Source organism: Peromyscus eremicus, chromosome 8a (assembly GCF_949786415.1).
Source record: "Peromyscus eremicus chromosome 8a, PerEre_H2_v1, whole genome shotgun sequence".
Lineage (NCBI taxonomy): Eukaryota > Metazoa > Chordata > Mammalia > Rodentia > Cricetidae > Peromyscus > Peromyscus eremicus.
The window spans coordinates 30,049,993-30,122,081 of NC_081423.1; the positions used below are offsets into that span (position 1 = coordinate 30,049,993).

Below are 72,089 nucleotides of genomic sequence, written 5' to 3' on the forward strand. Positions count from 1 at the left end.
ATAAATCATCTAAATTGAAACACTCAGGACACCAACAGCTGGCATCTGAGATCCAATTACTGGGTCAGTGGGCAGTTTTCAGCTCTCCAGGTGACTCAGCTGAGTAGCCAAAGTTGCAAACTACCAGTCTTGATGAGCCCTTGACATTTCCCCAAACTTCTGCACTCTCCTCCAGATAAATCACAAAAGCAAAGTAAGATGAATGTATAAAAGAGAATCATAAATATAAACACATGGAAAAATTAAAATTAAATAAATAATATTTATAAGTATTAATTTATATATTTTAAATAAATAAAATTAAACAAATAAAAATTAAATAAATAAAAATTATAATATCACTTTTAAAACCAAGTTGTAGACTATTATGACCCCTATACCATCATCACCCCAAAGCCAGAAGTTTGGTCTCAGCTCCTACTAAACACAAAGTAGATAGGGTCAAGTTTCCTATCCCATGTCTCTTCTTCAGGCTCCTTCTTAGGCTTAGATGACCACACAGCCTGTAGATTACCATTTTCCTTCCCTTCCTTTCTGAAAACCTATTATAATCTCCAATATAAGATGCTGTGTAAATAATCTACCCTTCCCCTACTGCCCCACACCCAAACCAAGCTAGCTAGCCTAGAACCATGCTGTTGAAGCAAATCCTGGTATTCACAGCCTGTACTAGGTAGCAGATACAAATCTTTAATATATTAAAGTGCTGTTTTGTGAGAGTGGGAGCACACACGTGCTCCTAGGTCCCTTGTCATCCAGCCCTGTGAGACTCTCTGCCCACCTATCCAGTCTCACTCCTCCCCATCCTCCTCCCTCCCATGATGGCAGACAGACTGAATCTTTAGTCCTGGGGACACAGCTTCCCCTCTGAATACTCCAGCTTCCTCCCATCCAGGGGCCTCTGTATTTGGTAGATTTCTTTCAGGGAACATTTCCTTGGCTACACATGCCTTTGGTTTCATCTCTACTATCACTCTTTCCTAGGGACGGTCCCGAGACTGGGCTAAAGCTGTTCCCTCCGACACAGAGATTCCCTGCAGGGCTGTCACTCAGCAGACAGTTCTAGCAGTCACAACTACAGGCTGTGATTGGTTCCCAGTGGGGAGACTAGATTCTAAGGTCTCTCTGCTCATCCCTCGTGCCAGTTTTCTGGTCCCAAATGTCATGATTGGGAAGCTGAGTGCTGTCAGGACATTGTCTTCTCGGAATGAATCGGCAGATTGATGGGCCAGAATTGATGTCCTTTTCCATCTATTCCCTCCTGTCCTGCATCTTCTGAGGAACTAGATTTCATCTAGGACCCAAGCCCCAGCCCTGGGAAGGATACCTAGTACCTGATTAAATCATGGAAAATATTAACACAATATACCCATGTCCTGTGAGCCTACACATAGAAAGGTGGAGAAGTGTGGACCAAAGGAATTGGTGAGCTTGAAAAAATAAATGTGAAGTCAGTTTTTCAAAGTGAAGAAACAGTTTCTGTTAGTGAAAAGTGCACATGGTTGAAGTCAGACAAGTACTCAATACCCCATCTTCATTCCTCTCATATTTATGCACACAGCTCTCAGAGAAGGACTGGTTCCGTTGCTTCATAAGATGTGTGAAGTTACATAAAGTTTAAATGTACAGTCAAGATGGGCATGCCACCACATATTTTTAATCCCAGAGCTCAGAATTTGAAGTCAAGAGAATCTCTGGACATTGAGACCAGCCTGGTCTACATAGGGAGTTCAAGGCAACCTGGGGCTATACAGTGAGACCATATCTCAAAAAAACGTATAATTGTTAAGTTATTAACAACTCCACAGCAGATTATAGGTAACAAACTCAATGGTGTATTGAAATTTAAGGATTAAAAGAAAATTCAATAAAATCAACAAGACTGATACTTTAATGGGATTATTAACAAAGTTCATCTTGGATCTTTCTATCAGTCCTCTCAACTGATGATTTTTTTCTATAGTATAAACAAAACCACAAATACCAACTATATCAAAGGGAAACATGATTATTTAAAGATGTATCAGACACATACAAAATAGATTCCTGGTTGTAAAAATATAAAAATCATTGCCTCAGCTCTAACTCAACATCAGCATTTACTACAACATCTGCTAGAGTTGTGATATGCATTCTGGAATGGTTTCCACTGCTCAAAGACTTCTCACCACTCATCTCTCATCAATGACCACTGTTCACCAACGTAAGTGTGGACGTGATAACAGCAAACAAACGTGGAGGTTACCCTATTGTTACTCCTGACGGTTAGCATTGGAGCCCACATAAATGACCTGTTTTCTACTGAGTCCCACATGCTTTCACAGAATGTCACCAGTCACCATGCTCCTGAGTTCAAGCAAGATTTGGAAATGCCATGTGGGACAGTGAGACAGATTTCCAGACCCCTTCATGTCTATCAGGTATCTAGGAAAACTGAAGAACAGAGCAGACATCACAATCTCAGAGCCCTGAAGTCACCAGACAGGAATCAGGAAGGAGGCAGGACAGTGCAGGGGTGGATGGCCCCATCTAGTGGCCTCATCCCTCTAGAACCCAGGCTGGTCTTGACAAATCTTTCTAGAAAAGCTAGAAATCCAGGCTGTCATTTCAAAAGGCCAATTTTGATATGTGGTTGCCTCAAATTTAAGAAAATTAAGAAATTAAGAAACAACACCGTATACCAAAGAAACCCTGTCTCAAAAAACCAAAAAATAAAGAGTGTAGAAAAAGAAAAAAGAATAAAACACTGTAGTTTAAACACAATCATTTTTAGAGCAGACAAGAGAAGCTCCATTTGACAAACCCAGAATGCAACTTCCCACCATCTGTGCTCCTCAAGAAAGCCCCAATCAGATACATATTCATTTCCTAGAACTCTGTGGAACAGCAATGGACTGTGGACTGAGATCCAGCATCCTGCCCTCCTATGGGCTGAGTGTCTCTAACTGGAGTCAGGGATTACTCAAACTGTATTAGAAATTAATACCCTCTTGAAAATCTGCTCTTCTCAACAACCAAACTGGCGACAAATATACCAATATACCAGCACAACAGACTTTGTAACTCTAGCAAAACCAAATATTTCATTGATTGTGACAAACTGATCCACTATGAAAAATGCTTTGTCTTTCTGAAATAAATTTAAATCTGAAGAAAACTATAAATTTAGAACTCTGAACGAAGCCAGTGAAAGTCCCAAACTCAGTCACTCCTGGAACAGAACATCTCTCATCCAGAGAGCCTGTGTCCTGCTCCCCCCTTTCCCTCAATGACCCCATTAATCTCTCATCAATGACCACTGTCCACCAAGGTAAGTGTGGACATGATAACAGCAAACAGACATAGAGGTTACCCTATTGTTACCACTGACAGTACTGGAGCCCATGTATATGACCTGTTTTCCACTGAGTCCCACATGCTTTCACAGAATTTCACTAGTCACCATGCTCCTGAGTCTCCTGAGTTCAAAAAAGATTGGAAATGCTAGGTGGGACAGCCAGACAGATTTCCAGACCCGTTCATGTCTATCAGGCATCTCTAGGAAGACTGAAGAGCAGAGCAGACATCACAATCTCAGAGCCCTGCAGTCACCAGGCAGGAATCAGGAAGGAGGCAGATGAGAGGACCATGGCCATTTCTGCATTGCTTCCTTCCAGCACCTAATTCAGAGTCCAGTGGGTGAGGACAGGACACTGAGCACCAAGTCAGACTGCAGTGGAAACAGCACTAATGAACTCAGTCCTTGGTCCATTATTTTCTTCCCTGATGTCTGCCTGGTCCATTCTCACCATGGCAACCTCTCCTGACATAAAACACCCATCCTTATCCTAAGATTAGCCACATAATAATGTATCATATTTCCAGAGATACAAGAAAGTATAACCCACTCTAATGGTGACATTAGAGTGCCTTCTATTTATCTATTAGGGAAATTAAAACCTGTATGTTCCCATGATTTTTACCCCTTGGGGGAGGGTAAGGGAAGTGACATTTCAAATTACAATAAAATATTTAACATGATCATCAAATACTTGTAAATTCAGGATGCCCCTCCTACCTGTGCTTATAAATTATTTATTTTTATTTTACGTGCATTAGTGTTTCGACTGCATGTGTATGTCTGTGTGAAGATTCTGGATCCCCTGGAACTGAAGTTACAGACACTTGTGAGCTGCCATGTGGGTGCTGGGAATTGAACCAGGGTCTTCTGGCAGAGCAGCCAGTGTTCTTGACCACTGAGCCATCTCTCCAGCTCCTACTTTTTCTTTTTTAACTTTTCAATCCCATTCCTCTCTTACTAGTTTTAATAACCAAGGTATCAGTCCATTTCCTATATTATTGATGATTATGTTCATCAAAGGAAACACAACATTCTAAAACATTCATGTTTGAGAGAATGCACTGTAGTGTTTGGAGAGACTGAGGCAGTGTGAACATAAGACTTACGATGATGTTAACAGTGAGTTTGAGTACAAACAGCTGAGGGTCACCCTCTCCACCACTGCTGGATGAACCGACACAGAAAATAACCTTAAAGCTGTAAAGGGTGTTTGCACTGTCCAGTCCAGTCTCAGACAGAAGGCCCCTCAGAGGGCCACTGGGACTCATTCTGTAGGGTAATGACTGTCTTCATTTATGTAGACATTGTCTTCAGCTCATGGCCACACAACCACTGTGTTCGGTAAAGCTCCCATCTTAGAGACATGGAATGCTACCAAGCTGTAGAGAGAGATATTGAAGAAAGAACAAGAGGTCACCTTTCAGGTCTGAGCAGGACTTTCATTTATGATGTATGCTCAGGACTCCAGGAGCCCCATTCACAAAAACTGTAACAGTGAACAGTGCCACACAGGACCCTGGCAATCCACACAGGCCCCTGGCATTAAGTAGTGGAAAAGATTTTTTTCTTCCTTTTTGTTTTTGTAATAAGCATCAGACAAACTAAGAATTTTTCTAAAGCAGCTCATATATATTCAATATACTAATATAATAAAACACAAAAGTGGGAGATCTAGAGATAGATATCTAGGCAGCAAACCAAGGTACATATCAGGATGTTTATTTGGAACTTGGCTAGGAACTGGATGTCTTGGGTATTTACTTGCACTGTGACACTTTAGAAAGGGTTAGGAGAGCCTGTGACCTGAGTGAGATCCCTGGAGCCCTTGGAAAGGCAGAAGGAAAGAGTCAGCTCCACAGTGCTGTCCTCTGACCTCTACAGGTGCCATGGAACATGTGTGTGTGCCCGCGCGCGCGGGCACACACACACACAAATCATGCACACAATAATACAAAGATTTCTTTATTTAAAAAGAGAGAGTTTTGAAACCTGCACAGCATCTACATCCTCTGACACTAAGCATGGAGTAGAAAAACATGTCAAGTCACACAGCAGTGTCTTTGCACTGGAGCTGGTGGTCTGTGGCACAGTTTCAAAGATTACTGTATGACACACATTCACAGACATCACATGCACACCAACATCAGACACTGGACTGAAAGGAATTCTGGGAGAGCACTTCAGGTGTTTGTGGCTGGCCCACTCCAACAGCTGTGGAAGGGGCTTCACTTGCAGAGCTCATCCTGTGCCCCTGTTCATCAGGGTAGGCACAGTGGAATGACATTTGAGCTTCTAGAACTCATGGAGGGGCAAACCAGGGAAGAAAACAGAGGCTCTCTGGGATGATGTTTTGACACAGTGGAGTTTTGTCATTTGTACACAGCAGCCATTTCTACTACTGAAATGCAGAACAAAAACGAGCGTCTCCAGTCGGCCACATAAGGAACATGCCTGTGCTGAGAATTACACAGAACAAGAGAGATCCAGCTCCACTCTGCCTGGGGAAGTCACACATGTAGGGAAACAGTGGAGGGTCAGGACACTCCTGAGTCAGTGTGATATAACTGACAGAGAAAGTCATGAGAGAATGCCCAGAGTGTGTCATGCAGTGGTTAGTTTGTTTTTGTGGCTTTTTTTCTTGCTTTTGATTTATTTGTTTGTCTGTTTGTTCGTTCATTCATTCATTCATTCATTCATTCATCCATCCATCCATCCACTTGGTTTTGTCAGGGTCTCACTATGTTGCACTGGCTATCTTGTCAATTCCTACATAGACCAGACATTCTTGGACTCATAGAGATCCACCCACCTCTGTCTGCTGAGCTGGAATCAAAGGTGTGAGTCTCCACACCTGGTGTTATTTACTCATTTTTAGACAGGGCATTGCTAGAAGTCTGGGCTGGACATTAACTTACAGTACTCCTGCCTTAGCTTACTGAGTGTTGAGGTAACAGGCTTGTGCCACCTCCCCCAACTTCTCCCCCTCTTCTTTATGTGTTGTGTTTTCTCCAATATTTTCTTTAATATTAAGTGATTAAAAAGTAACTTTGGGGGCTGAAGAGATGACTCAGCAGTTAAGCATGGTCCTTGCACAAACAGGAGAACCAGAGTTCAGATGCAGGCCCCCAGGTAACAGGTAGAACATCGCCTGCATCCCTGTAAGCCAGCACTGAGGGAGACAGAGGCAGGAGGATCACTGGGACTTTCTGACCTTTGCAAAGCAAACAATGTGAACTGCAGGTCCAAGGGAGACTCTGCCTCAAAGGACAAAGTGGGGGACAGAGAAGGACACTCACGCCTCCATGCAGGTGTATTTGAACACACTCGAGCCTGTCCTCTCCATGTCCCTGTCCTTGTCCCTGTTTATGCCCCCACCTCTGCCTATCCCTACCCCTATCTTTCTCTCTCATATACACAAATAAGAAGTTTAAATTAAATTTTTGAAAAAAAAGATACTTTACTAACAGGAACAAGACTAAAATCATGCTGTGTTCATCCAACTCTTACGATTATTTCCATTCTATATTCAGAAAGTTCAATTTATGTTATATATATATATATATATATATATATATATATATATATATATATATCAGTTAGATTTATAAGCATGGGATTCAGAGGTTGAGGCCAGTGTAGTGTGACCTCATATTTATGGACCTGTTTTTGATCTATAGGATGAGGCTAATAGTAGTTCCTACCTTATAGAATTATTACTGTGAAGGGAAGGTATGATAGACACATATTAAGAACTACCTGTGTCAGACACTTCAAAGGACCTGACACTGGACAAGGCCCAGTCTATGGCTTGGCTCTTTTTTGTTTTGTTTTGTTTTGTTTTGTTTTGTTTTTCAAGACAGGGTTTCTCTGTGTAGCTTTGCGCCTTTCCTGGAACTCACTTGGTAGTCCAGGCTGGTCTCAAACTCACAGAGATCCGCCTGGCTCTGCCTCCCAAGCGCTGGGATTAAAGGCGTGCGCCACCACCGCCTGGCCTATGGCTTGGCTCTTGTGCTTAACATAGACACAGGTAAGTCTATGGAGGCAGCCTGAAGGACTGAATGGAATTAGACTGAAAGGCATAGTCCTGTGGACAGCCTATCTTTAGACAAATTAAATAGACTAGATTGTTATAAACATGTTGCACAGAGGAGGTACAGGGGGCTGACACTGGAGAGACTAACAGAGCTCCCCAATTGTAGTAAACTGAGGATCCTGCAAGACATACAGGAGTATAGGGAGTGAAGGGGGCTGGTGTGGAGTGTGGAGACACTGGCCATACCACAGTTCTATTACACTCCGGCATCTTTAGAAATGATCTTCCTCTCAATCTTCTGCTCCCTTGGGCTTCTTCAAACAGCCCACCACTTAATCCCATCACCCCCATCATACTTGCCTGAAAGGTCCTAAAAGGACCTGTCTACTAGCTTACATGCTCTGTGATACACTTCATCAGTTTTTAATAGAATAGGAACTCAGTGAAAGAAAACAATGAGGAAACAAGAGTGGATCAAGTCAACTCCTTCATTACCAGCTCCAGGAAGCAAAATGTAGAACTCAGCGACTACCTATAAGAGATGTTCCTCTCATATAAACCCTCCTCATTCTCGCTAATTGGACTCCCAGAGATCCACCTGGGGCCTAGTCATGGATCTCTGCATCCAGATCCCTCAGTAGTTGGATGAGGTTTCTAGCACGACAATTAGGGTGTTTGGCCATCCCATCACCAGAGTAGGTCAATTCGGACTGTCTCTCGACCATTGCCAGCAGTCTGTTGTGGGGGTATCTTTGTGGATTTCTGTGGGCCTCTCTAGCACTTTGTTTCTTCCTATTCTCATGAATTGTTGAGACCAAGGTCGGATAAAGCACAGAGACAAATAGCCAAACGAACGGAAACACATGAAATATGAACCAATGGCTGAGGGGTCACCAACTGGATCAGGCCCTCTGAGTGGGTGAGACAGTTGATTGGCCTGATCTGTTTGGGAGGCATCCAGGCAGTGGCACCGGGTCCTGTGCTCATTGCATGAGTTGTCTGTTTGAAACCTGGGGCCTATGCAGGGTCCCTTGGCTCGGCCTGGGAGGAGGGGACTGGACCTACCTGGACTGAGTCCACCAGGTTGATCTCAGTCTGTGGGGAAGGCTTTGCCCTGGAGGAGATTGGAATGGGGGGCGGGCTGGGGGGAAGGTGAGGGGGGCGGGAGGGAGGAGAACAAGGGAATCTGTGCCTGTATGTAGAACTTAATTGTATTGCAAAATAAAAATTTAAAAAAAAAAAAAAAAGAGATGTTCCTGTCCTACCGTAAATGCAGGAAATACAGATTGTAGAAAATATCTCTGAGAAATGAGGGCAACAAGAAAAGGACTCATTGAACTTTCTTTGGGGATCCAACTTATAGAATGGGGGCCAAGCATTGTGGAACACACCTATAATTCCAGAGTGAAAGCGTCTGAGGCAGGAGGATTGTGAGTTACAGCCTGGCCTAGGCTACATTGGAAGTTCCAGGCCAGTCTGGACTACTTAGTGAACCCTATCTCAAATCAACCAACTAATCAGTGAATCTATTAGTAAAGAATGATTTAGTAACAAAAGAAAGCATGGAGATCTAGGATGTGGTGGCACACGCCCTTAATTCCAGCATTCAAGAGACAGAGGCAGGTGGATATCTGTGACTTTGAGGCCAGTCTAGTCTGCAGATCGAGTTCTGGGACCCATAGAGCTCACAAAGGAAACCCTGTCTCAAAAAACAAAAAAAAAAAAAAGAAAGAAAGAAAGAAAGAAAAGGAGAGGGAGAGAGAGAGAACACAGAGAGACATTCTCAAGATTGTTAGTTTAAAAAGAATCAACACAATCCACGCCAGCTTACCTTAGAGACCCCGACTTCTTTTTCATAAGGATGTACCCTAAATTAGGGTAGGAAGAGGTGGGAGAAATTGAAAGAAAAATTGAACATGTTATCAGAAACATTCATGAAATTTCTCCTAATCAAGGTTCTTGTTTCTGTTTTTGATTGAACTGTTCCATGGTAACTTTGGATAATTCCTTCCTGCACCCCGCAGGAAGAATATTCTTTCCACTCATTGTCGGGGATATTCATCCACATGGCCTAATTTGATAGAATGAGATGAGTAAATTATTGTTCACCGAGACAAACAATGGGCTGCTAGAGAACAAGTCCATAAGGGAGGAATGAACAATTTTGGACTAAGGAAGGGAACACATTTGTGGAATTTTACTCCATTATTACATAATTCTCCCTTTTAGACATGATCTGATATGTAGCCCAGGCTAGCCACAGACTTGTAAATGCTGGTATTATAAACACATGACACTAGATCCATCTTAAATAATGATTTAGGATGAACATCTTTAAATAATGAAGGGAAATATCTGAAATCTGACAGGCATATTCTTATTCCCCATTTCCTGTGAAACAGGTCAGTAATGGTCTCATGCATGGTGTTTTGTAAAGTCCATGGCTGAAGTTCTTACACAGGGAATGGACCACACAGAAAGAAACACTGTGTACAGCTGAACAACTCATGGAAAGGGCCACGTAGGCCTGGGTGCCACCTTCAAAGAGTCTGTTCAGCTTTAGTTAGGGGGCTTCCTACCAATGTCTCAATTACCTTTTCTACTAACTATGTTCCAGAACATCCAACAGTATCATCATGGGAAACAAGCAAGATCCCAAGAGCAGGAAAGGAGAGAACACATCAAAGTTCTTACAGTGTTCTAAAAGTTCTCAAACCTATCCAAAATCTCTTGTGTCGTAGTATTTAATTTATTTTATGGAAACTATAATGTTTCCCTTTCGTCGATGGCAACAACTGAAAGACTAAGGACTGAGTTGGGAACAGGAGTGCAGGCAAGCACTGTGGTCTATCCCCATGAGCCCAGCACTTGGATGTTGGAGGCAGGAGGATCTGGAGTGGAAGGTCATCCTCAGCTACCTCTTAAGGTCGGTACCAGTATGGACAACATGAGGCCAAGTTTTGCAGAGTAGGAATCTTTGGAGACATAGCAGCAATGGTTCAAGATCACTGAACAGAGCACTCACCAGGTACCAGAAATCACCTGCAGAGTTTTGTGGGTCCTAACACATCCCTTGGGGAGTACATGGGTTACCCTGTGTGTCTTGGATCTGGGGATATGGAAGCCATGTGAACTCAAAACCCCTGTGACATGTGCACTTGCTAAAGAGAGGAACCCTGGCTCTCCTTCCCTGGGGACAGTTGTGAAATCACTTACTGGTGACAGCCAGGGTGCACACAAGCAGCAGCAGCAGCAGCAGAGCAGCGATGGAGATGCCGATATAGAAGTCATTAGTCATGTTCTGCTGCTTCTGTGAAGGGATCGATTCCTAAGGAAACAACAAATAAAAGAGCAGTAGCAATAAATAAACAGCGGTAAACACAGGGGCAGCAAGTGAGAGGAACAGAAAACATGTGCTTGACCTTAACCTAGACTCTAGGTCCTAGAGCTTAGTCTTTATTGGCCTGTGGCTAGTCTGGAATATGCAGGAAGAACCAAGGATCTGAGGTGGTAATGGGCAGTGGAACTCCAAGACAGTGCGAATTTGGTGTCTTTGATGATGGTGGAAGTGTATTCTGTATTGTTTGAGGTGATTACATGGATGGATACCTCAGTTACAATTTTAACTTCATGCTTAATGTAGGTTCATACATCATGTATGTGATTATGTCTGCTTTAATAGTCAGTAGGTTATTCCCGAAATTCCATAAACCATCCTATGATATTAAAAGAGAAAAAAAGAATAGCCCATTGCTAAGTTAACTTTCTCTCAGTGTGCTCAGCTCCTGGTCTGGTCTTCCATCACAGACCCCACTTGTCATGTAAATGCAACTCAAGATTCCATGTCTTTATAAACATGTAATACCAAATGGTCAGTGTGGAAACATTTACACACAAATAGCATATAGACTAGTCAGGTTATATTAATGTTTATAGGAATACATATAGGTATTAAATATGAATATATGTAATATATAATACATATATACAATTACTAGGCATATATTAACAATTACATATAGTATATATTAATATATTACACACTATATTCTTATATAATACACAATATATAGCATATTAAATACTATATGTGCTAATATATTATATATATGTAACTATTTAAGGAATAGAGACCATGAATTAGAAAGAAAGCAAGAAATGAGTACATGGAAGGGTTTGAAGGGAGTTGAGAAAAAAAATAAACCATACAATTATATCTAATAACTTTCTAAAAATAGTAGGAAGACTCTTTTTCTAGATGCAGCCTGATTAACACTGTGTGATCAGACAGAAATGCAGAATCTACCCTAGTGCCCTGGTGCAGGTGATCAGGGATAAGTACATACTGAATAAGCAGGAGACAGGCTGGGCAGCAGGTGAGGCCCCTCTAATAGCTTAGCACTCATCTACCAACCCTAAACAGAGCCCACAGGATGGGTTTAACTGCAGGGAAAGGGAGGATCAGAGACCAGGTCTTTGCCAATGTATGAGCCTCTTCTTTGGAGTCACAATCCCAGCTCCTCTGCCTAGTCAGGGAGACCATGGACAAGTTAGTTAAGCTCTGTGAGCTCTGTCTCTACATCCTCAAACAACGTGTTCAGTAGGGTTCATAGGAAAGGGATTCTCAGGTACTTCCTGATAAATGGTGCGGGGGTATAAAGTAATGTCTGTTGGTTTTGAGAGAGGGTCTCAATGTACCCTAGGCTGGCCTGGCACTCACTAGGTAGCCATTATGATGAACTTCCGATCCTCCTGCGTACACCTCCCTGAGTGCCTGGATCCCAGGCAGGTCCACTGTGCCCACGTGAACGTTTACTTCATTTCATTTTCCTGATCATGAATGACAACAATGGCTATCCTTTCTTATTCATCTTTGAATATTTTTTCAACCTTTTCATGGATGGAGTCTTGAAAATTGATCTACAGGTTCAAAATGTAGGATGAGTTGCTAGGCATAGGGGTGCACACCTCTAATCCCAGAACTTGGGAAGTAGAAACAGGAGGTCCCAGACCTCATGATCTTCTCATCTCCATAGAGAATCCAAGGTCACCCTTGTCCCCAGGAGCCCCTGTCTCAAAAAACAAACTAAAAACCTAGACCCAAGCACACAAATGTAGCTCTGTGCGCTGTTCTCAATGCACCTAGAGCCAGACTGACAGCTTCAGAGACCAGATGTTGCTATTTCTTGTTTTGAATTTAATTCTAAAATATTTCTTCTTGCTGGTAAAGATGCCTGCACTGCAGTTAACCAAGCTCAGCTGGAGCTTCACCATGCAGGGTTGTGTTAAAAACAGTACAAGTCTGCTCAATTAGAAATACTCTCAACACAGAATGACAGTTTCTGATATTGCACTATGTTTACTTACTCCCCTCTAGTTAACTCATTCTTTTTTTAACTTAACTTTTAACCATAGAAAATCTCACACTCTGAATGCCAGGTGGTGGTAGCACATACCTTTAATCCCAGCACTTGGAAGGCAGAGACAGGCAGATCTCTGTGAGTTCAAGGCAGCCTGGGCTACAGAGTGAGTTCCAGGACAGACTCCAAAGCTACACACAGAAACCCTTTCTCAGAAAAAAAAAAATAAAAAATCTGAGGCTTACTATAGAGAAATTGTAGGAAAAAAATCATGCAAAATTAAGAATGTCTAAGACCTTAATAGGTTAGTTATGTGGAGATTTGTGTGAGGAAAAAAATATCACCAGTGGGCTCTACGAAGAATGGTTACTGGGTAGAAAAATAATATAAGGGGACCCTAGATAAACTTGAATTCAAACATTCTACATAAGCGTCAACTCTTATTTTCTTTATTTTTATATATTTATTAATTTATTTATCTACAGTTTTTTAAACAGGGTCTCACTATGTAGCCCAAGTTGCCTAATGGTCCAGACTGGTCCTAAACTTCTGATATCTTGTTTTAACTTTCTGAGTTCTAAGAATAAGGAAGATACCACTATAAATGGCTCCTTTTCCTTTCTCCTTTTTGATACAAATATCTGTAAACTCACTTTACAGACAGAATCTTTAAATATAAATAGTTTCCCAGAAAATATACCAGTGAATATGGCTAATAAATTGGTGAGGAATATACTTACAGTGTAATTATTGCAAAAGTCATCTGAGGATGTCACAGTGTAATTCAAATCTGCTCAAGAAGAAGGAAAATTAATTATAATTACAAGAATTTAGATTTTCTTTTCTACATCTGTAAATATTACCCACAAGGTGTCTTATACTGTATGAGGGTTAGGATTTAATATGTCAGAAGATTCATTGAACAGCATGTTTTGAACATCTTATATTTGAAGTACATTTGAAATGTCTGTTTTATAATAAGGAATCTATTGTTTTCATTGTTTCTCTGTGTCTATGTATGAAACACAGAATCCTATATCAGACATACATAAGGTTTGTAACATCCTGACAAGGAGCCCCTTCACTGAATTTTACAGATGGAGCAGCAGACATCAGATGACTCCATATTCCTAATTTTAGTAAATGACAGACACCTCTGCTGGCAATGTACACACAGTGCCACACAATGAGTAGGAACACTACAGGTCTATGGGAGTCCCCAACTACTGCTAAAACTGGCCTGCCCAGCAGAATAAGGTGGGATGACTCACAGTCCTCCTCATTTTCACATTACTGTGCTTACATGTTATTCAATGTGAGAGCTCTTCCAAGGAACCAAAGGCAATGACTAGGTTTAGGCAGCATCTACAGTCTAGGCTCTGCTTTTTGACTTAAGCCCTTAGTAAGACCTTCCAGAAATAATGTTTCGAAATCTGGCATTTAGAGCCCTTCTCTCCCATTCCTGAATATAAGAAATATCCCTGAGAAATCCACATCACAACATTATTTGTGGAAGAAAATTATTCAAATATATTTGCTGTAAATGACATCTTGGAGCACTGATTCAAAACCTACAGCAACAAGGGAATAGAGTACTTCTTAGCAATCTCCAGAGACCTGACTTGAGAGCCACCACATCACATATATACTCAATGTAAAGAAACCTAAGTGCTCTGCATGGAGAAGTCCATATGCGTGCCTCAGTGTGCCCTATTCCTTTCCTAAGCATCTGTCTTCGTAATGACCAGGTGCTTAGGACCTGTTAAATATCTTCAACACTCCATCACATTGACTGTCCCTGACATTATTTTCTTCAGAGAAGCCATACAGCTTAGTTTGGCCTCAATGGAAGAGCTTATGGGGAAAGGACCAATTGAGGATGCTGTGGGGAGATAGAATGGAGCTGTGTCTCTGTTTCTGCCACCACTTACAATGTCAGATCTATATTGCTGCAGAGGGTGCCTATTCTTCACCAGCTTCATCAAGATCTGGACCTTCTGAATGGCTCAGTTGCCTTTAGCCTACTGGCTATGGGTGGGTTAGGACTTCTGTTGGTCTCTTCTGTGTCTAACACAGATCGCAAGCCCAGCAACACTTTGAGATCTTTGGCAACAGTTAACTCTGCAGCTCACACGTGATTGAGCCTGTATGATAATGAGTATTCAGAGACGGGTAATGTCTGGGGGGCATTCACCAAACTAAGACAGAGTGCCTGTGTGGCCTGGGCAGGCGTCTCCATGATGGGTAAGGTGACCTGCTGACGTCCCACACAACACAAGTCAGAAGCTCATTTTGTAGTAAAAGGGGGACCTGTAGGCTCCTGGCCCCCATTTTGGGTAACTGTTGCCTTGCTTGCTGACCTTGACCTTGATAGCCTCACTATGCCAGTTCCCTGCTGGGTTCCACCCTCCTGAATGCTTAAGGGAAGTTCCTTGTCTGTGTATCCTGCATAATGAGCGTTAACAGCTTAGATGCAAGATTGTAAATCATCAGTAGTGAACTTCTGCCCTCCGGGGTTCTCCCACTATGCTGTAAGCCTGTATTTAAGACCTCCTCCCTCCTTCAATAAATGGCATTCGGCATTAAAAAAAAATCTGGACCTTCCAAGGGGATAAGGGACGAGAACTTAGTTACCTGCAAGAGTATAGGATGGGGTTTCTGTCACCTCAGCTGTTGTCTGATGTGGATAAAATGTAGTGGGTTCTGGAATGAGAACAATGCAAGAACTGTTTCAGCTTTGGAGTTTGGCCCCACCAAGGAAATAGAAACAAAACATACTGTCACCTCCCCCAGTGTCTCCCCCAGCCTCTAAGCAGGAATGACTCCTTCCTACTCATTTCTACATCAGCTGACTCCTCTGAGAAATGTATCCAATGATGGGGACTGTCTGAGCAAATGATCTGTGTCCTAATATTCTGGACAGCTTTATCAGGATTCAGAATTGTCTCACACTTTCCATTCTAGACTCCTGAACTCCTCTGACCCATACAGTCAATATTAACACATGGAGGACTGAACACTCAGTTAAGATTCCAATTTATCAAGACAAGCGTCATTCTAGGAGAGGGACCTGAAGTTTCAAAGTTTCTCATTACACACTTCACTGCAGGTCTTATTCTTTTTTTGTTTTTTGTTTTGTTTTGTTTTGTTTTGTTTTTCGAGACAGGGTTTCTCTGTGTAGCTTTGCACCTTTCCTGGAACTCACTCTGTAGCCCAGGCGGGCCTTGAACACACAGAGATCCTCCTGCCTCTGCCTCCCGAGTGCTGGGATTAAAGGCGTGCGCCACCACCGCACAGCTACGCCACTACCGCCAGGCAGGCCTTATTCAAGCCCCAGATTATTCACACTTCTTTCCATGGAGATGAGCTCACTGAATTCACAACATGGAATAGACGGACCATTTCATCACTGAGTTCTTCTCAAGGTAGCACATCACTCTGGGGGATGGATTCTATTCTGCAGCCTGCCTTGTGCTGTGGAATTCCTCTCTCTTTCTCTCTCTCTCTCTCTCTCTCTCTCTCTCTCTCTCTCTCTCTCTCTCTCTCTCTCTCTTTCTCGTGGTTGATATTGGTTGGTTGGTTGAGTGACAGACAGACTGAGACAAGGTCTCCTGTCCTCCACCCATTCCTGTACTAACAGTGACTTCCTGTGTTTTCTGACTCATCTTCCATTGCTCACCAAAGGCTTCCTCATGGAACACTCTAGTGCAGCCTGTGTTTCCCTTTTCTTCTGGAGTCCCTACGTTGTTCTCACCCACAGCTCACTTCACCTGCAGAGCTGAGCACTTGCCTCTCTGGGAGTCCTCTAAGTGCTTCCCTTTTCAGAACAAGGGAGGATCTTGGAGTAAGTTGGTTGTGGCCAGACTGGAATACCTAAACCTGGGCTTCTTAAGGCTCCTCAGAGTCTTTCTGGATCCCCTACCTCACTACAACCTGATCCTTACACTTGATCAGCACCCTCCTGTTCTGCACTACTGTCCTGTAAGAGGATGTGACTGTCTTTCTGAACTAATGACAGGACAACCCAAATGTCAGACGGTCACACATTACAAAATTCAGTTCTTGATAAAAGGCATCACGAGATTATCTTGCTTCTCTAGCCTGGGTCACTTTGTCCTGTTCTTACTACATCACATCCTAGATTCCAGGAATAGTGTCTTGAACAACTAGGATGAGCACACAAGGTGGATGTGAGGATATGTGTCCTTTTTACAGTAGCCAGAGTGTTTGCCTTCTCCCTGGACTGGACAGTCAACCCTCAACTGCAATTCTTTAGTAAACTAACAATAGAACTATAAAATTATATTAAACAACTCCCAGGATGTCATCTGGGCTCATGGCCCAATGTTTCTCTTAAATCTCAGTTTCCAGTCAAGTCAAAAACCTGTCCATGCTCTCCAAACTCAGTTCACGAGCCCATCCTCTGAAGCAGGCAGATACTAAGCATTGAAAAGTTTTGTCAATCCTGAGAGATCTCACAGTTCTTCAGTGTGTGCAGCTGCCTGGAACAGAGGGTTGTTCTCACCAATCCTTATGCTCCAAAATCCCAGTTATAACCTAGAGGCCTCTGCACCCTTGGCGTGTAGCCCAGTCCTTCAGAGTCCTCCTGCTTGAAAGTACTAGAAGGCCAATGAGAGGACAGGATATAAATACCTCACATCAGATTACTAAAACAACAACAACAATGACAGAAAGCTGTGTGGCTTCCTCGGCTTGTCAGGATCCAGCCCTACCTCAAGGGATGGACACGTTTTAGGAAGCTTCGAGAACCCCTCTCACAGCTATAAAGGCAACATAAAGTTGCCTTCAGGATGGCAAACTTCTCCCCATCTGTAAGTCAGGTTACTACCCATTAATATTAACTTTACCTGTAGGCAATTTGAATGAAGGATGAACTAACTACATGGCCTCACTCAAAAGCATGAGCATGTTAAATCATTTTGTAAAGCCTTTGAATGTGATGTGTTTTTTTCATCCCTACAAAGGACTCATATTGCACTTTTCATGCTACATGAATAAATTGAGAGATCCTTAAAGTAAACTTTATAAGGCACCCATTGCCTCTTTAAAAGGGTGGAGTTAGGATGCCTTGCTAGTGAGGATGTGGAAATACAACAAACCCTCCAAGGATCCATGCTCATGACAGAGGTCTAACCCTGGAATCAGAAGAGCCAGCTTCCAACCCAAGTGAACAGGGACAGAGTCTGAGCCACTTTCTCTCCTCATAACTTCCACCATGAGCCTTCTGACTCTGTCAGTTCCTGTCACTATAAAATAGGGACAGGTCACAGGTATATAGAACACAAGTGTCTGAGAATTAAACTCTGCATCTGGAAGCACACAGCATACTACCTGATGCTCAGGAAATGCTAAATGATAGCCTCATTGAACTATGGCCTCAGCTGGGTGGCCCAATTCCAGAATGGATGTAAAGGGTCAAGAGTCTCCCTATCCTGACCCTAGTTTTCAGTCAGTCCTTAGTTTTTCATGTCCAGCTGGACCAGATTCCCACCATCCTCATCAGATGTCCTAGATCAGTGATCCACCTAAGTCTGGCTAGTAGTCAATCACCTGGGAATCTGATATGGAGAGACAGGTGTGCTCCATGTTAAAGGTCTTGCAGAGCAGAAGGTGAATGTAACTTATGACTGGAAAATTACAGACTTTGTGAAGCTGTTTTGGGCTCAGCTAAGAACTCTTTACCTATATTATACTTCTGACTTGACTCAGTGTCTATGTCCTACCGACTCTCATGAGAAGGACTCTGGGGCCTGAACCACATTGGGTTGTACCTGGTGTGTGAGTCTGTGTGTGTGTTGGTGTTGGAGGAGGAGAGGTGGAGACTCGGGGTGATGTGGTTACATGGGTGGGTCTTGTTGAAATAGTCGTGGTTCTTGCTGTAGTTGTGGGTCTTGCTGTAGTTGTGGGTCGTGTAGTTGTGGGTCTTGCTGTAGTTGTGGGTCTTGTTGGAGGACTTGTAGGAATTTCTGCATTTAGAAATTGAAACAAAGAAGAATCAGTCAAGCAAGAATAGACAAGCTGTAGCACCCGTTAGAGACTGTCCCCAAAGAGGCTCCTCTCCTGAACTTCTGTTCTTTGTTATTGACCAACTAGGACTGGGCAGGACCAATAGGAGGCAGCTGCACTTATCACGTGGAGCTGAGTGCAGAGCCCATGTTCCTAAGGACACACTGTATAAATGACAGGTGTCAGGTCCTCAGATGTCTAAGCATAGCTGTGAGACTGTGAGGTTATGAGGGGCTGGCACTGCTCTCAGTGGTGACTGACTTCACCCACATTTCCAGGCCCAGCATGTTCATTTCAGTCAGTCCCCAGAGGACACAACATATAGCCCTGCATCTTAGCATGCAGATCCCACACAACCCCAACTAAATGGGATTTGCACAATTGGGTAGAGAGTGGATATTGTCTATGGTTCCTTCCAATGTAAGACAGACAAGGTGAATACCCCTTATCCAAAAATGCTTGGCATAGTTTGAGAATTTAAATCTTGCTTAAATATTTGGAATATTTGCATATAGGTAATATCTTATGGGTAGGGCTCAAGTATAAACACAGATTGATGTAGCTAGCATTCATATAATTACACTTTACATATATAGCTTAAAAGGTAATTTTATAAACTGTGGATAATTCTGTACATGATACTTTCATGATGTTGAGTTTTCAAGGTGAATTATCAAGTCTATGCTCAAAAGGTTCCAGATTTTGGAGCACTGTAGACTTGGAATGTTTGGATTAGGCAGGTTCAACCTACAGTTCACAAGTCAACAGCATCCAAAGTGATGTAAGGATCCAAACAGCTACTGATGGTCTCAGTGTGCAGAGTTCCTAGACAGGAGCTAAGGCAAAGTGGTCCTCGGATCACACAGTCAGCCAGGACTCATACTGTCTGTGTCAGCAGACACATATGTTCCCTGTAAGTAATCTCCTTTGATCTTGACTGTGCTAACTACAAAAACCTGGACAATGAGGAATGATTGCTTTGAAAACTCTTCTTTACCTTGAATACAATGTAGTCCTTTAATATAGTGTGTGTTTACCTTGAAATAAAGAAAAACCTGCAGTGTTCCTACTATGCGTAGGAAGTATTGGGAGTAGAGCACCCCCTTAAATTCAATACAATAATTTATTCATTTATTTGTGTGTTTGTGGGATGTCACAAATATGGATGCCAGGGATAACTTTTCAGAGTCTGTTCTCTCCTTCCACCATGTGGGCCCAGGGATTGAACTCAGGTCATTAGGTTTCACAGTGGGCACCTTTCCCCACTGAGCCATCTCACTGGCCCTCAAGCCCCTTTTATGTAGAGGGTCAGATGAAAGGATTTTTGTTTCAGGAACATAAAAACAGGTGTTCAAAAGCAAGCACTCATGTCAGTCAGTGTGAAAGTCCCTGCTGACAACTTAGCAGGAAGTGGGTGTGGCTGTGCTGCAGGAAAACTATTCCCAGCAGCAGGGGGTCTCTTTCTAACCTGGTCTGGTCAGTTTGCTGATCCAGTCTAATGTGTGGGCAGAGGCCTGAGCACAGTACACACCCTCCCTGGAGAGTATAAATCTCTGAGGTGGAGAAAAGCAAGCATGCGAACAATCTAGTCAGCAGATCACTGTGAGAACAAACCCAGCAAAGAATCACCAGCTCAGGAACTTTGCTTCTCTTGCCCTGGGGCATTTTTTCTCCCAGGTAGATGGGAAAGTCAAAGGAGCTGATGAGGGTCCCAGAGCAGCTGAAGAGGAAGCTCCCTGTGTTTAAACCATGAGAAAATGTGGACTTGGTTGTTAAAGGGGGAATCAGAGTTGCTGGCTCACTTCTGGACTCACTCAGTGCTCAAACAGTGACTTTGTAAGCACTGACCTGTTAACGAATTTCTAAGCTTCATAAAACCTTCAATTAATCAACTGAAATTAGTAATTCTATGGTGACATGCCATGCCTATCCCCCTTCGAGGGCTGGAAATCTAACTCCACAGTTTTAGGCAGGAATGTGTGGTTGACAAGTGCATTTCCCAAGCTACAACCACAGCCCTCACTTGGTTATTGTGCGTTTGCAGTTCTAGGGACAGAACCCAAGTCTTCAGGCATGCTTGACAAATTTCTAGACATCCAATAAGGCAGTTTGTTTTTTTTTACTGATTTCTCTCTCTCTCTCTCTCTCTCTCTCTCTCTCTCTCTCTCTCTCTCTCTGTATTTGAATGTGGGTTTATTCTCATGTGAGTGGGTTCCTTTGAAGGCCAGAATCATTTAACTTCAGCCAGGTAAGTAATATAATTCCACACTGTGATAGGCACTTAGCACCTTATGTCACTCCCCCAATGCCATCTCTATACATCTTTCTTTGCACACACTATGACCAGCTTCTTCTGGCTTCCCTAAGTTGCCTCTCAGGCATAGTTTTCCAAGGAGGTGTGGTCGCACATGCCCATTATCTCAACACTGGGGAGGCTAAGGCATGAGCAAGAAGTTCCAGATCAACCTGATTTACAAAGCAAGGCCTAGTCTTAATATCAATAAATCAATCAATAAACAGAGATCCAGAAAAATGGTTCAATGGGTAGAAGCCCTTGACTTTTCTCTTTCCGCTCTCTTCCTTCTGCATGGTCTCTCTGTTTCTCTGGTCCTCTCTCTCTCTCTCTCTCTCTCTCTCTCTCTCTCTCTCTCTCTCTATCTCTCTCTCTCTCTCCCCTCTCTCCCTCTCTCTCTCCTCTCTCTCCCAATAAAGCTCTAGGAAGCTAACTATGGCTCATGACTCCAGCACTCTCCTCCGTGGTGGCTGCCAGGTACTGGCCAGAGATTGGCAGCTAGTGTCTGCTTTGATATGTTAACAAGCACCTTAGTTAGCCTTCATCCTGAGACCTAGCAGCTAACACCTCCACCACTAAAAGATGTAACAAGTCAGACTTTCTCCTTGCTCTGGGGACCAGCCTGAGACTCCTCAGGGGGAATTCTGAGAGGATTATTTTGCAGGCTGCTCTCTGAAGAGGATCCTCTGTAGACCTACCTTTCCAGTCATGGCATCTCTCTCTCTCTCTCTCTCTCTCTCTCTCTCTCTCTCTCTCTCTCTCTCTCTCTCTCTCTCTCTCTCTCTCTCTCGTCCTCCCTCTCTCCCTCTCACATTTCTGCTCTTAATGAAACTCTTCTCTGGGTTGTAAAGAGAAGCCCCTCCTTCCCTGGAAGCCTCTTCACACCCCATCAAGGGATGAACCTCATAGATGGTATTATTTCTGTCTAATGCTCTCCCTCCCAGCTAGGGTCTGATCTCGGTCTTGGGGCCTCCTCACTCTAATAAAGCTCATTGGAGGGAATTGTGTGTCAGCGTCATCTATAACTAGCCATTGCTGCTCATCTGTTAGTACACTGCTGAGTGACAGAGAACAGGTGTTGGAGGGAACCCTCTTCTATGTGGACATTTCCAGTGTTCAAGCAACAAATTGTGTGACAAGATATGAGACCTATTTCAAAGGCCCAAGACAGGGCAGACAGGGAGCAGAATTCTCCACCTATACACAAATGTATTTATAGCAACCTTAGGTTTCCTTCTTAGAGGAAAACAGAAAATATTAACACACAGAGGACTAGGGTCACTTGAAGAAATAAACAAAGGAAATAAAGAAAGCTTACCTGGTTTAATTTCCAAGGAGTAGGTCACATAACGGAAAGACCCAGGAATCTCCACTATACAACAATATGGACCACTGTCACTCTGAACAGCATTCTCTATTGTCAAGGACACGTTTCCTTCTGAAATATGCCCCTTTAGCTGGTAATGGCTGCTCCTCTTATAGGTGACTTGATATCCATTGGTCCAGATAAGCGTTCTTGCACAGTAAAAAGACTTACATTCCCCGAGGCCCCAGCATGCGGTAGTGACTCCCCCATTTGTTGAGTAAGTACATGGCAGTGTGACAGGGTGACCTACCACACCTTCCACTACTGTGTAAGAACCCAGAGCACCTGTGATGGAAAAAACAAAAGAGGGGGAAGAAATGGAGAATTAGTACCCAACATTTTCCTAAAATTTTGTTCATATTTCTTTTCAGAAAAATTACAGTAGGGGGTATTGAACTGGAATTTAATTTAGGGTATTATGAAACTGAGACAAGTGCTGTCCACTGAACTACAGCTCCAGCCCTTCTTTATCATCGGTGTTTTGGGAGTTGAGGGGTTGGAGGGAATGACAACTTAATGTTTGCTGTTACCATTTGGTTTTCTAAGCCAGGGTCTCACTTTGTAGCTTTGGCTGGCCTGGAACTTGCTGCATAAAACAGACTTCAAACTCCCAGAACTTGGCTGCCTCTACCTCCCCAATCCTATGATTGCATGTCCAGTTTTACAGCTTGAATTTGAAGACTGTGAACAGTTGTCTCTTAGCATATTCTTTCTCAATTTGATCACTTATTGGACCCATTTGAGAACAAAACAACTTCTTGGTTGTATGATATTCACGCAGCTTTTCTTCTCTTTTCTCAACTTCAGTGAGTGACTTTCTTTGGAGAGAGGGTTTTTTATACTCCATCTGGCTCAAAATCATGATCCTCCCACCTCTGACTCCTAAGTGCTGGGATATTAAACATATGCCACTGAGACCAGCTCAAATGTTTCATTTTTTAAAATTTAAAACTTTCTATATCAGAAGCTGGGCAGTGGGTAATGCTTTTAAACCCAGAACTCACTTGTAAACCCAGAACTCAATTGTATCCAAGAACTTGGGAGGTAGAGGGGGGAAGATGAGGAATTCAGGGCCAGCTTCAGCTAACTAGTAAGTTGAAGGCAGGCCCAGGATTTGGAGACCCTGTCTCAAACCATCCCTCCTCACCCCCCACCCAGTGCTATGACAACAAAATCACTCACTCTTCCCACCTCTCCTAATCAAAGAGCAGAGCCAGGGCTTTGGAAAAGCATTGTTGGCTTCAAGGCAGAATCTTAGTAACTTCAAAGTCAGTCTTCAGAAAGGAGAGATTGAGGCTTATTCTGAATTTTATGATTGACCCTTAAAACACACACAGACACATACATGCACATAGATGCACACACACACACACACACACACTCACACACTCACACACTCACACTAACTAAGCAGAGGTCCTTTCTTAAAAGTTGGTGACATTCCAGAACTTGAGCAAGACCTACTAACTTGCAAAGTAAGACCACATACTCAGAAAATACACAACCAATAATGTAATGGTGCAATTTAAAAACTGAAATGATGAAATATAATTCTTTTGGGGATGATGGAATAAAAATCTAATACCAACAGCTTCCACAGTGGCCTTTAAAGGAACTCTGAGGGCTGAGGATGGAGCTCAATGATACAGTGCGCTAGCCCATGCTAGCCCCTGTGTTGGATCCCAGCACAGGAAACAAAGAAATAAACAAACAAAAGCACAAAACAATGAACTATGAGATTCCTAACCACCTATATGCAGGCCTAGGCTGTGAGTTTGGGACATGGTCTAGAAAGTGCGTTCCTTGTTCTATAATGAGTATATATCTTACTGGGACACTCATTAGTTGATTTTGCTAAATACTGTTTTTTGTTTGTTGGTTGGTTTTGTTTTCTTTGAGACAGGGTTTCTCTGTGTAGTTTTGGTGCCTGTCTTGGATCTCACTCTGTAGCCCAGGCTGGCCTCAAACTCACAGAGATTCACCTGGCTCTGCCTTCCGAGCGCTGGGATTAAAGGCATGCGCCGCCACTGCTTGGCCTCTTTTAGCTCCTTTGCTCTTTGGGGGCCCACCACCCAACTCCCAAATAAATCACTGAAGTCTTATTATTACTTATGAATGCCTGGCCTTAGCTTGGCTTATTTCTAGCCAGCTTTCCTTAACTTATATTTTCCTGTCTACCTTTTGCCTCTGGGCTTTTTCTTTTTCTTACTTCTGTATATTTTACTTTCACTCTTACTCCGTTGCTCGCCATGCGGCTGGGTGGCTGGGTGGCTGGCCCCTAGTGCCCTGCTCTTTTTGTTCTCTTGCTCCTTTCTTTTTCTCTCTTTTCCTCCTTCTATTTATTCTCTCTGCCTGCCGATCTTCCTATCCTTACTCTTGCCTTGCTACTGGCTGTTCAGCTCTTTATTAGACCAATCAGGTATTTTTAATAGAAGCACAGCTTCACAGAGTTAAACAAATGCAACAACAACAAAAAAACCCACAACACATCTTTGCATCATTAAACAAATGTTCCACAGCATAAACAAATGTAACATGTCTTAAAAAATATTCTACAACAAAATATCTTATGATCACAAATAAAATACATGCTATTACAATTAAGTCATAGAAATATATTTTATTTCTCACCGGTGATCTTAGCTCTCTATAGGTAGAGGCAGGAGGATCAAAGGTTTGAGGTAATCCTCAGCTAGCTATAGAGTTGGAGGCCAGCCTGGACTAACTTAGACCCTGTCTCAAAATCAATTATATTATTCCTTCTATCCCCCCTTTCATAGAACACTTCGAATTAGAATGTTTTTAAGTTAAATATATGAAAATGGTTTTAAAAAGCAAAAATACACAAAGAAATGTAATGAAGGCTGACTTTGAGTAGTCATCATGCATGGAAAGCTCTGTTTCCAATTTTTTATTAACCTTTGACTATAACATTCATGCAATTCATGCATGTGCACCCACCCTTACTTGTCCATAACATGCATGTACATGCAATCAGCTTTACTTGTCCATAGCATCCATACATGTGCTCTCACCCCATACTTATTTATCACATTCATGCATGTGCACTCACCCTTACTTGTCCATCACATGCATGCATGTGTTCTCACCTCATGCCTGACATGTTCTTGGTGATCATATTTATTTAGCCATGAGTTTTGAAATTCATACAGGTTAAGAAAGTTCTTTGGAGCTACAATTTATCCTGGTTCTCTGCTCATGACATAAGCCATAATCAAAAAGGCCTGAGGATTGTCATCTCTTCTGCCAGCTCTAGCCTCCTCAGCATCCCCCAGCTCACCTACTCACTTACCTGGGAGAAGCAGTATGAGGCCTGAAATGAAGACTTGAGGATGCATCATGGTGTTGACCTGAAGGATAACGAGAAGACACTGGTTAGCTGTGGCACTCAGCACACTGTATCAGGGCATGGCTTCACTGTGACTATGAATCACACAGGCCCTTCCTTCTGCTAGGGACCCCTGTCCTTCCAAACATCCTCTTCTTTCCCAGTCCTTCCTCACATTCAGCCACCAATCTCGCTTCTGGTCATGAGATAGATAAGGCAGCAAACACAGAAAACTGAAGGCAGAGACAAGAGTGTGTTCTCTGGTAGAACTCTAAGCAGAGACCAGCCTTCTAATGGCAAGGATGCACTTGCCCCCTAGTGGACACAGAGCTGTTTCTGCTGTTAGTCCCTGAATCTCAATCAGAAAACACCAGCAAGATGAACTGAGAGAGACTGTAAAGCATCTCTCATACTTCCACACATAATGACTGAGACCACATCTTCCTGGGGAATGTCTAGAGATAACTAGAAAAGCACTAGGTACAGATCAATATCTACCATTCACAGAACCCATCCATGACTAGATTTCCTAGAGGTAAAATAGCACCAGTGTCTACTCAGATTTTGTAGAATCTGCTGTGAAGGAAACAATGGTCTATTTACTCACAGGAACCAAATCCTCCCAGAATCCCTAGAACTGCTACTATTAAGACCATTTATGAATGATGTTACCTGTCTTCAGATTCCAACATCTGGATTTCAATGCTTGTTTCTTAATTGGTTTTTACTCATAAAAACATGAGTAAACCTGCCTAGTACTTCATTAACTCCACTTCTGGTCAGAAGATTCCATGACTTCCTCTCAGAGAGGAAAGTGTGCCCTGTTACCAGTCTTAAAGATAGCAATGGCTTTCATGAAGCCTCCGTGAGCTCAACATCTTCAGGCCTGGGCCCTGCACTATTCACACTAACAGCCCCTGTACTGAGAAGAGATCAGAAAACCAATGCTGCCAACTCTAGTGAAGCAATGACTTTCATGGACATTCTGAGAATCTTATTTCTTTATTACAAGACAACTTCAGAACATACAAAACCAACACAAGACACAACTATTTTACATTTTGACATAGTTAGTAGAAAATGGTACCAACCACTCTATCCCTTTAGAGTTCTATTGAGAAAGGATCCTGTACTTGGGCATTCATGGTCTCATACTGTTGGCTCCCTTGACACATGGTCACTGTCACTGAGCCATCTCACAGGGTATCCTATGGCCTACTCACTCATAACATGAAGGGACAGACAGTCCTAGTTAATAGCTTTCCAGGTTCCCAAAGGAAAACTTCTCCATGTGCTGGAATACAATTGAGAAACTAGGTGGGGTCTACTATGGAGTAAGCACCTTGCTGGTAGCTTGAAATCCTTTTATTTTGTCTTTACATACTTAAGAAGAACATAATAGAGTCCACCTGAGCCAACAAATTTTGAACTATAGTTCCCTGTAGAACCCACACTGTGAAGATCCTTCAGAGAGACTGGAAGGATGGAAAGTTGGAGTTCAAGAGTCTTAAGTAGCATAAATTTTCTCTGGTCCTCTCAGTACCCGTTTTTTTTTTTTTTTTTTAGCAACCTCTGCATCTCAGCTAATATCTTTGTGACAATCAGAAAAGTCTGTGGAAAATGTGCTGTTACATTTTCACACAGGCACCTTCCACCAACCCTAAAGCTAAGAGTTTTAGAACATCTGAAATGTATGGAAGAGGTTTCTGGCCAGGCTGTTGTGGCATACATCTTTAATCCACAGCCTGCAGAGGCAGGCTGATCTCTGTCGGTTTGAGGCCAGCCTGATCTCAAATCAAGTTACAGAACAACCAGGGCTGCACAGAGAAACTCTGTCTCAAATCTTAGAGAGAAAGAGAGAGAGTTCTGTGTTCTGCTGTGTCCCACCTGCCTGATGGTCCCACCAGTATACTTGGTAAATTCATTAATTTATGACTTCCTTTTGTTTGGGAACTATGAAATTTCATGTAACCTCTTCCTCAGTGGAACATGAAAGTCATGATAAAGTAACCTATCTATATATGATATACTAATCTATACATGATAAACTAAACGTGTTCTGAGCATTGGTCACTCCAATTTGGATCACAATAACCCATTATTTCCTTTGGAAAAAGAGCAGCATTTTTCTGATTTTTAAAAATTACATTTAAATATTCTTTATGTCAGGCAGAGAATGAGCATATTATGGGACACATGTGATCAGAGGACAATTATGTGGAGGAGGTTCTCTCCTTCTTTAATGCCAGTTTTGAGGGTTGAACTCAGGTCCCCAGGATTGGTGATAAGAGCCTTTATCTACTGTGGCATCATCTCTCGGGCTCAAGGGCTGCATTTTGCAGTCAAAAGCTAGGAGAACAAATAATACAGTGGCTCATACAGAATTAAAACATGCCTCTTTCATTGGAAAAGCAAAATGTTTCAACACTAGTTTTTCTGTGACCTATGACCAGGCCAAATCCCAATGAAAATTAGAAGCATTTTTGAAAAGATTTTTATTATAATGCAGTTATTATTAATAAAATAATGTATTTAAAAAATAAAATAATAAATATTAATAAAAGGATGGGGGAGTATGATTCAGCACACAGGGATGTAAAATTCCAGAATTGTGCAAGCAACTTACACGGGTATGTGAGCAACTAACAAATAAATTCACAAACAATGAGACAGATGGTAAATGTGTAATCAGACCATGTCATGTCCCACCGACAACCCTATCTCAGCTCTCTCAAGGAGCAGGGAACCCAATTCCTTACCCAGTGTTTTTACAAAGTTCCTGCCTAGGCTCAGATTTACTTTCCTGACTCCTGTTCTATAGTCATGTGGGCTTCATTTCCAATTCATCTCAAAGGTCTGTCCAGGTGGTGTTCTGTCTTGGCTCTTCTTCCTTAACCCCACAGACAGTTTTCACTTTTTCTTACTGATCCCTACTTAAAAGTCTGGGACATTTCCCATGGATCACCTGAAGTCTAAAGCAGCCATCCTGCCTCTCTCCAGATCTCAGTTGCTCACAAAAAGTTCGAGTTAAAACTCATGACAGTTGCCGGGCGGTGGTGGCGCACGCCTTTAATCCCAGCACTCGGGAGGCAGAGCCAGGTGGATCTCTGTGAGTTCGAGGCCAGCCTGGGCTACCAAGTGAGTTCCAGGAAAGGCGCAAAGCTACACAGAGAAACCCTGTCTCGAAAAACCAAAAAAAAAAAAAAAACAAAACAAACAAAAAAAAAACTCATGACAGTCTTCCTGACTCATGTCCGCTCATCAATGCAAACTTCTCTGATAAAGGAGTCATTATGTCTGAGCTCTGTACAGTACTGTATCCTGATTTAGCACTTAAAATGTGGCTAGTACTAGTGAGTGAAAATTTTTTTGAGATAGGGTCTCTATATATACCCTTGGCTGTATGAGAACCCACTATGTAGACTAGGCTGGCCTCAAACTCACAGATCTTTTTCCTCTGCCTCCCCAAGTATTGAGATTAAAGCTATGCGCCACCATATCCAGCTAGATTGAGTAAATTTTTTAAAGATTCATTTTTATTATTTCTTAAATTATATATGTCTCTGTGTGGCTATGAGCACCTGGCAGGTGCCTGCTGAGCCCAAAAACATCAGATCCCCTAGAAACAGCATTACAGGCAGTTCTGAGCCACCTGATGTGGATGGTGGGAACTGATCACACATCCTCTAGAGGAGCTGTACAGGCTTTTACCTACTGAGCCGTCTCTCCAGCCTCCAGTTGAGTAAACTTTATTTTTCCAACTAATTTGATTTTAATCATTAAGATATTGCACATGACTACAGTGCTGGATGGCACCCAAGTATAGGTTATATTTTCCTTTGAGGCGAATTAAGTGTGATTAGAGAGATAAACAAAATGGAAATTTAAGGGTTTGTGAGAGATGACTCCCTCATTCCGGGTTAGCAGGGTAAGAGGACAGGAGGCAATATCTTAAAAACTGACATGTGAGAGTCAGGGGTGATGGCTCTGTCTGTGATCCCAGCACTCATAAGACTGAGGCAGGAGGGTTTCCATGAGTTTAAAAGCAGCCTGGTCTACATAGTAAGTATCAAGCTAGACAAGGCTATAGAATAAGACCCTATCAATAAAGGAAAAAGCAACATGTAGCATAGTTGTGTAATCCCAGCATTGGAGAGACTGAGGCAGGAGGACTGGCAATTCTGAGCTAGCCAGAAGGTGTCAGAAGTGAGGAAAGGATGAAGATGGGAGCTGAGGAGCTGAGGAGCTGAGCCATTAAATACCACAAATCCTTAGGGGTGAATTTCCCCACACTAGCCCATGGGCTCCCACAAGACTAACTGTTGTACCTAATGCTCACAGAGGACATAACGCAATGGAATTTCTTACTATTTACTTATTACTCTTGTCATAAACTCTCTACTACTGTCTGTGAACGTGTGCAGGCCATGGCACTCATGTGAAGGAGAAAACAACTATTAGAGGTTGTTTCTCCCCTCCCACCATTATTAGGATTCCAGGATCAACTCGTGTATCTGTTTGGCCAAGCACCTTGATCCCTGAGCCTTGTCAGGATGATGGAAGTTTTCTTTGCTAACTAGAGCTTTGCAGTCTTCCTGAGTCACTACATTTTAGGGTCAACTTTGGCATCCTCTGAAAGTTACTCATCACTTGCAGGGGAGTACTGTGTGATGACAGGACTCGGGTATGAGACCAGAATTCCCAGTGCCTTACTAAAGAGCTTCATTTGTGGGAATATGGGGATAGCACACTGCCAAAACCCACCTCAACTTAGCCTCTGCTGCCCTCTCTGAAATAGTTCAACTGCTTGAATTCATGTTATTTTCACCAAAGCAAGACCCCATTGGCCCCCTGCACTACTAGGTACTCACTGAATCACTCTGTTGCACCTCAACCCCACCACTTTATCTTAGGCCACTATCCATAAGCAGACTCCTGAAATCCTTTCTAAATGGTCTCCTAATGTCCCATAGGCCTTTGCTAAGCCTGCTTATCATGTAAGTCAGTCATTTCCCTTCACTTCCTACTCACATTAGAATGCTAATATTGAGACTGGAGAGATGGCTCACAGTAAAGAGAGTCTACCACTCTTGCAGAGGACTGGACTATGGCTCCCAGCACCAACCTCAGGTGGGTCACAACCACCCTTAACTCCAGCTCCAGAGAATCTGACAGTTGAGAAGGTTTCTGCATTCATATAATATATCCATACAGGCACACGCATATACACATAATTTAAAATAATTATAAATCAGAAAGGTAGGTAGATAAAACTATAAGATATTCATGTTTACTATAGCAAACACTACTAGAATACTAAATTTTTACTGATTTTACATTTATTGCATAGCTACAGAGAATTATATATAATTCTATAAATTTTGAATCAAAGACCCTGAGCTCATGATGTCTGTATTTATGTAGAAAGGTAATATGTTAAGAAAAACATTAAAAAATGTAATTCAGCAGGTAGCTCAGAGAGGTTAAGGAGTTCACCCTCAGTCACACAGGAGGAGGGCTGCAGACAGACAGCAGTCTTAACCATCTTCCTCTTGGATGAACGAGTGAACAAAGGGGAAAGACACAGACAGCAGACAGCAAGCTGTGGGAGCTTTAGTGTAGGATGGAGGGCTGGGTGCAATTTTACCTTGGTTTGCCAGGCTACATGGACTTTCTAATGCTTTCCCAGAGAAGGTGGGATGTGAGCAAAGCTGCAGAAGAAGAGGCCAACCAGAGAGAGCTGTCACAGGAGAAGAAAGAGGGAGGACAAAGATCCAGATGCAGGAGCATGCCTGTGGCAGGGGAAGGGACAGGGAGGGATAACAATGCACAGGATCAAGGGGCAGGCTGGGTATGGGACTCAGGAGACAATTCTTGAGGTCTCTCCTTTTCACAAGACACAGTCATTGCTGGTTTAGGAGTGACAGGACCCAGTGCTGTCTGGGGATTGCTCTAACTGCTAGGATGACAAGCAAGGACACCTTAGGGTCCATGGCAGGAATTCAGTGTGGAAGAGACAACAGAAGGCAACATGATCAATGAAACCAAGACACTCATGTCAGTGTGCCCAGAAGGCAGAGCAAACTGGGCTTCCTGTAGGCTGGGAGTCTAAAGAGGATGAGTTCCTCAGGCCTGAGCTGTGCATGACAGGAGGGGCTGTCAGCAGAGAAGGGAGGAGCTGTTCCCACCACAGGGTTTGGAGGAGATATTCTGGGTTTTGGTCATGTTCAATGTGAAATATTTGGGACCACATAGAGGAGGAAGGCCTGGGATAAACATACACTTTGGAGTAACTGGCTTAGAAATGGTGTTTGATAGGCAGAAGCCTGAACTAGGTAGGTGTACTGGGGAAAGCCTGTGCTGATGGGGAATGCCTTTACTGAGGCTGTTCAGGTTTTGTGTGTGCTGAGGCAAGGCCGTGGGCATGGCCTTCCTTCAAAGGGGCAACAGGGAAGACGTGTCCACGCACAGGCACAATCAGCTTAAGGAACAAGAGCATAAAGACAAGGAGGACCTGAAAGTCAAGGTTAAACAATTGTAAAGTCACCATCAATGATCCCAAGTCAGCGCTGCAAAGGTCAGGGTAAGGTTGGTCCAGAGGACCTTGCACCTGCAGGGCTGGTGACCTTCCCGTGTTGGAGACATCAGTGAAAATGGATGTAAGGAAACAGAAAACAAGACAATAGCAGGAAACCCAGAACTAAGGGTCTGTGAACTGAAGCTCTCTCCTCTCCACACAGCAGATGTCTAAGAGCTGGACATGAGCTCAAGATCCCTAAGACTGTGACCTTGACTGAGTAGAAGAGCATCCTAATGGGGAAGGCATAGAATGCTGATGGTCAGAGCCAAAGTTATCTCAAGGTATCTTAGATCTTTGAATAGCCATTAGCTACTAAACTTAGCTTCTAGCACTCTAGCTTTAGATAAAACTTGTAATGCAGGCTGGGTTGGCTTCAGCCAGCTCCACCCACTCTGAGGCTGGGAAGGCACTAAATGTAGGATCTTATGACCAGAAATCTCTGTGCCTTGCATGCACACAGACACACACACACACACACACACACACACACACACACACACACACACACACACGGAAAGAAACAGGTAGGGTAGCAGGCAGTGATCAAAAGGTTTGTCTTTTTTTTTTTTTTGGTTTTTTGAGAAGGGTTTCTCTGTGTAGTTCTGGCTGTCCTGGACTGTACACCAGGCTGGCCTTGAACTTACAGAGATCTGTCTGCCTCTGCTTCCCTACTGCTGAGATAAAAGGTGTGCGCCACCACCGTCTGTTGAGTTTTGTGATTTTTGTACAAACTCTCCAGTAGTCCACACTGGCCTCTAGCTCACACTGAAGCACGGTTGATTTTGATCCCCTCCTCATCCCTCTGTCTCCCAGAGGCAGGGATTTGCCAGCATGCTGGGATTAGGTTTTTTTTTTTTTTTTTTTTTTTGGTGTTTGGTTTTTGGTTTTTTAGACAGGGTTTCTCTGTGTAGCTTTGCGCCTTTCATGGAACTCACTCTGTAGCCCAGGTTGGCTTCGAACTCACAGATATCCGCCTGTCTCTGCCTCCCAAATGCTGGGATTAAAGGCTTGTGCCACCACCGCCCGGCCTGGGATTAGTTTTTTTTAATGATAGAATGAACAGTTTAGAAGCTGGGGGAACAGTCCAGCTGGTAGACAGCTTGTCTAGTGAGCAGGAAGCCCTGAGTTTGATCTTCTTCATCAGATGAACTGGGTCTCGATGTGTATGTCAATCATAGCAGCAGCGAAAGGGAAGACTGGAAGTTCAAGGTCATCCTCAGCAATGCTTCAGTTCTGAAGAAAGCCTGGATTACAAGAGTCCCTGTCTCCCCAGGTGGTGGTGGCCCACTCCTTTAATCCCAGCACTCAGGAGACAGGCAAGCAAATCTCTGCAATCAAGGTCAGCCTGCTCCATAGTACCTGGAAAATGAGAGTCAGACAGATAGCCTGAGAAGATGGAGTTCTCCAAATACAAGAGGCTGCATTCTAGGGAAGGAATGCACCAGTTTTCAACATAAATAAACACATTTTTTAAATCTCAAACTTTTCTCTAAATCTCTCCCCCAACACTTACAGAACTCAGTCATTGAAAGATTAAATCCAGGGTTGGGGATTTAGCTCAGCTGGGTGTGTGTGGGGGGGTGGGGTGGGGGGGAAGAAAGATTAAATCCAGGAGAGATGGTTCAGTGGTTAAGAGCACTGGCAGCTCTTCCAGGTCTTGGGTTCAATTCCCAGCACCCACATGGCAGCTCACAAGTGTTTGACTCCAGTCCCAGGGAACTCGACACGCTCACACATACATAACATGAAGACAAAATACCAATCAATGCACATGAAATACAAATAAATAAATCATTAAAAATGTAAAAAGGAAAAAAAAATGAACACCGAACTCTAAAAGCTGCCCAGGAACCCACAGTGGCCACTCCTGTCCCCCTTCAACACTCCAACTAAAGCAAAACTTTCTACTTCCGGCCTTGCTGAGCTCCCAAACCTAACACAGAACCTCAACTCCCAGCAGCTTTTGTGGGGTTCTCCTTTACCACCAAACACATTCTTTCTTCAAATATTTTTACTTTGCAAACCACAAAAACCAAGGAGGAAGACTGCAAATATGTCTACCCCTAACTTCCCCTGTCCTATTTCCATGTTATATATAATACTACATATCACTTGCAGACACGGGCCTAAATGTATACGGCTTAATCTGAAAGTATCCGACTGTTTTCTACAGGTTTCTTCTTATTTCTCACATCAACGTTGCTTAAGAAAGGCTTTAATAGGGGCCTGGAGAGATGGCTCAGATGTTAAGGGCACTGGGTTCAATTTCCAGCACCCACATGGCAGCTCACAACTGCCTATAACTCCAGTTGCATGGGATATGGCACCCTCATTCATGTAGGCAAAACATCAATGCACATAAAATAAGAATAAATTATCCTTTTAAAATAGGTTATAATAGCTCATTCATGAAAGTCCATTATTCCATTTAAATGAGGCTTTACCTTCCACTAATCCGAACTCCCTTGGATGCTAAGCTGCCCTAGTGTCTAGAGACTAGCCCCCCATTGTCCTAATGTCCCACATACAATCCCACATCACCCCATATGTACTTCCATATGGTCCAGAAACTCGAAGGAGCACTGTCCTGATTGCTTCTCTCCAGCACGAGTCTGCAGAAGATTGTACTTACCAGGTAGGTAGGAGAGCTGCAGCTTCTTCTAACCCTCTGATGCTGATAGAATTCCAGAGCTGCCGATGGATAAAGACAAGTCTTTCCCATAATTCCATCCTTATCTCCTGGTTACACCTTCAAGTATTTTGTTTGAAAACTAAGTCTCCCTGGTTCTACAATCTTCTGCAAGATAGTATCTATTCACTGACTTAAAGACACTTAAGAAAACACTTAAGCCGGGTGGTGGTGGTGCACACCTTTAATCCTAGCACTCGGGAGGCAGAGATAGGCGGATCTCTGTGAGTTTGAGGTCAGCCCGGTCTACAGAGTGAGATCCAGGAGAGGCACCAAAACTACACAGAGAAACCCTGTCTTGAAAAACCAAAAGAAAAGAAAACACTTAAAATAGCACTCAGAAAGCAGAGGCAGGTTGATCTTGTGAGTTCCAGGCCAGCCTGGTCTATAGGGGGAGTCTCTTTTTCCAAAACAAACAAAGAAGCAACCACAAAAACCAAGAATGAAATTTCTGCTAGACTATCTCTACAGCTTCATCAAAGGCCTTCACTGGAGTTCAGATTCCAGGCTAGAGATAGATCATGCTGATTTTTTGGGTTTGTTTTTTTTTTTTTTTTTTTTTTTTTTTTTTGGTTTATTTCGAGACAGGGTTTCTCTGTGTAGCTTTGCGCCTTTCCTGGAACTCACTTGGTAGCCCAGGCTAGCCTCGAACTCACAGAGATCCACCTGGCTCTGCCTCTCGAGTGCTGGGATTAAAGGCGTGTGCCACCACGCCCGGCAGATCATGCTGATTTTGAGATGGTTCCTGCATTAAGGGAATTTAAATACCTGGACAAAATTTGCAGATGAAGGACACTGAAAGGCAGAAAGAAGAACAGAGTATAGATAGAGCCCAGTGAGGGTCCTGGTGCAGAGGCAGAAGTGAAAGCTGACTAATTATACCCACTGGTTTGCTGTTCAACTAACACCATCCTGATAAACATTTATTTGCAGCCCATGGTAATAGTGGAACAGTCTAAGCAAATGAAGCTGGAGTCTCTGCTTGCAGAAGTGTAGGAGGAGAGGCTGCCAGCTTCCAAAGCTGAGCTTCTCCATGTCCTGGTGCCCCTTTCCAGTGTACTACCTGGCCTATGCAGGCCTCCAGAGTTGGGTAGTTGTGCAAGACAGTGTTGTGGGTGTTCACTAGAGAACACTGCTAAGACATGGGCTTAAGCCAATAGAAAGCCTTTATTAGCTGGTCTGTGACTATGCTGAGTACTCGGGATCCCAGGGCAGCATGGAGCCTTTTTCAGGATGTTTTGAAGTACAAAAACCATGCTGTGCTGTCAGAGCCAGCCAATGAGTCAACTAGGGTAGCTGAGTAGGGCGTGAGGCTGAGAAAGTTACAAGGTCAAGAATAGACGGAGACAGAAAATTGTTATACCCAGATTGCTGGCACCTTCAAAAGACCACCACAGAGACCAAATGCCATATGCCAAAGCAAAGAGCCTGTTTTTTTTTCACACTCGGAGTTTGGACTCTTTGTCTGTTCGATACAGAGGTGTGAGCAGAAATCTCTGACTGAGCCCAGGCAGGGTAGCATTTTATTACAGCAGAGGTTGGGGTAAGGGAATTTCTAGGGCCCAGGCCCCTGATTGGCTGACCTTTGTCTAGGGGTATCTGTAAAAGGAAAATAGGTGTGTGTTAGGCTGAGGGACATCTGAGGATCTTATTTAATGGTTGGAATGTATGGGATGTGAGTTACTTAGATGCTGGCCCATCCCTGGGTGGTACTAGCTTATGGCTTTTCCTGGATCCAGGTATTGCCTGCCAGTAAACCTGTCACAGAAGCTGTCTGGGCCTCTTAACTCTGTCATGGCAGTTAGTCTGGGAGCGATCCACAGGTTCTCATCTTCTGTGGAAACAGAAGCAGAACCTCTTTTTCAAGGCGACATACCTTTAGAGATGAATTTTGAAGTCAAAATACCTTTAAATATATATATATATTTAATATATATTATATATATAGGTTTAACTATATATATAGTTATATATATATAGTTAATATATATAGGTTTATATATTTATATTTATATATGTATGTTTAACTCAGCAGCCTTTACAATCAAATGTCTTTCTGCGATAAAATTCCCATAGACAATATAATCCAGACTCTGTGATTTAAATGGCTTATTTTTAATTTTACTTTACTGTCTCTTTAAAGACTTTATTTTTTAAATTATCTATTTCTTTATATAACTGTCTATCCTCTTCTCTTCCAAGCCTATGTACATTTTTACACAAATGTAAACCATTTAGAGTTTTATTCCATATGAATCTGTCTTATTGTGAATCTATAATCCTTCTCTGACTAGGAGAGATTTTTAGCTGTTAAACTGTGTGGTGACTTCAGCTGTTGACTTTGCGTCCCTCAGCTTTCCAACATGGCAGAGGTATGTTTACCACCGATTCTGGGAAGCAGTGGGTTTATCCCTCCATGCAGCAGCACGTAGACCAGAAACTTTTTTTTTCCCCTCTGTACTAGCAAAAGTTAATTCCACCATGCAGTGTGTTGCACAGCTTGGAGACACCTCTGTATATGGAGGTGGGAATCTGCCATGTGTAGCTCAAGACTGACTAGCACAGTAAGTTTTCTCCAGTCCCGAGTTCCTTCAGTCGTCCCCCCCCCCCCACCGCCCGGCCCCGTGGTCCTTCTAGCACTTATAAAATAATCATTCAGAGGCTTAATATTATTTACAAATTGTATGTCTTATGGCAGGCCTCTTACTAGCTAGCTCTTGAATCTTTAATTAGCCTATTAATCTATGTTTTGCCATGTGTTTACCAGTCTGCTGGCATGCTGCTCCTTGGGCATCAGGCTGGCTTTCCCCGGACTCTGCTTTTCTTTTTCCTGTCTCCCTCCTTGGATTTCCCACCTGCCTCTAAGCTGCCTTGCTATAGGCCAAAGCAGCTTAATTATTAACCAATGGGAACAACAGATATTCACAGTGTACAGAAAGACATCCCCCAGCACCATAATGTTACCACCACATAGCAAGAAGTTTGGTCTCAGCTCCTACTGAACACAAAGTAGATAGGGCCAAGTTTCCTATCCCATGTCTCTTCTTAAGGTTCCTTCTTAGGCTCAGATGACCACATAACTGTAGATATAATTCTAAACGGTCTTATTAAATAAGAAACACAGAGCCAAATGCAGAGTTAAAAGCCCAGAGATCAGAGAGCAGTAGCCAAGAGCTAAGACTGCCTTCTTATCACTCACTGCCGTCCTTCCCCTGAGAAAGAGACCTTCTGCCTGTTTGTCTGTATTTTTATTGCCTTTCTGTTCTGCCTTCCCATTGGCTGTAAATTCAACCACAAGAATTTTTCTTCATTGCCTGTCTATACAGACCTCGAAGTCTCTATGGTTCGTACTTGGATTAAGGGTATGTGTCACCATGCTGGCTGTGTCCTTGAACACACAGACTCGGCCTGCATGTGATTGGATTAAGGGCCTGTGCTACCACTGCCAGACTTCTGCTTAATGTCTATGACCTCTGATACCCAGGCAACTTTATTTATTAACACATAAATAAAATCACATTTCAGCACAAATAAAATATCACCATACACAGCCTATAGATTATCCTTTCCATTCCCTTTCTTTCTGAAAACCTTTCTCTTTCCTGTCTCCCTCCTTGGATTTCCCACCTGCCTATTATAATTCCCAATATAAGATGCTATGTAAACAACCTTCCTTTCCCCTACTGCCCCATACCCCAAACAAGCTAGCTTCCCTAGAACCATGCTGCTGAAACAAATTCTGTCATTCAAACACAGTGTGTACTAGGCAGCAGGTATAAATCTTTAATATATTACAGTGCTGTGTTTTCAAAGAGTGGGACTCCTCCCAAACACACGTGCTCCTGGGTCCCTTGTCATCCAGCCCCGTGAGACTCTCTGCCCACCTCTCCAGTCTCACTCCTTCCCATCCTCCTCCCTCCCATGATGGCAGACAGACTGAATCTTTAGTCTTAGGGACGGTCCCGAGACTGGGCTACAGCTGTTCCCTCTGACACAGAGATTCCCTGCAGCGCTGTCACTCAGCAGACAGTTCTAGCAGTCACAACTACAGGCTGTGATTGGTTCCCAGTGGGGAGACTAGATTCTAAAGTCTCTGCTCATCCCTCATGCCAGTTTCCTGGTCCCAAATGTCATGACTGGGGAGCCGAGTGTTGTCAGGACATCGTCTTCTCGGAATGAATCAGCAGATTGATGGACCAGAATTGATGTCCTTTTCTATCTATTCCCTCCTGTCCTGCAGCTTCTCAGGAACTAGACTTCAGAAATGGACCCTAGCCCTAGACCTGAGAAGGGTACTTGGCACCTGCTTAAATTGTGGTAAATATTAACCAAATTTCCAATGTCCTATGACCCTATACATAATAAGGTGGAGATGTCTGGTCAAAATAAACTGGTGTACTTGAAAAAAAATGGCAAGGCAGTTTTTGAAGTGAAGAAACAACAGTTTTTATTAGTGAAAGTGCACACAGCTGAAGTCAGACAACTACCCAATATCACATCGTTATTACTGTCCAATTTATGCACACAGCTCTCAGAGAAGGACTGGTTCTGTTGCTTCATAAGATGTGTGAAGTTTCATAAAGTTTAAATGTATAGTCAAGATTGGCATGACGGTGCCACACACTTTTAATCCCAGCTCTTGGGATGCAGAGGCAAAAGGATCTCTGTGAGATCGAGGCCAGCCTGGTATATATAGATAGGGAGTTCCAGCCAAGCTGGGGCTACACAGTGAGACCCTATTCTAAAAATTAAAAAATAAAAAAATAGTATAATTGTTAAGTATTGTAATGAGCTATTTTACAGAAGATTATGGGTAACAGAATCAATATTATCTTCAAAGTTCAAGATTAAAAGAAAATTCAAGCCGGGCGGTGGTGTTGCATGCCTTTAATCCCAGCATTTGGGAGGCAGAGGCAGGTGGATCTCTGTGAGCTCAAGGCCAGCCTGGGCTACAGAGTGAGTTCCAGGAAAGGCGCAAAGCTACACAGAGAAACCCTGTCTTGAAAAACCAAAAAAAAAAAAAAAAAAAAAAAAGAAAGAAAGAAAGAAAAAGAAAAAGAAAATTCAAGGCTGGGTGGTGGTGGCACATGCCTTTAATCCTAGCACTTGGGAGGCAGAGGCAGGCAGATCTGTGAGTTTGAGGCAAGCCTGGTCTATAGAGCAAGTTCCAGGACAGGCTCCAAAGCTGCATAGAGAAACACTTTCTCAAAGAAAAAAAAAAAAAAGAAGGAAATTCAATAAAATCAACAAGACTGATTTCTCTGTGGGAATATCAACAAAATTCATGTTGGATCTTTCTATCCATCTTCTCAACTGATGATTTTTTTCTATAATATAAAAAATACAAACACCAGCTATATCAAAGGGAAACGTGGTTATTTTAAAGACATATCAGACAGCATGCAAAATATGTTTATGGGTATAATATGAAAATCACTGACTTGGCTATTACTACTACATCTGCTCAAAGACTTCTCACCAGTCACCTCTCACTGCAATGACCACTGTCCACAAGGTAAGTGTGGACATGATAACAGCAAACAGACGTGGAGGTTACCCTACTGTTACCACTGACAGTATTGGAGCCCATGTATATGACCTGTTTTCCAATGAGTCCCACATGCTTTCACAGAATGTCACTAGTCACCATGTTCTTGAGTTTAAGCAAGATTTGGAAATGCTATGTGGGACAGCGAGACAGATTTCCAGACCCCTTCATGTCTATCAGGCATCTCTAGGAAGACTGAAGAGCAGAGCAGACATCACAATCTCAGAGCCCTGCAGTCACCAGACAGGAATCAGGAAGGAGGCAGGAGAGTGCAGGGGTGGATGGCCCCATCTAGTGGCCTCATCCCTCTAGAACCCAGGCTGGTCTTGACAAATCTTTCTAGAAAAGCTACAAATCCAGGCTATCATTGCAAAAGACCTGATGTGATGTGTAGTTGCCTCAACTTTAAGGGAAAAAAATTAAGAAAAAAAAAACTGTCTCAAGAAACAAAAAAAAAAGAAAAAAAGAAGAGAGAGAGAGAGAGAGAGAGAGAGAGAGAGAGAGAGAGAGAGAGAGAGAGAGAGAAGAAAAAGTAAAGAAGAAAAAAGAATAAATCACTGTAGTTTAAACACAATGATTTTAAGGCAGACAAGAGAAGCTCCATTTGGCAAACCCAGAATCAACTCCCTACCATCTGTCCTCCCCAAGAAACCCCCTATCAGACACAGATTCATTTCCTAGAACTCTGTAGAACAGCAGTGAACTGTGGACTAAGACCCAGCATCCTGCTCTCCTATGGGCTGAGTGTCTCTAACTGGAGTCAGGGATTACTCACACTGAAATTGAAATTAATACCCTCTTGAAAATCTGCTCTTCTCAACAGACTGGTAAAAAATATACCAATATAACAACACAGCAGCCTTTGTTAAATTTAGCAAAACCAAATATTTCCTTGATTATGACAAACTGATCCACTATGAAAAATGCTTTGTCTTTCTGAAAAAATTTAAATCTGAAGACAACTATAAATTTATAGAAATTTAGAAATCCGAATGAAACCAGTCAAAGTCCCAAACTCTGTCACTCCTGGAACAGGACTTCCCTCAGGCAGAGAGCCTGGGTCCTGCTCCCCCATTTCCCCTTCATTTCTGCATTGCCTCCTTCCAGCACCTAATTCAGAGTCCAGTGGGTGAGGACAGGACACTGATCACCAAGTCAGACTGCAGTGGAAACAGCACTAATGAACTCAGTCCTTGGCCCATTGTTTTCTTCCCTGATGTCTGCCTGGTTCATACTCACCATGGCAACCTCTCCTGACATGAAACACCCATCCTTATCCTAAGATCAACCACATAATAATGCATCATATTTCCAGAGCTATGAGAAACTATAACCAATTCTAATGGTGACATTAGAGTTCCTTCTATTTATCTATTAGGGAAATTAAAACCTGCACGTTCCCATGATTTTACCCCTTGGGGAGGGTAAGGGAAGTGACATTTCAAATTACAATAAAAATAGATAAAGCATGATCATGAAATACTTCTAAATTCAGGATGCCATCCCACCTGTGCTCACTTTTTAAAAAAATCTTTTCAATCCCATTCCTTTCTTAATAGTTTTAATAATCAAGGCAGGAGTCTATTTCCTTTATTACAGATGCTGTGTTGACTAGAGGACCAACAAAATACTAAAAAGTTCATGTTTGATACCATATACTGCAGTGATTGGAGAAACTGAGGCAGTATTGATATAAGAATTACGATGATGTTATGCCGGGTGGTGGTGGCGCACACCTTTAATCCCAGCACTCGGGAGGCAGAGCCAGGCGGATCTCTGTGAGTTCGAGGCCAGCCTGGGCTACCAAGTGAGTCCCAGGAAAGGCGCAAAGCTACACAGAGAAACCCTGTCTCGAAAAACAAAAAAAAAAAAAACAAAAAAAAACAAAAACAAAAACAAAAAAAAAAAAGAAGAATTACGATGATGTTAACAGTGAGTTTGAGTACAAACAGCTGAGGGTCACCCTCTCCACCACTGCTGGATGAATCGACACAGAAAATAGCCCTGGAGCTGTAAAGGGTGTTTGCACTGTCCAATCTGGTTGCTGTCTTTCCAGTCTCAGGCAGAAGGCCTGTAGAGGGCCACTGGGACTCATTCAGTAGGTTAAGGACTGTCTTCAATTATGTAGACACTGTCTTCAGCTCTGGACCGCACATCTGCTTTGTTTTGCAAAGCTCCATTCTTAGAGATACTGAATGCTACCATTGCAAAGAGAGATGTTGAAGAAAGAGCAAGAGGTCACCTTTCAGGTCTGAGCAGAACTTTCATTTATGATGTATGCTCAGGACTCCAGGAGCCCCATTCAAAAAGTATAACAGTGAACAGTGCCACATAAGCCCCTCCTATGAAGTCATAGAAAAGTTGAATAGGCATCAGACTAATCAAAATTATTTTTTTATTTTTATTTATTTATTTATTGGTTTTTTCGAGACAGGGTTTCTCTGTGTAGCTTTTTGTACCTTTCCTGGAACTCACTCTGTAGCCCAGGCTGGCCTCGAACTCACAGAGATCCGCCTGCCTCTGCCTCCCGAGTGCTGGGATTAAAGGTGTGCGCCACCACCGGCTGGCAAAAATTATTTTTTTTTAAAAAAAGCAGCTCATATTAGAGTTCTTCAAGATACTAATACAACAAAACACCAAGTGGGAGACCTAGAGAGACAGATATCTAGGCATCATACCAAGGTACCATATCAGGATGTACATTTTTGGAACTGTACTAGGAAATGGACGACTTGTGTATTTACTTTGCACTGTGACACTTTAGAAAGGGTTAGGAGAGCCTGTGACCTGAGAGAGATCCCTGGAGCCCTTGGAAAGGCAGAAGGAAAGAGTCAGCTCCACAGTGCTGTCCTCTGACCTCCACAGGTGCCGTGGAACCTGCACACACGCGCACACACACGCGCGCGCACGCACACACAGATACGCACACACACAGAGACACGCACAGGCACGCACGCACGCATGCACACACTCACATGCACATCGTGCACACAATAATACAAAGTTTTCTTTAGTGAAAAAAAAAGGGTCTTGAAACCTGCACAGAATCTAAATTCTCTAAAACATTAAACATGGCGTAGAAAAACATTTAAACAACAAAGCAGTGTCTTTACACTGGAGCTGGTGGTCTGTGGCACAATTTCAAAGATTACTGTATGACACACATTCACAGACGTCACAAGCACAGAAAAATCAGACACTGTACTGAAAGGAATTTGGGGAGAGCTCTGCAGGTGTTCACAGCTGGCCCAACCCAACAGCTGTGGGAGGGGCTTTACTTGCAGAGCTCATCCTGTGGCCCTGATAGTCAGGGTAGGCACAATGGACTGACATTGAGCTTCTAGAACTCATGGAGGGGCAAACCAGGGAAGAAAACAGATGAACTCATGGCTGATGTTTTGACACAGTGGAGTTTTGTCATTTGTACACAGCAGCCATTTCTACTACTGAAATGCAGAACCAAAACGAGCATCTCCAGTCGGCCACATAAGGAACATGCCTGTGCTGAGAATTACACAGAACAAGAGAGATCCAGCTCCACTCTGCCTGGGACAGTCACACATGTAGGGAAACAGTGGAGGGTCAGGACACTCCTGAGTCAGTGTGATATAACTGACAGAGAAAGTCATAAAAGAATGGCCAGAGTGTGTTCTGTAGGGGTTAGTTTGGTTGTGTGGCTTTCTTTATTGCTTTCGATTTATTTGTTTATATTTCATTCATTCATTCATTTGTTCGTTCATTCATTCATTCATTTGGTTTATGTCAGTGTTTCACTATGTTGCCCTGGCTGTATTGTTTCTTACTGCATAGACCCTACTGGCTTGGACTCATAGAGACTTACCTGCCTCTGTCTGCTGAGCTGGAATTAAAAGTGTGAGCCAGCACACCTGGTGTTATTTCCTTATTTTTAGACAGGGCATTGCTAGAGGTCTGGGCTGGACATTAACTTACAGCACTCCTGCCTTAGCTTACTGAGTGTTGAGATAACAGGTGTGTGCCACCTCCCCCAACTTCTCCCCCTCTTCTTTATGTGTGGTGTTTTCTCCAATGCTTTCTTTTATATTAAATGATTAAAAAGTAACTTTGGGGGGGGGGGTTGGGGATTTAGCTCAGTGGTAGAGTGCTTGCCTAGCAAGCGCAAGGCCCTGGGTTCGGTCCTCAGCCCTGAAAAAAAAAAAAAAAAGTAACTTTGGGAGCTGAAAAGATGACTCAGCAGTTAAGCATGGTCCTTGCACAAACAGGAGAACCAGAGTTCAGATGCAGGCCCCCAGGTAACAGGTAGAACATCGCCTGCATCCCTGTAAGCCAGCACTGAGGGAGACAGAGGCAGGAGGATCACTGGGGCTTTCTGACCTTGCAAAGTAAACAATGTGAACTTCAGGTTCAAGGGAGACTCTGCCTCAAAGGACAAAGTGGGGGACAGAGAAGGACACTCACGCCTCCATGCAGGTGTATTTGAACACACTTGAGCCTGTCCTCTCCATGTCCCTGTCCTTGTCCCTGTTTATGCCCCCACCTCTGCATATCCCTACCCTTATCTTTCTCTCTCATATACACAAATAAGAAGTTTAAATTAAATCTTTGAAAAAAAAGATACTTTACTAATACAAGAGCAAGAATTATGGACTAAAAGGATGCTATGTTCTTCCAACTCTAAGGAATAGTTCCTTTCCATTTTCAGAAACAGTTATTTTGTTTTATATAATTTTTTTTAACCAGTTAGATTTAAAAGCATGGGCTCCTGAGGTTGAGGCCAGTGTAGTGTGACCTCATATTTATGGACCTATTTTTGATCTATAGGGTGAGACTAATAGCAGTTCCTACCTTATAGATTTATTACTGTGAAGGGAAGGTGTGACAGACACTTAATAAGAACTAACTGTGTCAGGCACTTAGAAGTGAATGCCCTGACCTGGTCAAGACCCCATCTATGGCTTGGCTCTTGTGCTTAACACAGACACAGTTAAGTCTATGGAGGCAGCCTGAAAGACATGGAATTAGACTTAATTAAAGACATAGTCCTGTGGACAAGCAATCTTTAGTCAATTGAAGAATATTAGATGGCTGTAGAGGAGGGCAGATAACACTGGAGAGAGTAAAGGAGCTTCCAAGTGCAGTAAACAGGACAAGTGCAGGAAAGAGCCTGCGAGGTGGACACCTGTGTAGTGAGTGGGGGGAACTGGTGTGGAGTGTGGGGACACTGGCCATACCACATCCCGTTACACTCCCGGCAGCCTCAGAAATGATCTTCCTCTAAATCCTCTGCTCCCTTGGGGCTTCCTGGAACAGCCCACCCCCTAACCCTGTCATCCCCACCATACTTGCCTAAAAGGACCTAAAAGGACCTGTCTACTAGCTTACATGCTCTGTGATACACTTCATCAGTTTTTAATAGAATAGGAACTCAGTGAAAGAAAACATTGAAGAAACAAGAGTGGATCAAGTCAACTCCTTCAACACCAGCTCCAGAGGGCAAAACTAACACCTCAGTGTCTACCTATAAGAGATGAGGATCAAGGGCCTTCTGTTCCTGTCCTACCGTAAATGCAGGAAATACGGAATGCAGAATATATCTCTGAGAAATGAGGGCAACAAGAAAGGGACTCATTAAACTTTATTTGGGATCCAATGTACAGAACAGAGCCCAAGCATTGTGGAACACACTGTAATCCCAGCACAAAAGAGTCTGAGGGTAAGTGTTGTGAGTTCCAGGCTAGTCTGAACCACATAATAAGACCATGCCTCAAATCACCCAAACAATCAATGAATCAAAGAGTAAAGAATGAGTTAGTAGCAAAAGAGAACATAGAGAGAATTTCTAAAGATAGTTAGTTCACAAGCTCATAAGAACTCACCAACATTACACTGACAGCTGTGGAACTTGAATGGGACCAGACTAGACCCTCTGCATAGGAGAGAGATGTGTAGCTGCGTCTGTTTGAGGGTCCCCTGGCAGTGGGATCGGGATCTATCCCCAGTGCATGAGCTGGCTTTCTGGATCCCATTACCTACAGTCGGACACTTTGCTCACCCTTGATGCCCGGGGGAGGGGCTTGATCCCGCCTCAACTGAATGTACCAAGCTTAGCTGTTCCTCCTCAGCCCTGCTGGGATTACTTACCCTTTTGGAGGAGGGAATGAGGGGTGGGAAGGGAAGAAGGTAGGGGTGGGAGGGGCAGAACAGGAGGAGGGATTGGAGGGGGATCTTTGGTTGGTATGTAAAATGAATAAAAATTTAAAAAAAAAATTGTTAGTTCAAAAGAAATCAACACAATCCATGCCAGCTTACCTTAGAGACTCTGACTTCTTTTTCATAAGGATGTACCCTAAATTGGGGTGGGAAGAGGTGGGAGAAATTGAAAGGAAAATTGAACATATCATCAGAATCACTCATGATATTTTTTCCTAATCAAGGATATTGTTTCTGTTTTTGATCGAACTGTTCCCTGGTAACTTTGGGTAATTCCTTCCTGTACCCCGCAGGAAGGATATTCTTCCCTTTCATTGTCTGGTATATTCATCCACATGGCCTAATTTGATAGAATGAGATTGGTAAATTATTGTTCACTGAGACAAACAAAGAGTCTGGATTCTTTTCTAATGAGCTGCTAGAGAACAAGCCAGTAAGGGAAGGATAAACAACTTAGAACTAAGGAAGGGAATTAAATTCCACATTTGTGGAATTTTACTCCATTATTACATAATTCTCCCTTTTAGACATGCTCTGATATGTAGCCCAGGTTAGCCACAGACTTGTAAATGCTGGTATTATAAACACATGACACTAGATCCACCTTAAATAATGATTTTGAATGAACACCTTTGAAATAATTAAGGGAGACATCTGAAATCTGACAGGCATATTCTTATTCCCCACTTCCTGTGAAACAGTCAGTAATGGGCTCATGCATGGTGTTTTGAAAAGTCCATGGCTGAAGTTCTTACAAAGGGAATGGACTACACAGAGAGAAACACTGTGTACAGATGAACAACTCATAGGAAGGGCCATATAGGCCTGGGTGCCACCTTCAAATAGTCTGTTCCTGAATTAGTCGTGGGCACCCAAATAATGTCTCATTTGCCTAATCTACTAAATATGTTCCAGAACGTTCAACAATATCACCATGGGAAACAAGAGAAATCACAAAGGTAGGAAAGAAGAGAACACATCAAAGTCACTGCTCCTGGATGCAGCCTGATTAACACCATGTGATCAGACACAAATGCAGAATCTCCCCTACTGCCCTGGTGCAGGTGACCAGGGATCACCACATACTGGAATAAGCAGGAGACAAGCTGGGCAGCAGGTGAGGCCCCTCTAATGGCTTAGCACTCATCTACCAACCCTAAACAGAGCCCATGGGATGGATTTAACTGCAAGGAAGTGGAGGATCAGAGACAAGGTCTTTGCCCCTGTATGAGCCTTGTCTCTGGAGTCACAATCTCAGCTCCTCTGCTCAGTCAGGGAAACCATGGACAAGTTAGTTATGCTCTGTGAGCTCTGTCTCTACATCCTTAAACAACCTGTTCAGTAGGATTCTGAGGAAAGGGATTTTCAGGTATTCTTGACAAATACTGTGGAGAACATATGAAAAAATAAGGATTTTTGTTTGTTTTGTTTTGCTTTGCTTTTGTTATTCTTACAGGATCTCCTGTATACTAGGCTGGCCTTGAATTCACTAGTTGACAATGACCTTGAACTTCTGATCTATGTACACCTCCTGAGTACTTGGATCACTGGTGTGTCCACTGTGCCCATTTGAACATTTACATCATAACATTTTTCTGATTATGAATGGCAGCAATGCTTATACTTTCTCATTCATCTTCACAAATTTTCTTCAACCAGGAAACTGAGTCTAGGAATTTGATCAACTGGTTCAAGATGTATGCTACTATTAATAGGCATGGGCATGCACACCTTAATCCCAGGACCTGAGACGTGGAAGCAGGAGAGTCAGGAACAATAGAACCTTCCAGGCTACATAGCAGTATCAAAGCCAGCCTGAGCTCCATTGGATTCTGTCTCAAACAAATAAACAAACAAACATCCTGAAAAGAAACCTGTGTGCTGAGATAGCTTGATCTCTTAAGAGTCCAGATTCTGCTACCACTTACTATGAATTTAACTCCATTATTTCTTGCTGCTAAGCATGACTGTTACTCAGGTAACTGAGGTCAAGAACCACCTGGATATGCAGAACCAGAAGTCTGCTCCCTTAGCAACATGTACTTAATGGTTTCTGATATTTAATTAGTATATACAGGTTCTTTCCATATCTGGCAGACCACTGGATGCTAATGTCAATTAGATCATTACATTTTTAGTGTCAACCTGGGCATGTGATGCTGGCCTATAACCCCAGTACTCAGTAGGCTGAGGCAGAAGATTGTGAGTTTGAGGCCATCCTGAGGTATGAAATAAGATGATGTCTCAAAGGAGGGGGGCAGTTATGGTGGGATTCACTCCTTTTATTTCAGTTCCTGAAAGACAGAGGCAGGAGGGTCAGGAGTTCAAGGTCATCCTCAGCTTTGCAGTAAGTTCAAGGTCAGCTGGACTCCATGAGACTCTGTCTCAAAAAACAAACAAAAGAAACTTACTTTTAGCCTTTATGTGTTAAGTTTTGACTATCAGTAGGTATAAAAGCATTAATTACGCCGGGCGGTGGTGGCACACGCCTTTAATCCCAGCACTCGGGAGGCAGAGCCAGGCGGATCTCTGTGAGTTCGAGGCCAGCCTGGTCTCCAAAGCGAGTTCCAGGAAAGGCGCAAAGCTACACAGAGAAACCCTGTCTCAAAAAAAAAAAACAAAAAAACAAAAAAAAAAAAAAACAAAAAAAAAAAACCATTAATTAGGCCATTTGGAGATATAGATCTCCACCTTGTCTTGAGGGTTTTAATGATGCTGGGTGGTTTGGGGCAGTTCAAACTCAGGGCCTTGCACATGCTAACAAGGGTTCTGCTGCTTCCAACAGCCAAATAATCCTCACACCCCTCCATCTGGTCTTTTTCTTACCTCACCCACCATTTCTCCTGCACTACTTACACATACTAAGACAAACATTGCTTCACCCTGGAGCCAAAAGAGAAAAATCCTATTGATGATTTCCCTCTGCTATTTGTAAAGAAAGACCTCTGGCAAGAATCCTGGAAGCAGAGGGCCTTAGATTTTTCTCAAGAAAGTCTAGAAAAAATCATGCAAAATTGAGAATGTCTAAGACATTAATACCTTATGTGGAGGTTTGTGTATGGGAAAAAATATCACCAGTGGGTTCTATAGAGAATGGTCAGTGGGTAGAAAAACAATATTAGAAGACTGTAAATGAACATCTTGAATTCAAACATCATTTGTAAGTTTCCAACTCTTAATTTCTTTACTTTTATATATTTATTAATTTATTTATCTACAGTTTTTGAGACAAGGTTTCACTATGTAACCCAAGTGGCCTAATGGTCCAGGCTGGCCTCAAATTTCGGATATTTGTTTTAACTTCCTGAGTCCTAAGAATAAGGTAGATACCACTATAAGTGACTTCTTTTCCTTTCCTCCTCCTCTTCCTTCTCCTCCTCTTCCTCTTCCTCCTCCTCCTCTTCTTCTATTTATTTATTATGTATACAGCGTTCTCCCTGTATGTCTGCCTGCCTGCCAGAAGAGGGCACCAGATCTCATAATGGATGACCCTGAGACACCATGTGGGTGCTGGGTATTAACTCAGGACATCTGGAAGAGCAAGCCAGTGCTCTTAAACATTGAGCCATCTCTCCAGCCCCCCTTTTTTTCTTTTTTAATGCAAATGTCTGGGAACTAATTTTACAGACAAAATCTTTAAATACAAATTGTTTCCCAGAAGATATATAAGTTAACATGGCTAATAAATTGGAGAGGACTATACTTACAGTGTAATTATTCTTTGAGGATGTCAAAGTGCTCTTCCAATCTGCTCAAAAAGAGAATTAATATTGAATATGGCAGGAGACACACTAGACAGCATGTTTTGAACATCATACATTTGAAGTACATTTGAAATGTCTATTTTATAACAAGGAATCTATTGTTTTCATTGTTTCTCTGTGTCTATGTATGAAACACAGAATCCTATATCAGACATACATAAGGTTTGTAACATCCTGACAAGGAGCCCCTTCACTGAATTTTACAGATGGAGCAGCAGACATCAGATGACTCCATATTTCTAATTTTAGCAAATGACAGACATCTCTGCTGGCAATGTACACACAGTGCCACACAATGAGTGGGAACACTACAGGTCTATGGGAGTCCCCAACTACTGCTAAAACTGGCCTGCCCAGCAGAATAAGGTTGGATGACTCACAGCCCTCCTCATTTTCACATTACTGTGCTTACATGTTATTCAATGTGAGAGCTCTTCCAAAAAACCAAAGGCAATGACTAGGTTTAGGTAACATCTACAGTCTAGGCTCTGTTTTTTGACTTAGGCCCTTAGTAAGACCTTCCAGGAATAATGATGTGGAACCTGGTATTTCTAACCCCTCTCTCCCATTCCTGAATGTAAGAAATATCCTTCAGAATCTACATCACAACATTATTTGTAGAAGAACATTATTCAAATATATTTGCTGTACATTACATCTTGGAGCAGGATTCAAAACCAACAGAAGCAGGAGGGATGAGGTATTTCTTAGTAATCTCCAGAGACCCGACTTGAGAGCCAACACATCACATGTATACTCAGGTGAAGAAACCTAAGTGGTCTGCATGGAGAAGACAATAGTGTGCCTCAGTGTGGCCTATTCCTTTCCTAATCATCTCTTTGTAATGACCTGGTGCTTAGGATATGAGTTAAATATCTTCAACACTCCATCACATTGACTGTCCCTGATATTCTTTTCTTCAGAGAAGCCACACAGCTTAGTTTGACCTGAATGGAGGTGTTTGTGGGGAAGGGATCAACTGAGGATGCTGGGGGAGTGGGGGGCGCGTAGAATGGAGCTGTGTCTCTGTCCCTGACACCACTTACAATGTCAGATCTGTATTGTTGCAGAGGGTGCCTATTCTTCACCAGCTTCATCAAGATCTGGACCTTCCAAGGGGATAAGGGAGGAGAACTTAGTTACCTGCAAGAGTATAGGATGGGGTTTCTGTCACCTCAGCTGTTGTCTGATGTGGATAAAATGTAGTAGGTTCTGGAATGAGAACAATGCAAGAGCTGTTTCAGCTTTGGAGTTTGGCCCCAACCAAGGAAATAGAAACAAAACGTACTGTCACCTCCCCCAGTGCCTCCCCCAGCCTGTAAGCAGGAATGGCTCCTTCCTGCACATTTCTGCCTCAGCTGACACCTCTGAGAAATGTATCCAAAGATGGGGACTGTCTGAGCAAATGATCTGTGTCCTAATATTCTGGACAGCTTTATCAGGATTCAAAATTGTCTCACATTTTCCATTCTAGACTCCTGAACTCCTCTGACCCATACAGTCAATATTAACACATGGAGGATCGAACACTCAGTTAAGATTACAATTTATCAAGACAAGGGTCATTTTACCTTTTAGGAGAGGGACATGGAAGTTTCTCTCTAACCCCCTAACTGCAGGCCTTAGTCAAGCCCCAGATTATCCACACTTCTAGCCATGGAGATGAGCTCACTGAACAACATGGAATAGAGGGACCATTTCATCACTGAGTTCTTCTCAAGGTAGCAGCATCATTCTGGGGATGACTCCTACTCTGCAGCCTGCCTTGTGCTGTGGAATCCTTCTCTCTCTCCTCTTTGTCTCTCTCTTAAATTTATTTACTTATTGGTTGGTAATTGGTTGAATGACTGATTGAGACAAGGTCTCCTGTCCTCCACCCATTCCTTTACTAAGAGTGACTTCCTGTGTTTTCTGACTCATCTTCGTCCTCTAAATGCTTCCCTTTTCAGAACAAGGGAGGATCTTGGAGTACGTTGGTTGTGGCCAGACTGGAATACCTAAACCTGGGCTTCTCATGCCTCCTCAGGGACTTTCTGGATCTCTTACCTCACTACAACTTGATCCTTACACTTGATCAACACCCTCCTGTTCTTCACTACTGTCCTCTTTTGTCCTGACACTCAAACATGTGAGAGGATGTGACTGTCCTTCTGAACTAATGATAGGACAACACAAATGTCAGATTGTCACACGTTACCCAATTCAGTTCTTGATAAAAGGCATCATGAGCTTAAATTCCTTCCCTAGCCTGGGTTACTTTCTCCCTTTTCTTACAACCTCACATTCTATATTCCATGAATAGTATCTTGGACAACTAGGATGAGCACCTGAGGTGGATGTGAGGATATGTGTCCTTTTTACAGTAGCCAGAGTGTTTGCCTTCTCCCTGGACAGGACAGTCAACCCTCAACTGCAATTCTTTAGGAAATCAACAATAGAAATATAAGATTATATTAAACAACCCCCAAGAGTTGATATGGACTCATGGACCAATACTTCTTCTACATCTCAGTTTTCCGTGAAGTCAATAACCTGTCCATGTTCTCCAAACTCAGTTCACGAGTCTGTCCTCTGAAGCAGGCAGATACTAAGCATTGAAAAATTATGTCGATCCTGAGAGATCTCACAGTTCTTCAGTGTGTGCTGCTGCCTGGAAGAGAGGGTTGTTCTCACAAATCCTTATGCTCTACAATCCCAGTTATAACATAGAGCTCTCTGCACACTTGGCGTGTAGCTCAGTCCTTCAGAGTCCTCCTGCTTGAAAGTACTAGAAGGTCAATGAGAGGACAGGGAAATAAATACCTCCTATCAGATTACTCTAACAACAAAAAGGCTATGTGGCTTCTTCTCTTGTCAGAATCCAGCCCTCTCTAAGGGATTGGTCAGATTTTAGGAAGCATTGAGAACCCTCTAACAGCTATCTTCTCACTCCTAGATGTAGAATATTAGAACCCTAACTTGCCTTGAGGATGGCAAACTTCTCCCCATCTGTAAGTCAAGTTACTACCCACTAATATTAACTTTACCTGTAGGCAATTTCAACGAAGTATGAACAACATGGCCTCACTCAAAAGCATGAGCATGTTAAATCATTTTGTAAAGCCTTTGAATTCAATGGGTGTTTTTTTTTTTCCATTCCTATAAAGGACTTACGTTGTACTTTTCATGCTACATGAATAAATTGAGAGATCCTTAAAGTAAACGTTATAAGGCATCCACTGCCTCTTTAAAAGGGTGGAGTTAGGATGGCTTTCCAGTGAGGATGTGGAAACAGTACAAACCCTCCAAACATCCATGCACATGGCAGAGACCCTGGAATCAGAGAACCAGCTTCCAACCTAAGTTAACAGGGACAGAGTCTGAGCCACTTTCTGTCCTCATAACTTCCACCATGAGCTTTCTGAGTCTGTCAGTTCCTGTCACTATAAAATAGGGACAGGTCACAGTTATATAGGACATACTTGTCTGAGAATTAAATTCTGTATCGTAACGCAAATAGCATTTGGCTTGGTGCTCATGAAATGCTAAATGATAGCCTCCCTGTACTATGTCCTCAGCTGGATGGCCCAATTTCAGGATGGATGTAAAGGGTCAAGAGTCTCCCTACCCTGACCCTAGTTCTCAGTCATTTTTTAGTTTTTCATCAGATAGTCATGTCCAGCTGGACCAGATTCCCACCATCCTCATCAGCTATCCTAGATCAATGATCCACCTATTTCCGGCTAATAGCGAATCCTTGGGGACTCTGATATAGAGAGATGTGTGTCCTCCATGTTCAAGCTCTTGCACAGCAGAAGGTGAATGTAACTTATGACTGGGAAATTACAGACTTTGTGAAGCTGTTTTGGGCTCAGCTAAGAACTCTTCACCTATATTATGCTTCTAACTTGACTCAGTGTCTGTGTCTTATCAACTCTCATGAGGACTCTGGGTCCTGAACCACACTGGGTTGTACCTGCTGTGTGAGTCTGCCTGTGTGTTGGTGTTGGAGAAGGAGAGGTGGAGATGCGAGGTGATGTGGGTACATGTGTGGGTCTTGTTGAAATCGTCACGGGTCTTCCTGCAGTTGTGGATCTTCCTGTAGTTGTGGGTCTTCCTGCAGTTGTAGGTCTTCCTACAGTTGTGGGTCTTCCTGCAGTTGTGGGTCTTCCTGTAGTTGTGGGTCTGGCTGTAGTTGTGGGTCTTCCTGCAGTTGTGGGTCTTCCTACAGTTGTGGGGCTTCCTGTAGTTGTGGGTCTTCCTGTAGTTGTGGGTCTTCCTGTAGTTGTTGGTCTTGCTGTAGTTGTGGGTCTTCCTGTAGTTGTGGGTCTTCCTGTAGTTGTTGGTCTTGCTGTAGTTGTGGGTCTTCCTGTAGTTGTGGGTCTTCCTGTAGTTGTGGATCTTCCTGTAGTTGTTGGTCTTGCTGCAGTTGTGGGTCTTCCTGAAGTTGTGTGTCTTCCTGTAGTTGTGGGTCTTCCTGTAGTTTTGGGTCTTGTTGGAGGACTTGTGGACATTTCTGGATTTGAAAATCAAAATAAACAAGAATCAGTCAAGCAAGGACAGGCAAGTGCTTCTGTTGTAGCACCAATGAGAGGCTGTCCCCAGAGAGGCTCCTCCTGAACTTCTGTTCTTTGTCATTGACCAACTAGGACTGGGCAGGACCAATAGGAGGCAGCTGCACTTATCACATGGAGCTGAGCACAGAGCCCATGTTCCTAAGGACACACTGTATAAATGACGGGTGTCAGGTCCTCATATGTCTAAGCATAGCTGTGAGACTGTGAGGTTATGAGGGGCTGGCACTGCTCTCAGTAGTGACTGACTTCACCCACATTTCCAGGCCCAGCATGTTCATTTCAGTCAGTCCCCAGAGGACACAACATACAGCCCTGCATCTTAGCATGCAGATCCCACACAAGCCCCAACACAAATGGGATTTGCACAATTGGGTAGAAAATGAATATTGTCTATGGTTCCTTCCAATATAAGACAGACAAGGTGAATACCCCTTATCTAAAAATGCTTGGCTTAGTTTGAGAATTTAAATCTTGCTTAAATATTTGGAATATTAGCATATAGATAATATATTATGGGTAGGGCTCAAATATAAACATGGATTGATGTAGCTAGCATTCATATAATTACACTTTACATATATAGCTTAAAAGGTAATTTTATAAACTGTGGATAATTCTGTACATGATACTTTCATGATGTTGAGTTTTCAAGGTGAATTATCAAGTCTATGCTCAAAAGGTTCCAGATTTTGGAGCACTGTAGACTTGGAATGTTTGGATTAGGCAGGTTCAACCTACAGTTCACAAGTCAACAGCATCCAAAGTGCTGTAAGGATCCAAACAGCTACTGATGGTCTCAGTGTGCAGAGTTCCTAGACAGGAGATAGGCAAAGTGGTCCTCGGATCACACAGTCAGCCAGGTCTCATGCTATCTGTGTCAGCAGACACATATGTTCCCTGTAAGTAATCTCCTTTGATCTTGACTGTGCTAACTACAAAAATCTGGACAATGAGGAATGATTGCTTTGAAAACTCTTCTTTACCTTGAATACAATGTAGTCCTTTAATATAGTGTGTGTTTACCTTGAAATAAAGAAAAACCTGCAGTGTTCCTACTATGCGTAGGGAAGTATTGGGAGTAGAGCACCTCCTGATATTCAATACAATAATTTATTCATTTATTTGTGTGTTTGTGGGATGTCACAAATGTGGATGCCAGGGGATAACTTTTCAGAGTCTGTTCTCTCCTTCTACCATGTGGGCCCAGGGATTGAACTCAGGTCATTAAGTTTCACAGTGGGCACCTTTCCCCACTGAGCCATCTCACTGGCCCTCAAGCCCCTTTTATGTAGAGGGTCAGATGAAAGGATTTTTGTCTCAGGGACATAAAAACAGGTGTTCAGGAGCAAGCACTCATGTCAGTCAGTGTGAAAGTCTCTGCTGACAACTTAGCCAGGAGTGGGTGTGGCTGTGCTGCAGGAAAACTATTCCCAGCAGCAGGGGGTCTCTTTCTAACCTGGTCTGGTCAGTTTGCTGATCCAGTGTAATGTGTGGGCAGAGGCCTGAGCACAGTACACACCCTCCCTGGAGAGTATAAATCTCTGAGGTGGAGAAAAGCAAGCATGTGAACAATCTAGTCAGCAGATCACTGTGAGAACAAACCCAGGAAAGAACCATCAGCTCAGGAACTTTGCTTCTCTTGCCCTGGGGCATTTTTTTTCTCCCAGGTAGATGGGAAAGTCCTAAGGAGCTGATGAGGATCCCAGGACCTGAAGAGGAAGCTCCCTGTGTTTAAACCAGGAGAGGATGTGGACTTGGTTGTTAAAGGAGGAAACAGAGTTGCTGGCTCATTTAGGGACTACAGTGACTAAGGGTGACTTTGTAAGCACTGACCTGCTAATGAATCTCTAAGCTCCATAAAACCTTCAATTAATGAACTTAAATTAGTAATGTTATGCTGTAATGACATGCCTATCCCACTTCTGGTGCTGGGACTCTAACTCCAGAGTTTTAGGTGGCAATGTTTGCTGGACAACTGCCTTCCCAAGCTACAACCACAGGCCTTACTAGGTTATTTATTGTGTTTGCAGGTCTGGGACATAACCCAAGGTTTCAGGCATGCTAGACACATTTCTACACAACCCCCAAGGCAGTTTACATTTTTTAAACGGATATCTCTCTCTCTCTCTCTCTCTCTCTCTCTCTCTCTCTCTCTCTCTCTCTCTCTCTCTCTCTGTGTGTGTGTGTGTGTGTGTGTGTGTATGTGTCTGTGTTTGTGTGAACGTGGGTTTATTCTCTTGTGAGTGGGCACCCTTGGATGTCAGAATCATTCAACTTCAGCCAAGTTAGGAACAGAATTTCACACCTGTGATAGGCACTAGGGACCTTACGTCCCTTCCCCAAAGCTGTCTCTATACATCATTCTTTCATAATCTATGACCAGCTTCTTCAGGATGCCTTGAGTTGCCTCCCAGCCATAGTTTTGAAAGGCAGCTCCTTGTCCCATCAGAATGGACTTCACCCTAACAAGGGATGGTGGCACATTTCTATAATACCAACACTGGGGAGGCTAAGGTGTGAGCAAGAAGTTCCAGGTCAGCCTGATTTATAAAGCAAGGCCCCGTATCAAAATCAAGAAATCAGTCAATCAATAAACAGAGATGCAGAAAAAGGATTCAATGGGTAGAGGCCCTTGACTTGCAAACCTGTTCAGTTGACTTACATCCATAGAACTCACATACTATCATAAAGAGAGTACCAAGCCCAGGAGTTTGCCCTCTGGCAAATTCATCATGGTATGCAATCCCACCACATGCACATCATTCACACACAGCCACTCAGTAATAAATGCAGTTTAAAAAATCCAATTGAGGAGGCTGGAGAGATGGCTCAGAGGTTAAGAGCACTGACTGTTCTTTCAGAGGTCCTGAGTTCGATTCCCAGCAACCACTAGATGGCTCACAACCATCTGTAATGAGATCTGGTGCCCTCTTCTGGTCTGCTGTCATACATGTTGTTTACATAATAAATAAATAAATCTTTTTTAAAAAAGTGGCTGGAACTGTGTTCATAGCAGCACTATTTGTAATAGCCAGCAGCTGGAAACAACCTCCATGCCCATCAACTGAAGAATGGATTAAGAAAATGTGGTACATATACACAATGGAGTACTACTCAGCAGAGAAAAACAATGACTTCATGAAATTTGCAGGCAAATGGATGGAACTAGAAAATATCATCCTGAGTGAGGTAACCCAAACCCAGAAGGTCAAACATGGTATGTACTCACTCATAACTGGAATCTAGATATAAAGCAAAGAACAGTCAATCAGACTGCAACCCACAGAACCAGGGAGCTATATATATAGCATGGGGGACCCTAGGATGACTGTGGCTTATAATAAGTTTTGGTTTTACTCAATTACTGGGCAAGCCTTAATCAAACATTTCACTATTAGGATAAGAATTTATACTGTATCAAGCTGATAATAGAAAAATAAATTAATTAATTTAAAAAACGTGCCTGGAGAGATGGCTCAGAGGTTAAGAACACTGGCTGTTCCTCCAGAGGTCCTGAGTTCATTTCCCAGCACCTATATGGCTCACAACCATCTGTAATGAGATCTAGCTCCCTCTTCTGGCCTTCAGGGATACATGCAAACAGAACACTGTATACATAATAAACAAATAAATCTTTTTAAAAAAAGAGTACTTTAAAAAAATCCAATTAAACACAAAAATAAATGAATGGATGGATGTATAACAAAATCTAGAAGCAGAAAGTCTACAGAATGTTCTTAATTAAAAAATATAGAGACAGCCGGGCGGTGGTGGCTCACGCCTTTAATCCCAGCACTCGGGAGGCAGAGCCAGGCGGATCTCTGTGAGTTCGAGGCCAGCCTGGGCTACCAAGTGAGTTCCAGGAAAAGGCGCAAAGCTACACAGAGAAACCCTGTCTCAAAAAACCAAAAAAAAAAAACAAAAACAAAAAACAAAAAACAAAACAAACAAACAAACAAAAAATATATATATAGAGAGAGACAGATTGTTTCTAGTATATCTATTATTGATTTCCATTGTCTGTATGAACCCTTAAATAAAAAGAGATTAGGAACATCATCAGAAGACAGGAAGTCCTCATGAACCTATTGTTTTAGTCAGTGAAAAAAAAATCAGGATATGTACATCAAGGAGGTGTAAAACCTGGTTCTCATGGTACACTCCTTTAATTCCAGTACTCTGGAGGCAGAGGCAGGGGGAGCTCTGTAAGTTCAAGGCCAGTCTGGTCTACAGAACTAGCCAGGACTATACAGAGAAATTCTGGGGAAAAAAAAAAAAAACAAGACCAAAACAGAACAGAACAGAACGAAAGAAAGAAAGAAAGAAAGAAAGAAAGAAAGAAAGAAAGAAAGAAAGAAAGAAAGAAAGGAAACAAAGAAAGAAAGGAAACAAAGAAAGAAACAAAGACAAAGAAAATGTAACGATTCCAGACTGGGAGTTTCATAAACTTCTGTTAGAACATGGGTTTGCACCCTTAGACCAGATCCCACAGTCAGAATAGATCAAGCTCTACCTATAGTATGCTCTCTGCTATAGTTAGAGTCTGTCTGCTATGTGCCCTAACAGCAGCCCTGATTTATGGACCTAATCAACATCTGGCTGTTCAATACTCTCTGTCACTTATGCTATGGTGAACTAAATCACATGACAGGAAACTTCCTTCTTGAATGCAAAAAAAAAAAAAAGAAACAAAAGGAAGACATGACTACTTCTACTCATGGTGGAAAAATGATTTATTGTAGGTATGAAGGAGAAAACAGACAGAGGCATCCATAGGGTCCAGCGTGAACATGACCAGCAAACTGAAGTCACCATGTGAGGAGAGGGGAAGCTAGGAGCCAAGAGTGGGGGCCAAGAAGTCAAGAACCCAAAGGGACTTGTCTAGTAAAATGACTGGGTTACATAGGGAAGAGCGGCTAGGGGAGGGGCAGCCCAGCCCAGTCCCTAAACTGGAGAATTTGAGGAGGGGGCGGGGTGTGCCAGGTACTGGCCTTGCTGAGAGAATGGCAGCCAGTGTCTGCTTTGATATGTTAACAAGCATCTTAGTTAGCCTTCATCCTGAGACCTAGCAGCTAACACCTCCACCACTGAAAGATGTAACAAGTCAGACTTTCTCCTTGCTCTGGGGACCAGCCTGAGACTCCTCAGGGGGAATGCTGAGAGGATTATTTTGCAGGCTGCTCTCTGAAGAGTATTCTCTGTAGACCTACCTACCATTCCAGTCATGGCAGCTCTCTCTCTCTCTCTCTCTCTCTCTCTCTCTCTCTCTCTCTCTCTCTCTCTCTCTCTCTCATCCTCCCTCTCTCCCTCTCACATTTCTGCTCTTAATGAAACTCTTCTCTGGGTTGTAAAGAGAAGCCCCTCCTTCCCTGGAACCCTCTTCACACCCCATCAAGGGATGAACCTCATAGATGGTATTGTTTCTGTCTAATGCTCTCCCTCCCAGCTAGGGTCTGATCTCGGTCTTGGGGCCTCCTCACTCTAATAAAGCTCATTGGAGGGAATTGTGTGTCAGCGTCATTTATGGACTAGCTGCTGCTGCTCATCTGTTACTACACTGCGGGAGGACATGTAAACAGGTATTTAGGGAACCTTCTTCTATATGGACATTTCCAATTTTAGGCAACAAATTGTGTGATAGGATGTGAGACCTATTTCAAAGGCTCAAGGCAGGGCAGACAGGGAGCAGAACTCTCCACCTATACACAAACATATTTATAGCAAACTTCAGTTTCCTTCTTAGAGAAAAACAGAAAATATTAGCACACAGAGGACTAGGTTCATTTGAAGAAATAAACAAAGGAAATAAAGAAAGCTTACCTGGTTTAACTTTCAAGGAATAGGTCACAAAACGGAAAGATCCAGGAATTGCCACTATACAACAATATGAACCACTGTCACTCTGAACAGCATTCTCTATTGTCAAGGACACAATTCCTTCTGAAATAAGCCCCTTTAGCTGGTATCGGTTGCTCTTCTGATAGGTCACATAGTATCCATTGGTCCAGATAAGCGTTTTAGCACAATAAAACAGCTTACATTCGCCAAGTCCCCAGCATGTGGTAGCGACTCCCCCATTTGTTGAGTAAGTACATTGTAGTGTGACAGAGTGACCCACCACACCTTCCACTACTATGTAAGAACCCAGAGCACCTGTGATGGAAAAAAGAAGAGAGGGGGAAGAAATGGAGGATTAGCACCCAACATTTTCCTAAAATTTTGTTCATATTTCTTTTCAGAAAAATTACGGTAGGGGTTATTGAACTGGAATTTAATTTAGGGTATTATGAAACTGAGACAAGTGCTGTCCACTGAGCTACAGCCCTAGTGTGAGGGTCTAGACTTGACTTTACAGGCTCTACCTTAGGGAAAGGGCCACCATCTTAGACCATCTGCTGTACTCAGTTCCATGAACGACCTCAGGAATGTGGTTCTGAAGATATCTAGAAAATCCTGCTGAGTAGTTCAGATAATCCTGTTCAGTGGGTTGTGGTTCCGCCAAAAGTCTAACCCAATGGTTTCAAATGTGGTTTCACAACCAAAGTCTAGACCAATAGTTTCAAAAATTCTCCTTGCCCCATATCCCTTCCACCCAATCCCAAGTTGCCAATACCTGGCTTGTGGTTTTTCCCTATAAAAACTCTCTACACCTGGGCTCATGGCTTCCCCCACATTTCCTTTCATCTGCCTGGTGGTGGCCCAGGGTGAACCTGAATAAAAGGCCTCTTATGTGCTTGCATCGGAAACCTGCTCCTTGGTGGTCTCTGGGGATTTTGAGAAACAGGTACAAAACTAGCCTTCTTTATCATTGGTGTTTTGGTGTGAATGTGTGTGTGTGTGTGTGTGTGTGTGTGTGTGTGTGTGTGTGTGTGTGTGTGTGTTGGGGGGGGTTGGAGGGAATGACAACTTAATGTTTGTTGTTATCCTTTGATTCTGAGCCAGGATCTCACTTTGCAGCCTTGACTGGCCTGGAACTTGCTGCATAAAACAGACTTCAAACTCCCAGAGCTTGGCTGCCTCTACCTCTCCAATCCCATGATTAAATGTCCAGTATTACAATCTGAATTTGAAGACTGTAAACAGTTTCCTCTTAGCATATTCTTCCTTAGTGTGATTACTTAATGGGTTCATTTGTGAACAAAACAACTTGTCTGTTGTATGATATTCACAAGACTTTTCTTGTCTTTTATGTTCTTCAGAGAGTGACTTTCTTTGGAGACAGGGTCTTTTTATACCTTGTCTGTCTCAAAGTCAAGATATCCCATTTCTGATTCCAGAGTTCTGGGATAGTAAATATTTGCCACTGAGACCAGCTCAAATGTTTCATTTTTTTTTTAATTTAAAATTTTTATTTCAAAATCCAGTCCATGAGTAATGCTTGTAAACCCAGAACTCAATTGTATCCCAGAACTTGGGAGGTAGAGGGAGGAAGATGAGGAATTCAAGGCCAGCTTCATCTAACTATTGAGTTGAAGGCAGGCCTAGGATTTGGAGACCCTGTCTCAAATCATCCTTCCTTTTCCTCCCCCCCCCCAGTGCTATGACAACAAAATCACTAACTCTTCCCACCTCCTAATCAAAGAGCAGAGCCAGGGCTTTGGAAAAGCATTGTTGGCTTCAAGGCAGAACCTTAGTAACTTCAAGGTCAGTCTTCAGAAAGGAGAGACTGAGGCTTATTCTGAATTTTATTATTGACCCTTAAAACACACAGACACACAGACACAGACACAGACACAGTCAGACAGACAGACAGACAGACAGACAGACACACACACACACACACAAACTAAGCAAAGGTCCCTTTTTAAAAGTTTGTGACATTCCAGAACTTAACTAAGACCTACTAACTAGTAAAGTAAGATCACATAGAAAATACACAACTGGGCTGGAGAGATGGCTCACAGGATAAGAGTACTGACTGCTCTTCCAGAGGTCCTGAGTTCAATTCCCACAACCACATGGTGGCTCACAACCATCTGTAATGTGATCTGGTGCCCTCTTCTGGCCTGCAGTGATGCATGCTGTAAATATAATAAATTAAAAAAAACCTTAAAAAAAATAAAAAAAAATACACAACCAATAACATAATGATGCACTTTTAAAACTGAAATGATTAAATAAAATTTTTGGGGGGATGATGGAATAAAATTTCTCATACTAATAGCTTCCACAGTGGCCTTTAAAGGAACTCTGAGGGCTGAGGATACAGCTCCATGATACAGTGCTTGGCTAGCCCATGCTAGCCCCTGTGTTAGATCCCAGAACAGGGAATAAACAAATAAACAAACAAAAGCACAAAATAATGAACTGTGAAATTCCCTAACCAATCACAATACAGTGCTTGGCTAGCCCATGCTAGCCCCTGTGTTAGATCCCAGAACAGGGAACAAACAAATAAACAAACAAAAGCACAAAATAGTGAACTGTGAAATTCCCTAATCAATCACCTATATGCAGCCTAGGCTGTGAGTTTGGGACATGACCTAGAAAGCACATTCCTTGTTCTATAATGAGTGTATTTCTTACTGGGACACTCAGTACTTGATTTTGCCAAATACTGTTTTGGTTCTTTTCTTACTCTTTTACCTCTTTTGTTCTTTGGGGGCCCGCCACCCAGCTCCCAAATAAATCACTGAAGTTTGGTTTTAAAAAGCAAAAATACACAAAGAAATGTAATGAAGGCTGACTTTGAGTAGTCATCATGCATGGGAAGCTCTGTTTGTAATTTTTTATTAACCTTTGACTATAACATTCATGCATGTGCACTCACCCTTGTCCATAACATGTATGCACATACAATCATCCCTACTTGTCCATCACATGCATGTACATGCAATCAGCTTTACTTGTCCATAGCATCCATACATGTGCTCTCACCCCATACTTGTCTATCACATGCATGCACACGCACTCACTCTTAACTTGTCCATCACATATATACACATGCACTCAATCTTAACTTGTCCATCACATGCATGTACATGAAATCAGATTTACTTGTCATAGAATCCATACAAGTGCTCTCACCCCATACTTGTCCATCACATGCATGCGTGTGCACTCATCCTTAACTAGTCCATCACATGAATGCATCACTCTTACCTGACATGTTCTTGGGGATCATGTTTATTTAGCCATAAGTTTTGAAATTCATACAGGTTAAGAAAGTTCTTTGGAGCTACAATTTATCCTGGTTCTCTGCTCACAACATAAGCCGTAATCAAAAAGGCCTGAGGATTGTCACCTCTTCTGCCAGCTCTAGCCTCCTCAGCATCCCCCAGCTCACCTACTCACTTACCTGGAAGAAGCAGTATGAGGCCTGAAATGAAGACTTGAGGATGCATCATGGTGTTGACCTGAAGGATAACGAGAAGACACTGGTTAGCTGCTGCACTCAGCACACTGTGTCGGGGCATGGCTTCACTGTGACTATGAATCACACAGGCCCTTCTGCTAGGGACATCTCACAAACAGCCTTTTGTTTCCCAGTCCTTTCTCACATACAGCTGTCAGAGAAAACTGAAGGTAGAGACAAGAGTGTGTTCTCTGGTAGAACTCTAAGCAGAGACCAGCCTTCTAATGGCAAGGATGCACTTGCATCTCAGTGGACTCAGAGCAGTGTCTATTCAGAGCCACAGTGGTTAGTCCCTGAATCTCAACCAAAAAACACCAGCAAGATGGACTGAGAGAGAATATGAAGCATCTTTCATACTTCCACACACTATGACTGAGACCACATCTTCTGGGGGATATCTATAGACACAGAAAAGCACTGGGTAGAGATCAAGACCTGCCATTCACAGAGCCCCTCCATGCCTAGATTTCCTCCTAGGTAACATATCACTAATGCTTGCTCAGATTTTGTAGAATCTGATGTGAAGAAAGTGATGGGCTATTTACTCACAGGCACCTAATCCTCCCAGAACCTCTAGGGCTGCTACTTTTAAGCCCATTTATGAATGATGTTACCTGTCTTCACGACGGCATATGAAAAGCCTGACATGTTGCCAGTGCAATCTGTGCTGGAGGTACTCCAGAATGAGGATTTCAACCCCTCCGGACTTGCCCTACTGGATAATCTACTAAGCCTGCCTTCTGCGGGCCAGGGAGAAAACAACCCTTTTGTCCCGAGGGCAGACTTTATGGCGTATGCATGTCACGTTCTCACCCATCCAAGTGTTACTGGTTCTTGTGATCCTCCTACTCTATTTGCTCTCCATGATTTTCTTTATCTCTCCTGTGGTGGTCTCCATGAAATTAGAAATGATATTGAGGTTGTGACAATGGCAGGAGTTAAAGCTGTTATGCAGGTATGGGAAAAACCCAGAAGGCTGATAGCAGAAAACTATAGATGGAGTGACATATAGATAGGATAGAAGACAAGAGTTGTCCAGAACTAGTCAGAAGACAACTTGATGAATTACAGAGTGATGAAGAAGGACTTAAGCTGAGAGGAAGCTGGTAGTCTTGTACCTTAAACCATTTGCTTGTATTTCTGAGTTTTTTGAGAAACCGCAAGTAAATGGCCTCTGAGGTGATTACCTCAGATGTTCTGATAATTATTAACCTGCAAAAGAATAAGCTGCTGTGACTTGGCTTTCTTCCTGGGAACTTCTATGTGCAGTCAAGGGGCATGGGGTCACTTCGTTGATTTACAAGAACTTTTGAAACTATTGTGAAGAACCCAATCGCCTGTTGAATTTTCTCACCCCCTATTTCCTGTATTATTACAATAAAAGACTGGGGTTGAGTCAGATCGAGAGAAGGCAGAGAAGACACACATCTCCACATCTGACAAGACCCGTCAGCTTGCACCAACTCGTGTGTCTGAGTCTTTTCTTGCACCTGCCAGACATCCCTGCCCTTCGAGACCCTCAAAACTGCTGACCCTTGTTTCCCGGCACGTTCAGATTCCAATATCTGGATTTCAACATTTGTTTCTTAATTGGTAAACTATAAAGACATGAATAATCCTACCTAGTACTTCGTTAACTCTGCTTCTAGTCAGAAGATTCCATGACTTCATCTCAGAGAGGAAAGTGTGCCCTGTTACCAGCCTTAAAGATAGCAATGGCTTTCATGAAGCCTCCATGGCTCAACATCTTCAGGCCTGGGCCCTGCACTATTCACACTAACAGCCCCTGTACTGAGAAGAGATCAGAAAACCAATGCTGCCAACTCTAGTGAAGCAATGACTTTCATGGCCATTCTGAGAATCTTATTTCTTTTTTTTTTTTTTTTTTTTTGGTTTTTCGAGACAGGGTTTCGCTGTGTAGCTTTGCACCTTTCCTAGAACTTGCTTTGGAGACCAGGCTGGCCTTGAACTCAGAGATCTGCCTGCCTCTGCCTCCTGAGTGCTGGGATTAAAGGTGTGTGCCACCACCGCCCGGCTGAAAATCTTACTTCTTTATTATAAGACAACTTCAGAACATACAAAACCAACACAAGACAGAAGTATTTTACATTTTGACAAATAGTTGACAGAACATGGTACCGATCATTCTGTCCCTTTAGAATTCTATTGAGAAAGGATCCTGTACTTGGGCATTCATGGTCTCACACTGTTGGCTCCCTTGACACATGCTCACTGTCACTGAGCCATCTCACAGGGTGTCCTATGGCATACTTGCTCATAAAATGAAGGGAACAGACAGTTTTTTAAATCGTATTTTATTAAGATTTATTTATTTATTATGTATATAGTATTCTGCCTGCATGTGTCCCTGCAGGCCAGAAGAGGGCACCAGATCTCACTACAGGTAGTTGTGAGCCACCATTGGGTTGCTAGGAATTGAACTTGGGACCTATAGAAGAGCAGTAAGTGCTCTTAACCATTGGGCCATCTCTCCAGCTGGAAGCAGACAGTTGTAGTTAACAGCTTTCCAGGTTCCCAAGGGAAACTTTCTCCATATTCTGGAATTCAACTGAGTAACTATGTGAGGTCTACCATGGAGTAAGCACCTTGCTGGTAGCTTGAAATCCTTTTATTTTCTGTCTCTACTTGATGCTTGAGAAGAATATTTGGGTCCATCTCAACTACTAAAGTTTGAGCTGTAGTTCCATGTAGAATCCACACTGTGAAGATTCCACAGGGAGACTGTATGTTATGCCCAGATCATGGGGAGCCTGGAGACTGTATCCCAAATACAAAAGCAAAGAGCCTTTATTCTCTTCAAGCTCTGAGCTTGGTCTTTCTCTCTGTCCAACGCAGAGGTGAGAGCAGAGAGCCCAAAGCTCAGGTGGGGTAGAGTTTTTATCAGCAGAGGTTGAGATGAGGGGTATCCAAGGTTCAGGACCCTGACTGGCTGACAATTGTCTAGGGGGTATCTATAAAACAAAAATAGGTGTGTGCTAGACTCAAGGACATCTGGCCACCTTATCTAATGGTTGGAATGTTTGGGATGTCAAATACTTCCTCATCAGTGGGTGGATCCATGGGTGGTATCAGCTTAAGACTTTTCCTGGATCTGAGTGTTCCTGCCAGTAAGTCTGCCACAGAAGCTGTGTCTAGGCCCCTGAGCCTGTCATGGCTGGTGTGTGGTCAAGCTGTTTTGGGGCCCTCCACATGTGGAAGTGTAATAATAGTATAAATTCTCTCTGGTCCCCTCAGTAGCCATTTCCTACCAACCTCTGCATCTCAGCTTACATCCTTGTAACAATCAGGAACAATCTCTGGAATGTACTAGTACATTTTCACACAGCCAGCTTCTGTCCCTAAAGCTAAGAGTTTTAGAACTTCTGAAATCTATAGAAGAGATTTCTGGCCACACTGCTATGGGCCACAAAAAAAAATATATGAAGGAGGAATTCAGCAGATTATGACAAAGCTGTACCTGGAAGAGTTAAGAACTCTTCCAGAAGATAAAGCCAAGACTCAAGGGAGTCTTGGTGATATTTGCTTTTGAATTGGCCTTTCCTGCTATGAATTTCTTGTGTGCTATTGTAGCTTTTCCATCATTCACTGGGCACAATTTCCCCTATAATTAAAGTATTTGTATAACTTTCTCCAACTGTGCTAACAACAGACACAGTCAAAAATCCCCAATTTCAGGCCTTTCTGTAATTAATGTCATCAGCAGCATCCGGCCAGCATCATTGTGGGACAGACAAAAGTATCTTATCTGAGATACCTCACAGACTCTCTAAGAATAGACTTAATCATCCAGACTATCCGTTTGAGAAGGCCTGGCAGATGTGCTAATTGAGCTTAAACTTCTCTTTTCCAAAGTCTTATCTCTAGTTTTAGATCTAATTTTTAACAGAACTATAGGGTTTCTACTTACAGGTACATCAAGTTGTGACTCAGGCTGCCTCGCCACGGATTGCATTCTCCTGCCCTGCCAGAAAATGGCAGTAGCCAAGACAGCTTGGACAGATAAGGGACCAAAAGAAAATAAGGCAATTTTCTTTTCTTTTTTTCTTAAATATTTATTTATCTATTATGTATACAATGTTCTGTCTGCATACACTCCTACACCCCAGGAGAGGGAACCAGATCTTATTATAGATGGTTATGAACCTCCATGTGGTTGCTGGGAATTGAACTCAAGACCTCTGGAAGAGCTGCCAGTGCTCTTAACCTCTGAGCAATCACCTCTGAGCAATCTCTCTAGCCCGGCAGTTTTATTTTCACTTGTCACTGTTGGACTCAAAACACTTTACCTAACTACTTCTAAGAATATAGTTTGAGCATATAAATCCCCTTTGCTTAGATATTAACCAAATTTAGCCCTTAGTTGGTTCATTTCTATATTAGTCACTTCCCTTTTGGGTTGCAGATGATGGCTGGAAATTACTGCTCTTTTTTTGTTTGTTTATTTGTTTGTTTTTTTTTTTTCGAGACAGGGTTTCTCTGTCTGTGTAGCTTTGTACCTTTCCTGGAACTCACTTTGGAGTCCAGGCTGGCCTCGAACTCACAGAGATCCGCCTGCCTCTGCCTCCGGAGTGCTGGGATTAAAGGCATGCACCACCACCGCCCTGCAATTACTGCTTTTGTGTGGATCTTATTGCCCCTCCTTTTGACCCTGAGGGAATTCCAGCCTGGTGACCTTGCCTTACCCAGGGCATTGCTATTGCATGGGTATATAACTGTAAATCTCGGAGAGTAGAGAGAGAACTAGATTGGAGAAGAATTAGAGAACTAGAAGAACGAGAAAGAGGATGAGGAAGAGCCAGGTGGGGAAGAACAAGATGAGGAAGAACAAGATGAGAAAGAAGGAGATGAGAAAGAAGTAGATGGATGAGAACCTAGATGGAGCTGAACTAGAAGAAGGAATTGTTATGATAGTACTTAGGGGGAACAGCAGAAAAAAATGTAGAGAGAAATCAGGCAAGAAAGGAGCTAAATAAGAGAGCAGAATAGAAGCTGTGTAGACAGAGAAATAACTCAGAAGAATAAAGAAAATGGACTAAAGAGTTTCTTGTACGTAGATTCATTTCATATTATCTAAGATTAGATTATCAGCTGGTTGTAGATTCTTCCACAGGCCCTGGGAGAAGGTTATCGAGGGGCTGGACCCCAATAGACTTTGTTATCACACATCTTTAATCCACAGCCTGCAGAGGCAGGCTGATCTCTGAGTGTTTGAGGCCAGCCTGATCTACAAATCAACTTATAGAACCAGGGCAACACAGAGAAGCTCTGTCTCAAACTCTCTCTCTCTCTCTCTCTCTCTCTCTCTCTCTCTCTCTCTCTCTCTCTCTCTCTCTCTCTCTCTCTCATACACACACACACACACACACACACACACGCGCGCGCGCGCGCACAGAGAGAGAGAGAGAGAAGAGAGAGAGAGTTCTGTGTTCTGCTGTGTCCCATCTGCCTGATGGTTCCACCAGTGTACTTGGTAAATACATTGATTTATGGCTTCCTTTTGTTTGGGGACAATTGTAGCTAGAGATTTTCCTGCCTGGCCCACAGTCAGGACAAATCTCTCTCACCCGCCAGTCCCACAGCTGCTTAGACCCAACCAAGTAAACACACAGAGACTTATATTGTTTACAAACTGTATGGCCTTGGCAGGCTTCTTGTTAACTGTTCTTATATCTTAAATTAACCCATTTCTATTAATCTGTAAGTTGCCAAGTGGCTCGTTGCTTACCGGTATCTTAACATCTTCTCATGGCCGCAGCTGGCAGCATCTCCTCACTCAGCCTTCCTGTTCCCAGAATTCTCTTCTCTGCTTGTCCCGCCTATACTTCCTGCCTGGCTACTGGCCAATCAGCATTTTATTTATACAGAGCGATATCCTCAGCAGACTATAAAAATTTGTGTAACCTCTTCCTGAGTAGAAGATGAGATTCATGATAAAGTAACCTATCTATACACCATATACTACTCTATACATGATAAACTAACCATGTTCTAAGCCTTGGTCACTCCAATTTGGATCATAGTAATCCCTTATTTCCTTTGGAATAAGAGTAGCATTTTTCTAATCTTTAGAAATTACATTTAAATAATTGTGTCCGGCAGTGGATGAGCATACTAGGGACACACATTATTAGAGGACAACTACGTGGAACAGGTTCTCTCCTTCTATAACGCCAGTTCTGGGTTGAACTCAGGTCCCCAGGATTAGTGATAAGAGCCTTTATCTACTGCGTCATCATCTCACGGGCTCAAGGGCTGCATTTTGCACAGTCAAAAGCTAGTCGAATAAATGTTACAGTGGCTAACACAGAATTAAAACATGCCTCTTTCACTGGAAAGACAAAATATTTCAACACTACTTTTTCTGTGACCTATGACCAGGCCAAATCCCAATGAAAATTAGAAGTACTTTTGAAAATATTTTTATTACAATGCAATTATTATTAATAAACTAAGGATGGGGGAGTATGATTTAGCACAATAGGGATGTAAAATTCCAGAATTGTGTAAGCAACTTACACGGGTATGTGAGCAACTAACAAATAAATTCGCAAACAATGAGACAGATGGTAAATGTGTAATCAGACCATGTCATGTCCCTCTGACAACCCCACCTCAGCTCTCTCAAGGAGCAGGGAACCCAATTCCTTACCCAGTGTTTTTACAAAGTCCTTGCCTAGAGCTTGGATTTACTTTCCTGACTCCTGTCCCACAGCCACGTGGGCTTTCTTTCCAATTCATCTCTAAGGTTTGTCCAGGTGGTGTTCTGTCTTGGCTCTTCTTCCTTAACCCCACAGACAATTTTCACTTTTTCTCCTTTCTTACTGATCCCTGATTAAATGTCTGGGACATTTCCCATGGATCACCTGCAGTCTAAAGCAGCCATCCTGCCCCTCTCCCAGATCTCAGTTGCTCATGGCTATCATGTGCTTGTGTCCCTGAACATCCACCCCTGTGGCTGTGATACCCTGGTCTCTGCATCTCTCCCCTCCTGGCCAGTGCCACCAAGTAGAATCTTTGTTGTTGTTTCTTTTTGTTTCAACAGAGCTAACATGAATTTATAAAGGAAAAGTGAAAAGGAGATCCCAAAAGTAGAGGGGCCCCAACTGAGGAATACTGGAATACTCTAGAAACCCCCTCCTTTTATTTGAGACAAGGTTCCCCCTTCCCTCACTCCTTCTCTCTCTGTCTCTGTCTCTCTCTCATACACTATATATATACATATATATATATACACACATACATATACTATATATACATACACTGTATATACATATGTATACACACTATATACATACTCTATCTATCTATCTATCTATCTATCTATCTATCTATCTATCTATATTGCCAGAAACTCACAAAAAGTTCAAGTTGAAACTCATGACAATCTTCCTGCCCCCACCTCCAGAATGTTGAGATTACAGGTATGTGCCACCATGTCTAGTCATCAATAGAAACTTCTCTGATGAAGGTGTCATTATGTCTGTGCTCTGTACAGTATTGTAGCCTGTTTTAGCTATTAAAATGTGGCTAGTACAAGTAAGTAAAATTTTTTTTGAGATAGGGTCTCTATATATACCCTTGGCTGTATGAGAACTCACTATGTAGACTAGGCTGGCCTC

At 42.8% G+C, this 72,089-nt stretch overlaps 2 protein-coding genes across 2 annotated transcripts; both read right to left on the reverse strand.

Annotated features, from left to right (window-relative positions):
• Window positions 1–4,569: 4,569 nt before the first annotated feature.
• On the reverse strand, window positions 4,570–25,781 carry LOC131915973 (hepatitis A virus cellular receptor 1 homolog). Its single transcript, XM_059269281.1, has 8 exons — window positions 25,733–25,781; window positions 22,372–22,704; window positions 18,526–18,720; window positions 15,368–15,436; window positions 13,474–13,523; window positions 10,590–10,701; window positions 9,205–9,241; window positions 4,570–4,719 (listed from the first exon to the last, which is right to left on the reverse strand). The coding sequence occupies exons 1-8, from the start codon at window positions 25,779–25,781 to the stop codon at window positions 4,656–4,658; spliced, it is 909 nt and encodes a 302-aa protein (XP_059125264.1). The 3' UTR covers window positions 4,570–4,655.
• Window positions 25,782–42,501: 16,720 nt separating this feature from the next.
• LOC131916550 (hepatitis A virus cellular receptor 1 homolog) lies at window positions 42,502–65,184 on the reverse strand. Its single transcript, XM_059269904.1, has 7 exons — window positions 65,064–65,184; window positions 64,393–64,450; window positions 60,915–61,247; window positions 54,494–55,033; window positions 51,682–51,750; window positions 50,482–50,522; window positions 42,502–42,820 (listed from the first exon to the last, which is right to left on the reverse strand). The coding sequence occupies exons 2-7, from the start codon at window positions 64,439–64,441 to the stop codon at window positions 42,689–42,691; spliced, it is 1,164 nt and encodes a 387-aa protein (XP_059125887.1). The 5' UTR covers window positions 64,442–64,450; window positions 65,064–65,184; the 3' UTR covers window positions 42,502–42,688.
• Between the last annotated feature and the right edge of the window lie 6,905 nt (window positions 65,185–72,089).

Bases quoted from the DNA above. Each gene is read 5' to 3' on its own strand.
- LOC131916550 (XM_059269904.1), bottom strand. From the start codon at position 64,441: ATGATGCATCCTCAAGTCTTCATTTCAGGCCTCATACTGCTTCTTCCA. The intron at 55,034-60,914 runs GTAAGCTTTCTT...TTTCAAATCCAG, and splicing joins TTCCTTGAAAGTTAAACCAG to AAATGTCCACAAGTCCTCCA. The intron at 50,523-51,681 runs GTAACTAAGTTC...CTTTTTGAGCAG, and splicing joins CCCATCCTATACTCTTGCAG to ATTGGAAGAGCACTTTGACA.
- LOC131915973 (XM_059269281.1), bottom strand. From the start codon at position 25,781: ATGATGCATCCTCAAGTCTTCATTTCAGGCCTCATACTGCTTCTCCCA. The intron at 22,705-25,732 runs GTAAGTGAGTAG...TTTCCATCACAG, and splicing joins CCTCATACTGCTTCTCCCAG to GTGCTCTGGGTTCTTACACA. The intron at 9,242-10,589 runs GTAAGTGATTTC...ACCCTAATTTAG, and splicing joins GTGCACCCTGGCTGTCACCA to GGTACATCCTTATGAAAAAG.